Below are 72,089 nucleotides of genomic sequence, written 5' to 3' on the forward strand. Positions count from 1 at the left end.
AAATATTTTAAACAAATATTATTGCCTCATTTACAAAAATGACCTTTTTCCTTTCAAAGTAAAATCATTGAGAAAGTCAAGAAATCTCAATAAACATCAAAAGATTTACTTTCACTCCACTCAAGTGCATCCTCAAAAGTTATCTTCAATAAATGCCTAAGGATAATTTAGATAATTTAGGCATTTTTTAAGATAAAACATCTCAATTAACATTAGAAGGCTCCCAACCCTCAATAAGGATAATTTCAGCATTTCTTAAGAACACTTTTGAGGATATATGTGAGCGAAATAAAAATAAAAATTTAAACTCTCTAACGTTAATTGAGATGTTTTTTAGGATCAAATTGGATATTGAATCGGTGAATCGTTTAGTCATCGACGGTTGAGATTGGACCCTACGAATTGAGGTAAAATCTATGGCATAGAAAATCTATAAAAGAAGGCCTTCCCTCATAAAATGAGATACGTATTCTCTTCTCTCTCTTTAAGAATTCTCTCTCCCTACCCAAATGAGATACGTATTATCTTCTCTCTCTTTAAGAATTCTCTCCCCCTACCCCAAAATTTAGCCCTATCTGGAAAGGGCTTTGAATTATCAAAGGGATGTATGCTCCAATTTTTTTCTCTCTCCAAGTTACACAATGTTTTGGTGGCACGCATCACCTCTATTCTTTATGGGTGGCAAAGGGGTGGAACCCCTTGCTAGTAGACCTCTCCCTCTCTCTTCATATTCATCTCTCAGCTCTTTAAAATCAAGCTAAGAGGCTTGATCAAGATTAAGCCATTGAGTGAATTTTTGCCATAATAGGGAAATCGACATACCGATCATAGATCCCAAGCACCATCGAAAGGAGGAGACTTGGTGTGGGGTGTACTAAGTCCAGTTGATGTAATCTCTGACAATTTTACCTTTTTAAATATTTACTTTTCTTCTCATAAAGCAATAAAGTCTAATTTTGTTTCTTGAATAAAGAATTGCATTTGAAGATGTAGCAATTGAGAACCGCTTTTATTTTTATTTTATTTGTTTCAAGAGGGGTTCGATTTTAATTGGACATTATAAGTGATCTTGCCGGTGTAGGGGTTAAGGATTATTTTTTATGTCTACACCGTACTTTTTCATTAAGTACTTTCAGTGGTATCAGAGCAAGGTTGATATTTGAAGCCATTAGATGTTTTTTCCCTTTATTGAGTTGAGATCAAGCTTGGGAACGAGATGAAAGAAAGCTATTAATCTTTGTGGTCAAGTAATATACCCCGGTAAGAATTATTGGAATATTCAAAACACCGAGATCGACACTTTACAGAATGAGTATTATGTGCTATTTTGGAGCAGTTATACAAAGACGATAATGATATATTTCTCTATTATATACTAAAGTGATTTTGTGTATCTTTGATAGTAGGATCTACCTACAAAATTTCAGTAGGAGATATTAAGGGAATTAAGAGTTATGGACTCATGATTGAAGGGTGCCAGTTTTGATCCTGCAAAATTTAGGAACTGTCCATTAAGTTCCGTGATTTTTCCCACCAATGATATGATTTTATTTCTTGCTGAAATTTTACTATGACTCATAAAATTGAGTTTAATTTCAAAAAAAAAAAAAAAAAATTCATCAAGAAATTATTTGTGATTTGAAGGATATTATTGATTTATTGAAGGGTGTACTAGTGTTGTTTTCTGCAACAAAAATTATTTCCATGATTTGGAAGTCAAGATTTTATTTTTATTCTTAACAAAATATTTTATAGTTCACACTAAGTTTTTAACTGCAATTTTGAGTCTAATTTTTAATGAAATTTGTTTGAAAGAGAAATATCTATAGGAAGAGAGGAATAAAAAATTTGGATTGAAGATAGGTCATCCAGAATTTTCTGCAATTATGGTGTGCTCTTCATTGAGACTTAAAAATCTTTAATTTTCAAACCTACTTAACAGAGTGATATGAGGCTTGTGGAAATATATGTGATACCATTATATGTCTACTTTTAAACAAATTTAGTTTGAAAGGAAAACTCTACAAGGATAGAGATAAAATACAATTTTACTAAACAGTGTTATCCTAAAATTTTACAGTATGAGTTATTTTATGAAGTGTATGACACCTTATTTATTTCTTTGAAAGAAGATATTATTTGAGACTCACACCATGATGTTATGATTTAGTTTTGAGTATAGTTTTTAACACAAGAGATTTCAGGAAGAAATTCTTTGAGGTTTGAGAGAAACAATTTTTTATTAAGAGATACTCAACCAAATTTTCTGTTGAGAAAATTGCATTGTGATGTAAAAAGTCACTAAAACGTAGACTCAATAAATGATGTGATTTAGGGATGGAACTAAACACTATTTTATATTTTTTAGTCTATTTCAGTACTCAAAAGGAATTGGAGAGAAACTCTTTATGAGTTGAGAGATATCATATTTTTATCATGGGATGCTCATGTTCTATTCTGCAGTAAATTAAAAGATGTGGCATGTTAATCCACATTTTTGGATTCCCAGTAATGGAGACCTTTTTAGGGCTCATTTAAAAAAGGTTTTATAGTGTGTCATGCATATGGTTTATTATAGTAAAACTTCAGAGAGAGGTAATGTAGAGCTGACAAGGTACACCACACTATATGAAGAGTGTTCGATCTGAGAACAACAAAAAGAAGAAGAAGCTTAATACCTATAACAACATCTTGGTTTCTTCGAAATGAAGGGATACATAGAGAAGCTTGGAGGTAGCAAAGAAAAGTTAGAGATTAGTGGGAGAATCAAAGTTGTGATATTTGAAATGATGGGATGAAGAAGATTTTTCTTCACGATGTGAGAAAAAGAGAATCCAAGTGCCGAAGATATGGACACATCGTGACATGTGAAATCGAAGGCCAATATATTCTTCATCAATTATGTGCTCTTCCAACATCGTTAAACGATTGTAAAAGCAATGAATCAAGAAAGTCCAAGTACCACACTACATGGTTTTGAGGTATTAAATATATATCACATTATATAGTAAGGCCATATAGGGAAAGAGGATTCAGTTACTTTTTATATGCTTTGGTTATATTTTGGCTAATTGTTTTATGAATATGTATGGGGTATATGGACATTAAGTGATATGTGCTAACAAATTTGAAAGAGCCTACTTGTGAATACCATGTGTTATGGTGCATCCTTGTGCTAAGAGTACGAACTACTTAAGATAGTAATACATATGGAGATGTGATTTGATCAATGGTTTTGAGTCATAAGTATGAAACACGAGAGATGGGTATGACTCATTCAAATATGTAAGCACGGAGGGAGTGCTCTGAAGGAACTCGATCTTAGTGACCATCCTCCCGATAATATCCAATAATATGATGTGTTGCATGTGATGATGATCTCTTCATAAAGTCTCCATATTTGCCAAAAGGGAGAAAACCATTATGCCTTCAAGGTATTTATAAAATTTAGAGAAAAATTGTCATGCATAGGTTTTTAAATACCCAAATGCATTGACTCATGTTTGTAGTAATTTAGAATCCTCAATTAGCTAAGACCTTGAACCATATGGAATGTTGTAGGAAAGCTATCTTGTTAGGCTTCCTTGACACATGTTATACTGATTAAATAACTTGGTTTGTATGGATTTACTACCAAGATAACTAGTGTGGTTGAACCTTTGTGGTTTATAAAGGTTTTGAATATTGTGAAACCAATGGGCATTGAATTACTTATTGCATAAGACTTACTATGTTACCTCATGATATAGACATAAGAATGTTGAGAATGTATGTATTATATGTGCAATAATTGAGTGGGAGCTGCTACAGTCCCACGTTTTTTTTAGCTACTTGGATATTCAAATATAAAGATTCAAGCTATCTTAAGGATTCAGATGATGTGAAATCTACATTTTGATACGTGTTCATGCTTGAAGGGAGAACAACTTCTTGGAAATCAAAGAAACAGGATGCAGTAGCATTGTCCTTCCTAGAGGAAGAATACGTGACGTGCTATTTGGCTGCCAATGAAGTCGTATAGATTAAGAAATGTCTTAATCGACTTGACTTTCAACTTGTGCATTGTTAGGTAGTGAGGATTCTCTGTAACAACACGGCAGCGATATGCATGTAAAAGGGAGTCACGATTCAATAATAACTTCAAGCATATAAAACTAAATATTCCAGTGGGAGCACCTAGTGTTTGACAGGCCAACTGGAACAACAGACTATGATATTGTTCACCCATGGAACCCAGACGTGTGGCGCTGATTATATGACTACAGAAAGAAGTGGGTTGTTTGAAGAACTCCTTTAAGCCAATGAAGATACGATCCCATACGATGAGGATACATGATGATTTTCTGTGACAGCAGGTCCATGATTCGCGATGCGATATGAAAGATGGACTACGGTCACTTTCAGAATGAGATCCGAGCAGCAAAGAGAAAAAGGCGTTGCCTTTATGAGTCTTTTTGTGAAAGGATTGATGGCGAAAGTCATGATTAATGTATTAAGAGAGATTTTTATTAGAAGAGACAGATGAGGATGAGAGAATGTGAGGAAGAGAGAATGTAAGGCATTCAAAGACCAAGTGGGAGATGTTGGGTTTATGTGGCCTTTAAAGGCTTTATGAGAGCTTGTATGAGCATTTTATATAGTCGAACATAAACTCAGTGGGAGTGTAGTCCTTTTGTAGACCATACTAACCAAATGTTTTTTGCTGACACTCGGACTAGGCTCTACGAGTTAGGCCAGCCGAGGTTTGAAAAAACCCAAGATACCTGGGCATAGGGATCTACCGAGAAGGGTTTAGTGGGTTATCCCTTGATGAGGTCTGAGTATGCTCAGATGAGAGCCAAGGGATTGTGTGGCCCTTGCGTGTGATGAATAGCCTTTAAAGGCAAGGCTAAAACATCATCGTTATATCATCACACGACATGTACATAGATAACCATTTTGAGATTCACCAATGAGGGTGAAGCATGTACATGTGCGAGAGATTACCCTTATGCACCATAGAGTCATGGTTGCATCATGGTCTTGATGATTATGATTTTGTCTCTAGTGGAGAACCTGAAATCTATAAACTGGGATTGCGTCCCCTAGTCTATTGGCTTACTTTGGTGGTCCAATCATGAGTCCCTGCAGTGGACTGTGGGTCATGGGAACTGCTGCATGAGAAAGTTAGGCAGATCGTGATTCGTAGTTGAAGGTGGAGTGCTCCCATGTATTGATAAGTTCCTAGATCTAACGGATCTGATTCCCATCAAAGTTAATTAATTTTATGTTATGTGATTTTTTAGAATGTTTATTTGAATTTTTGTGAATCTTCTGATATTTTATTTTTGTCATTTGGATTTATAAATTAAGAGAAATTAATTTTTTAATGTTTTAAATAAAATATAAGATTTAAAAATTCTAAACATGAAATAACATATTTTCTAAAAATATATAGGACCTCCATAAAATATGGAGTCCAAAATTTAAAAAGATGTAGATTAGGTGGGGTCCACACGTGGCCACCAAAAGGGGGGCACGCCCCAACCATTCACGTAATATTCTTGAGAATAATGTTTATCCTCTTGGTTGGCTTATCTTTTTAAGTATAACCAACTTATGTGATAAGGTTGAATATTTTAGATATTTACTAAATCTTTGAATCAATATTGGTTGATCTAATAATTAAGGATTGGATATATTGAAATATAAGTTTTTCTTATTTGATGGGAATAGATTTAAGAAAAGGAGGATAAGGCTCTAGCTCATCTATTTGAATCTTGATGGTGGATCAAAGAGATGGATGACTCAAATCTCTCACCCCACAAGTCTCCTTAGATCGACGGTTGAGATTTGACCTTACGAATTGAGGCAAAATCTATTTCATAAAAAATCTATAAAAGAAGGTCTCCCCTCATAAAATGAGATACGTATTCTCTTCTCTCTCTTTAAGAATTCTTTCTCCCTACCCCAAAATTTAGAAAGCGCTTTGGATTACCAAAGGGATGCATGCCCAAATTTTTTTTTCTCTCCAAGTTGCAACACGTTTTGGTGGCATGCATCACCTCTATTCTTTATGGGCGGCAAAGGGGTGGAACCCCTTGCTAGTAGATCTCTTCCTCTCTCTTCATATTCTTCTCTCATCTCTAAAAAATCAAGCTAAGAGGCTTGATCAAGATTAAGTCATGAGTGGATTTTTGCCATAGTATGGAAATCAACATACCGATCATAGATCCCGAGCACCATCGGAAGGAGGAGACTCGACGTGGAGTATACTAAGTCCGGTTGAGGTAATCTCCGGCAATTTTACCTTTTTAAATATTTACTTATCTTCCTATAAAGCAATAAAATCTAGTTTTGTTTCTTGAATAAAGAATTATATTTGAAGATGTAGCAATTGAGAACCGATTTTATTTTTATTTTATTTATTTCAAGAGTGGTTCGATTATAATTGGACATTGTAAGTGATCTTACCAGTAGGGGTAAAGGATATTTTTTTATATCTACACCGTGCTTTTTCGTAAAGTACTTTCATGGTGGGGGATCTTCTATAAACTTTTAGAGTTAGAAATGAAATAGAGATAGACCTCTCAAAGTGAGGTATAAGGACCATTTGATAAGGCCGTTAACCAGCAGCTGAAAGTTACTGATGCCTATGTGATGATGGAGATCGAGTAAGTTGGAGGTTAAGTTTTTATATAACCGGCTGTCAGATTCTCTTATCACTATGTTTATTAATTTTATGAATGCTCTGAGTGGAGTTTATATATCTCAAAGTACATAGGATGAGGTGGTTTGCGAGCTTACAAATCATGGGTTTTTTTTGTTGGTAAAATCTATATATTATTTTCTCTTCAATGACATGCTTAGATGGGAGCAGCCTAAATTGAAATTCATGTAAAGGTGGCGCATTCCTCATATAGTGCAATTGTTCTTTCGGAATTTAACTCAGGACAAAGTGTTGACTGTGGACAATTTAAGAAGAAGAGGTAAATTAAATGTCAATGTTTGTAATTTATGCAAAGCAAATGAGTAAACCGGGGATCATTTGTTTCTTCAGTATCCATTAACATATGGACTTTGGATGTGGGCTCTTCAAGCTGTGGGTTGTGCTCTAACTCTACTGTCATGCCCCAAGAATTTACAATACTGATATCTCTGAGATGTGATTGTCAAAACATATATACATCTCTTGATAGAACAAATTTACAGTGGCGAATTCTTACAAAGTAACAAAAGAAAGTTTCAGCATAACTACAATATCTTCCAAAGTTGATCCTGACGAGCACTCAAAGTGAAACCGTAGTTATCCTGAAAAAATATTTACCATAGTTTGATGAGTTTGGCTACTCAGTAAGTGATCATCATAATTCTAAAAATAATCATGATTGAAAGATATTCATATTTTCAAAAAGGAGATCTATTAATAGAAATGCATTAACAGTTTCACTTCAAAAAATGCATAATTAAGTATAATCTGAGTAATTGAAATACATATAACATTTTAACGGTAGTGCATAATTCAAAGGATTTCACAAATTACCCTACTGGCGTGTCAAGTAAGTCACCTATATATCCCATCAGCGTCCTAATGGGTCCACTTAATCCCTATCGACATCCTAGATAGGTCCACTTAATCCTTACAGGTCCACTTATACCTCATCGACGTACCGGATGAGTCTACTTAATCCCTATCGCTTACCGGATAGGTCCACTTATACCTCACCGGCGAACCGGATGAGTCTACTTGCATACTTAAAGTATTTCTCAATCTCTTTAAATATTTGAAAGCAGCAATATTATGTACTCAACATATCACTGAAATTATTAATACGAATTTCATTGAAACTATTAATAACAGTCACTTTCAATAACATTTCAAAAATAACCAGTCAAATATTTTGGGCTAAAATTTAGAAAGGTAGCAGTTCGTAAAGGCATTCTAGCATAATTGCCAATCGAATATGTATAGAAAAACTCTTATAGAAATTCAGGAATACGGAATTATCACAATTTATGGGATGCTAATTCGTAAATAAACATTTCACAGACAATGCTATAATCAATTGCAAAAATATCAGTTTTCAAATAATAAGGCAGTCATTTGCACATGAAATTTACAATGTCTAAATATTCAAAAATAGTAGAATGAAATCTCACAAATTTACTAAAAGCAGAAATATCACATTTATTTTTAATAATTTTACAGTATCTAAAATTTTCTAAGAATAGACAAGAAAAATAAATAAATTTATTTTTCTAAGAATTTATAGCATTTAAGATTTTTAACATAGATAAAATATCACAATTTTATTAAAAAAAATTATTTTTCAAAATAATGAGGCCGCTTGCGCATAAAATTTATTGCGCCTAAAATTCATGATAATAAGCATAAGTAATTATTTCATTTCATTTTTAAAAAGAACGGATTATTTTTTAAGATAATGAAGTCACTTACCTAAAATATTTGAGGGGAGCTTCCGATAAAAATTCGGCTAGAGAAAGAAAGAGCTCACTGCATTTCGATTAGAGAGAGAAAAATCTCAAAAATTTTCTAGGGTGGGAGTCCTCGCCTCGCCTATTTAAATTTTTAAGATACCTTATTATATTATCTTATTAAGTTACACCTCATACATGAGGTGTAACAATTATATTACACCTGAACATTTAAAGCCCACGTCCACTAAAGGACGTCGCAAGGCAGCAAAAACTTAAACCAAAAGCTTTTGAAAGTAGTGATGGTCCCTAAGGTCCATCATGCTCATATGGACCATCACTTATTAAAAATTTCTTCCTTTTTTTTTTTTTGAAATTTTAGGATTATTACATTCTTCCCCCCTTGAAGAAATTTAGTCCTCTAAATTTGTGTACCTGATTATTGAAAAAGATAGGGATATTTTTCTCTGATATCGTCTTGTCATTCCCAAGTCGACTCCTCACTTGAATGGTACTGCCATAATATACGGACCAAAGGAATCTCCTTGTTGCTCAACACTTGTACCTTTATATCCAGTATCAAAATTGGATGCTCAATGAAGGATAGATCCTTCCTGATCAGTAAAGGTTCATATTTCAAGATATGGGATGGGGTTGAGCTGATATTTTCATAGTGATGATACATGGAAGACATTATGGACGTTTGCCAATTCTGGTGGTAAGGCAAGTCTATAACCGACACCTCTGATTCTTTCCAATATTTCAAATGGTCCGATGTAACGTGGGCTCAGCTTTCCTTTCTTGCCAAATCTCATAATGCCTTTTATTGGTGAGATTTTTAGGAAAACTTGATCACCTTCCTCAAATTCAAGATCTCTCCTTCGATTATCGGCATAACTCTTTTGTCGACTCTGAGCTGTCCTGAGCCTTTCTCAAACTAATGCTATCTTATTTGTGGTTACCTGGACAATTTCTGCCCCCAAAAGCTTTCTTTCACCAACCTCGTCCCAACAAATGGGTAACCTACATTTCCTTCCATACAGGGCTTCATATGGTGCCATCAGAATACTGGCTTGGAAGCTATTATTATAAGCAAACTCAATCAGGGGTAAATGGTCATCCCAGCTTCCTGTAAAGTCAATGACATAGGCCCTCAGCATATCTTCCAAGGTTTGGATGGTCCTCTTCGATTGTCCATCAGTTTGGGGGTGAAAGATAGTGCTAAAGGTGAGTTATTTTGGGGTGAAAGATAGTGCTAAAGGTGAGTTTCGTCCCCATGGCTGATTGTAGCTTAGCCCAAAATTTAGAAGTAAACCGAGTATCCTTGTCCGATACAATACTGACCGGAACACCATGCAACCACACTATTTCCTTAATGTACAACTAGGCTAGTCGATCCAAAGTGTACGTCATACGAATCGACAGAAAGTGGGCATCTTTAGTCAGCCGGTCCACAATAACCCAAATGCTATCATGTCCTGAATTTGTTCTAGGCAAGCCAGAGACAAAATTCATAGAGATGTGCTCTCACTTCCACTCTGACATGGGTAAAGGCTGCAACAACCCAGTGGGCTTTTGATGCTCAGCTTTACTTGCTGGCATGTTAGGCACTTAGACACAAATAATGCTACCTCTTTTTTCATATTATTCCACCAAAAGGTTTTCTTCAGGTTCTGATACATTTTAATACTTCCGGGATGAATCGTATAACGAGAGTGATGTGCTTCTTCCAAGATAGCTTTCTTCACACTCTCATCATTCGGGACACAAACTCGACCTTTGAATCTTAGCAAATCCTCACTACATATAGTGAATTCTTCTTTCTGTCCCAGTTTCACCTCTTCTACAATTATTATAAGCTGAGGGTCTTTCTTTTGTGCCGATCGAATCCGTTGGATTAATTGGGGTTCTGCCTTAATGTTGGCAATCATACTTACCACACTATTAATGAACGGAGCCGGATACTAATCCACTATTTCCTCTAACAATCTCATTTCTTGGATCATTAGATGAGCTAAGACTCCCGTAGATTTTCTACTTAGAGCATCGGCCACAACGTTAGCTTTTCCTGAATGAGAATGGATTGTGCTATCATAATCTTTTAAGAAATCCATTCATCTTATCTGCCGCATATTTAAATCCTCCTGAGAGAAGAGATATTTCAAGCTCTTATGATCTGTGTATATTTCAAATTGCTCACCATATAGATAATGCTTCCACATTTTCGAAGCGGATACTATTGCAGCCAGCTCCAAGTCATGAATTGGATATTTTTTCTCATATTCTTTTAATTGTCTGGGTGCATATGCCACTACTTTCCCATATTGCATTAATACACAGCCCAAGTATTTATGTGAAACATCACTATAAATCGCAAATCCCCCAGTCCCCTCAAGAATAGTTAAAATAGGTGCTGAAGTTAATCGAACTTTTAGTTCTTGAAAACTCTCCTCACATTCACTTGTCCACTCAAATTTGACATTTTTCTGTGTCAATCGAGTTATTGGGGTTACAATTCGAGAAAATCCTTCTACAAATTTTTTGTAATATCCTGCCAATCTCAAAAAGCTTCGAACTTCAGTCACATTACTTGGTTGTTTCCAATTAACAACGGCTTCAACCTTTGAAGGATCAACTGATAGACCTTCCTTTGATATGACATGTCTTAAAAATGTCACTTGTTCAAGCCAAAATTCACATTTACTAAGTTTGGCATACAATTTTTTTTCTCTTAATATTTACAATACCATTCTTACATGCTGCTCATAATCCTTCTGATTCTTAGAATAAATTAAAATATCATCAATGAATACCACAATAAATTTATCCAAAAAGGGCTTAAAGACCCGATTCATCAAATCCATAAATGCAGCCGGTGCATTAGGAGCATCTTCACTTTTAATCTTGAGCTGATGATATCCAGATCTAAGATCAATTTTTGAAAACACTTGTCATCCTTGTAATTGATCAAATAAATGATCAATTCTAGGTAATGGATACTTATTTTTCACTGTCACTTGGTTCAACTGTCTATAATCGATACACAATCTCATGGTTCCATCTTTCTTTTTAACAAACAGTACCGAAGCACCCCAAGGTGACACACTGGGCCTAATAAAATCTTTATCTAATAATTCTTCCAATTATTGTTTAAGTTCCTTAAGTTTTGCAGGTATCATTCTGTAAGGTGCCTTAGAAATTGGGGCTACCCCTGGCAATAATTCAATAGAGAATTCAATTTCCATGTCAAGCAGTAATCCTGACAATTCTTCAAGGAAAACGTCGGGAAATTCTCGGATAACCGGAGTGGTATCCAAATTTATCTCTTCCTTTCTATCTTCTTTGATATAGGCAAGAAAGCCTTGACACCCTTTTTGAAGGAGGCGATTAACTCGAATACAGGAGATTAAATATGATGAGGAGCCTTCTTTGATACCATTGAAGTAAAATACTGGTTGATTCGGAATACTAACAGTAACCATTTTCTTGTAACAATCAATACTTACATGGTATGCAGAAAGTCAATCCATGCTTAAGATTACATCAAAATCTTGAATTTCTAGGAGTATTAAATTAATCAACAGTTCTTTTTCTTCTATCTTTATTACACAGGATTTGTACACTATATTGGTGTCACTTGAATTTCCCATCGGTGTGGCTACCTCTAGAACGTATTCTAGTTGCTCTGGTTCTACCTTTAAGTAGCATGAAAAGTGTGGTGACACAAATGAAGGAGTAGATCCAGGATCAATCAAAAGATGAGCTACTTTCTGGAAGATAATAAAAGTACCTTGGATCACTGATTTTGAGGCCTGAGCGTCTTGCTAGATAATCGCAAATACTCTTCCCTTCATCTAAGGCTTTTGAGTTATCTCTCCCTACTTTGGAAGCTGTTGCATCTGTAAGCTAGGACATTCTCTAATATGGTGCCCCAATTTTTCACATTTAATACAGGCTTCAGTATTCCAATAACAAGGGCTCGATCCGTGCTTTTTCCCATATTTTTTACATGGTTATATTGGGCTTTGAAGTGGCAAGGGCCTTAGCTTCTTGTTTGCCCTTTCAAACTGTTGTCGATTAGATGGTGTGGGTCTAACCTGACTTTTCTGATTTTTTATCTTTTGGTAATCTTCGAAATCTTTTTCGACAATTTGAGCTCGATCCACTATTTCAGCATAAGTTCTCAATTTTAAGACTGATATTCTGCTTCTAATAGCTGGTCTGAGACCCCTTTCAAATTTTGCACCTTTCTTGCCTCATTGTTAATCATATGTGGTGCAAACCTGGCCAATTCAGTGAACTTGGCCTCGTACTGTGCTACTGTCAGGTTTCCTTGGATTAATTCTAGAAATTCCATTTCTTTTTGGTCTCGAATAAAATCTGGGAAATACTTTTCATTAAATGCCTCTAGAAATACTTCCCAAGTCAAGGGTTTATTTTCTTTAACCAATACTCCTTTTGCCGTTCGCCACCAACGTTGTGCCTCACCTTCTAACATAAAAACTGCTAAGGCCACCTTCCTATTATCAAGACATTCCATTACCTCGAATATTTTCTCCAATTACATAATTCATCCCTAGGCTTCCAGTGGGTTTACAGCATCCTTAAAAGAAGGTGGGTTTAATTTCTTAAATTGTTCGATATTACTCCCACCATTTCGCGTAACTGACTGCCTGGGTGGATTGTTGTTTTCCATCTGATGTTGCGTTAGAGCAACCATATTTTTCAAGGCTTTGCGAATTCCTTCCATATTAGCTTCAGCTATTCTGGATCTTGACTTCGTCCCAGTCTGTACACGCAATAAATGTGATTTTAAGTACATTCTTTTTAAATTTCTTAAGAATCTTAAACCTATTGCTCTGATACCATAAATTGTCACGCTCCAAGAATTTACAATACTGATATCCCTAAGATGTGACAGTCAATATATATATATATACATCTCTTAGTAGGACAAATTTACAGTGGCAAATTCCTACAAAGTAACAAAAAAAAGTTTAAGCACAACTACAATATCTTCCAAAGTTGATCCAGACGACCACTCAAATTGAAACCGTCGTTATCCTCAAAAATTGTTTACCATAGTTTGATGAGTTTTGCTACTCAGTAAGTGATCATCATAATCCTAAAAATAATCATGATTGAAAAATATCAATATTTTAAAAAAAGAGATCTATTAACATAAATGCATTAACAGTTTCACTTTCAATAAATGCATAATTAAGTATAATCCGAATAATGGAAATGCATATAACATTTTAACGGCAGTGCATAATTCAAAGGATTTCAAAAATTACCCTACTGGCGTCCCAAGTAAGTCACCTATATAATGGGTCCACTTAATCCCTATCGACGTCCCAGATAGGTCTTAATCCCTATAGGTCCACTTATACCTTACCGGCGTACCAGATGAGTCCACTTAATCCCTATCGGTGTACCAGATATGTCCACTTATACCTCACCGGCGAACCGGATGAGTCCACTTGCATACTTAAAGTATTTATAAATCTCTTTAAACATTTGAAAGCAGCAATATCATGTACTCAACATATCACTGAAATTATTAATATGAATTTCACTGAAACTATTAATAACAGTCACTTTCAATAACATTTCAAAAATAACCAGTCAAATATTTTGGGGTCAAATTTAGAAAGGTAGCAGTTCGTAAAGACATTCTAGCATAATTGCCAATCTAATATGTATAGAAAAACTCTTATAGAAATTCAGGAATACGGAATTATCACAATTTATAGGATGCTAATTCACAAATAAACATTTCACGGACAATGCTATAATCAATTGTAAAAATATCAATTTTCAAATAATAAGGCAGTCATTTGCACGTGAAATTTGCAATGTCTAAATATTCAAAAATAGTAGAAAGAAATCTCACAATTTTACTAAAAGCAGAAATGTCACATTTATTTTCAATAATTTTACAGTATCTAAAATTTTCTAAAAATAGACAAGAAAAATAAATAAATTTATTTTTCTAACAATTTACAGCATTAAGATTTCTAACATAGATAAAATATCACAATTTTATTAAAAGATTATTTTTCAAAATAATGAGGTCGCTTGGGCATAAAATTTATCGCGCCTAAAATTCATGATAATAAGTAGAAGTAATTATTTCATTTTATTTTTAAAAAGAACGGATTATTTTTCAAGATAATGAAATCACTTACCTAAAATATTTGAGAAGGAGCTTCCGATAAAAATTCGGCTAGAGAGAGAAAGAGCTCATTGCGTTTCGATTAGAGAGAGAAAGATCTCAAAAATTTTCTATGGTGGGAGCCCTCGCATCTCTTATTTAAATTCTTAAGATACCTTATTATATTATCTTATTAAGTTACACCTCATACATGAGGTGTAACAATTATATTATACCTGAACATTTAAAGCCCACATCCACTAAAGGACGTGGCAAGGCAGCAAAAATTTAAACCAAAAGCTTTTGAAAATAGTGATGATTCGTAAGGACCATCATGCTCATATGGACCATGACTTATTAAAAGTTTCTCTTTTGTCTTTTTTTTTTTCCCTGAAATTTTAGGATTATTACATTTACCTTTGACACACACAGGTATTATTGATCAACTCTCTATTACTTCTTTGCTAAAAAAGGATTAATCATATGGTAGATTTTTAGAGCATCAGCTCTTTGGCAGGTATAGCTGGAAAGAAATAGGAGAACTTTTGAAGGAATTAGTGAAAGAAAGACTTATGTGATCTTTTGCCAGGGAAATACAATTTTTTTTTTTAATAAAATATAATCACCCCCTATAATTTTGGCAACAAGATCACTCACAGATGGTCTTATTACAAGCAATAGAAATTCCAAAAATAAATAACATATCAATAATATAAATCTCAACTACTTGATGTCATTCATACAACCTAATAATGTGCTTGAGAATATAAAATAAAAGAACAAACAAATAAAGAAAAGATGACGGAAATTACCTCAACCAGGCTTTTTACACCTCACATCGAGTCTCCACATCCAATGGCGGGGGATCTGTCGTCTAGCTTTAATCTCAAATCGGGATAACTGATTTTGGCCAAACTATGTAACCACCCTTAAAATCTTTACTAAACCTTAACCCCCAAAACTAACTTAGGCTTCCCTCTAATTTTTCCAACCCTTAGTTTCTTCTTAAGTCTAGAGAGGAGAGAGAGAGTACTACCTAGGGTTTTGGAGAGAGAAAATTAGAGAGAGTACTACCTAGGGCTTTGGAGAGAGGAAATTAGAGAGAGAAATATGGAGGAGAGAGTGTGGGGCATGCCCCTCTAGGAGAGAGAGGTGAGAGAGAGAAAAGAGCGAGAGAGAGGTTGTGTGCAGAGACTGAAGGGAGAGCACCCCTATTTATAGTGGATACATAGGTTTAGGGTTTCTTAGGGTTTTCCCATAGTTTGTCTCTTTCATGAGATTGAATCTAGACAGTTGATCAAGGTGACTTGTAGGGTAAGAGATCTGAGTCATCCATTCCATATATGGGCCATCAACATTATGGAAGGTGCTTGGACCATTCTCTCCCTTTCCTTAAGCCATTTGCCCATCAATATATTTAAATAAAATAAATATCATGCATTCCATAAAATTGCATGATCCATGTCACATATTCCATAAGGATATATCAATAATTATCAAGTAAATAAATACTACCAAATAAGATAAGGTCAATATTTCCCTTCCAAGATTTGACCACATACCACAAATCAAAGTTAACATATTTAATAAACTTGAACACAAAGCAACAAGATAGTCCAAGGGGTGGGGCGTGCCACCCCTTTGTGGCACATGTGGGCCCCCCACCCACATGCCGCATGGTGGGCCCATGTAAATTTTGGGCCCCTATGGAATTTTATAAACAATTTAATATATGAATTTTTACAATCTTGTAAAATCAATAACTGTATTTTTATAAGTCCAAAAAACATAAATAAAATATTGAAAGATTCATAAAAATTCAAACAATAAAACTAAAAACATTTCAATAATAAAATGAGCACAATTAACTAATATGATGAAAAAAAAATCCATATGGTTTTAGGAATTCAATTTGTAATAATGGGGTACTCCACCTTCAACTATGGACTACAGGTCATACTAGCTTTATCGAACCGACCTAGTGTTTCCCATGACCCACAGTCCAAGCAGGGGCTCATTAGCGGTCACCAAGGTCAAGTCGATGAATCAAGGGGTCACAATCTCAGTCTGTGGATTACAGGTCTTCCCCTAGAGACGAGTCAAGGTCATCATGACCTGATGCGACTACAACTCTATAATGCATAGGGGTATCTCTCGCACATGCATACGCTTCACTAAAAGGTGGATTTCTGGCTTTCCGGAACGATCTATCGATATGCATGCTGTGTGATGAAACATGGATGAGGTTTTGGCCCCCGTCTCAGTAGGCCTACCATCACACACATGGGTCACACATCCCCTCGGCTCACTCATCTAGGCATATGCTCCTACCTCATCTAGGGCTAACCTAAAACCCTCCTCGGTTTAATTCTTTATGCCCAAGTACCTTGGGTTTTCCAACCGACTGGCTTAGATCGATAAACATAGTCCGGCATAAGCAAACATCATTTGGTTAGTATGGGGATCATACTCCCACTGAGTTTATGTTTCACTATAACAAAAGTATTTCAATACACACTCATAAGGCCTTTAAAGGCTACATAAACCCAACATTTCCCACTTGGCCTTTGAAGGCCTTACATTATGTCTTCCTCACTTTCTCTCATCCCATCTCTCTTACATATCTTACAAAAACATTAGGTACAACTCCCTTAGTAAGAGGTTCTGCAATCATCAAATCTGTAGATATGTAGCTGATCTCGATCTCTTTCAATCTTACCTCATTTATCAAGTGATAAAAATAAGGCTTAATATGCTTGGAGTTCTTGTGAAACTAAGGCTCCTTAGTGACACAAATAGCGGCAGTGTTGTCGCAGAAAATTCACACTGCTTCACAATGTACATGATGAAAATTAAATTGATTAAGAAACTTCTTACTTCACACAGCCTCCTTGGCTGCTAGACAACATGCTACATAATCGGATTCTATGGTGGACAATACCATAATATCTTGTTTCTTTGACTTCCAAGAAACTGCACCCCCTCCAAGCATAAACACATACCCAGATGTAGACTTCACATCATCTGGATCCGCGAGATAGCTTGCATCTGAATATCCCTCTATTGTAATTTTCGTTCTCCCCTTATATGTGAGCACATAGTTCATGATCCCTTTTAAATATCTGAGAATTCTTTTCACAACTTTTCAATGCTCCTCTCTTGGATTACTGTGGAAACAGCTCACCAGACTCATGACGAAGGACAAGTCAGACCTTGTTCCCGTCATGACATACATAAGGGACCCAACTGCGCTCTTGTATGACACTCTCTCCATGGCTCTTATATCCATGTCTTCGGTAGGACACATCTTATTGCTAAGCTTCGTCTTTTTGTCAATTGGGTAGATATGGGCTTACACATACTCATATCAAGCTTTTTCAGAATCATCTTACAGCTTGGAAAAGTTGGATAGTCTTCTCTCTCCTGTTTCTTATTATCATGATGCCCAACACATATGAAGCTTCTTCAATATCCTTCTTATCGAAACGTTGTGCAAGGAAATTTTTCGTCTCTACTACTAAGGCAATTGAGCTATTAACAATTAGCATACCATCCACATATAATGATATAAAGACCACATCACTCCCATTGACCTTTTAATATATGCAATAATCTTCATTATTTATGGAGAACCTTGCAAGAGTAAGGGTCTCCTGAAATTTTATATACCACTATCGCGATGCTTGTTTTAAGCCATAAAGAGATTTATTAAGGTTGCATACTAGGTTCTCTTTCCCTTGCTCCTCAAATCCCTTAGGTTGGGTCATGTAAATTTTTTCTTCTAAATCCCCATTTAAAAAGGTTGTTTTGACATCCATTTGATGAACGTCAAAGTCAAAATGGGTTGCTATAGCTATAAGGATTCAAATGGATGGAAATTTGGCAACAAGGGAAAACGTTTCCTCGTAATCTATCCCTTCTTTCTAGGTGAAACCCTTTGCAACCAACCTAGCTTTATAATTTTTTTATTTTCCCTTCAGAGTTCAACTTTTTCTTGAAAATCTACTTACAATCAATGGCCTTACGTTTTTTAGGTAGAAGTATTAATTCTCATACAAGGTTTTGGTTAATGGAAGCATACTCATCTTTCATGGTTTCTACCTAGTATTCCTTTTCAGGACAAGTCAAGGCTTCATGGTGAGTTCTAGATTCTGAATCTGGATCTTTCACAACCTTATCAAAATGTTCTCCAAGGTAGACAAAATGTTCTAGGTAAAGAGGTGGTCTACTGATTCGATTACTTTGTCTTGGTTTTGGTAAATATTCACTTTCTTTAGGGAGTTTAGGAACATCTTAGGTTGGTTTAGAAGTTTCAGGTTCAAGGTCTCGAACTACATCCTTGTTTTTGGCCTCCTCATAAAAATTGGCTTGTTTTCTACTCACCCTTACTTCAAGGAACTATTCCTCGAAGAAGTGAGCATCACGACTTTCAATAACCGTACATGTTTCAAGGTTGTAGAATCGATACCCCTTACCATGATCTAGGTAACCAATGAAAATGGATTTGACAGCTTTGGGTTGCAATTTGGTTCTATTTTAATGTGGGATAAGGACATGGGCTGAGCAACCCCAAACTTTCAGGTGTTCAAGGGAGGGATTACGACCTGTGAAAATTTTGTGAATAAGTGGAGCATCTTTTGTGGGAGTCTGATTAAGGATATAGTATACCGTTAATGCAGCTTCTCCCCAAAATTCTAATGAGAGATTTGCATGCCCCATCATACTCCTTTCCATTTCCACTAAGGTCTTATTCCTTTTCTCAGCTACGCCATTTTGTTCAGAAGTATAAGGCAAGATGTACTGATGAATGATCCCATTTTAAATGCACAATTATTTGAAAATATCAGATGAATATTCCCCCCCTCCATCGGTTTTAGGGACTTTAATTTTCAGGTTGGTTTGATTATCTAACTGGGCCTTATATTCTTTGAATTTTTCAAGGGCTTTTGATTTTGCATGAGTAAGGTACACATGGTCATATCACGAGTCAGTATCTATAAAATAGATAAAATATCTTTTTTCTCTTTTTGTAGTCACATTCATAGGTCCACATATGTCACTATGAATGATTTCCAATATGCTAGTAGCTCTTTTTGCCCTGGTGGTATTTTTCCTTATTAATTTTCCTTGCACACAAGACTCACACACTTTCAATAAATCTCCTTTATAATTTTGAAGAATCCCATCCCTTTTTAATCTTTCCATTCGTTTGATATTAATGTGTCCTAACCTCATATGCTATAGGGTAGCATCAAATTCATTAAGGGATGAGACATAATCAATATTCTCTTTTATTTCAATAGTAAATAGCCCATCTACAAGTCGTCCAGTCATGATCATATCTTTCCCCTTTTTGACTACCACTTTCTCCCCAATAAAAGTGGTTATGAATCTAGTCATAGACATCTTAGGAACCAAAACCAAGCACTTCCTCATATCAGAAGCATAAAGTGCTTGCTTTAGGATCAAGGTGTTCTCACTCTTCAGTTTCAGCTCAAAATCTCTAACTCCAAGAACATCAGTCTTCTGATTTCCTCTCATGTAAATATGTTGTTGTCCTGACCCCATGGAAGTGAAAGAACAGAAAACTTCTTTGGTGTTTGTGACATGTGTCGTAGCACCCGAGTCAAGACACCAAGAGGCTCCCTTGAAGTCAGCCAGCATAGACTCAAAAACCACACATGCTAATTCCTTGTTAGTCCCTCCAGATTTGTTAAACTAACAACTATTGGCTATGTGACCCACCTTCTTGCAAATAAAGCAAGTTCGAGTCTCTCTCTTTGCTCCCTTATTTCCAAAATCTCTCCTTTTGAAATCTCTTTTCTTTCCAAAATTATTTCTTCCCTTTCCCTTTTTAAATTTAAAAGAATGTAGAGATTTGACCATATGCACGGCTTTCCTTGAAGTCGTTGTCAGTAGTTGCCTTGAATTTTTCCTCTCCTCTTCTGCTTTGATTGTAGTGATGAGCTCCTCCAGTTTTGGTGCTTTTCTTGTGGCTGAGATGGGAGATATGAAAGTCTCCTATGAATTAGGAAGTGAATTCATAAGATGAACCACTGGCATAGGTTCCTTAGGTTTCATGCTTGTATCTTTTAGCTCTCTGAATAGTGCATGAAACATGTGCACATGATATGCAAACGTAGTACCTTCTGTCATCTTTAATTCATTATACATTCTCATAGTCATGGTTTGCTTCATAAGAGAGGGTTCAACATGCTTTCTCTCAAGTTTATCATAAATTTCACTTGCAGTGTAGATTGACTCATACTCAGAAGCATATGAGTCAGTCATAGCAAATAAAAGAATGTGTTTGCATCTTAGATTCCTCCCCTTCCAATTGGTGTACTTCATCATTAATGACTTGAGATGAGTCATCAATTGGATGACGAAGTCGGTCCTCAAAGAGTACCTCATGTAAGTTTTCCTCATAGAGGACAAATTTGATTTTTTTTTTCCATGAGACAAAATTGGTCCCATCAAACCTTTCGATTTTCAAGATCTGAGATGAAGGTCCGAGCAGCCATATATTTCTATCGTCAAGCAAAAATAAGAAAAGACTCCTAATGGCAATCAAGTAAAAAATAGCTCTGATACCAATGAAAGAAAGGCCTATGTGATCTTTTGACGAGAAAATACAATTTTTTTTTTTTTATAAAAAATAATCACCCCTTATAATTTTGGCAACAAGATCACTCACAGATGGTCTTATTACAAACAATAGAAATTTTAAAAATAAATAACACCTCAATAATATAAATCTCAACTACTTGATGTCATTCATACAACCTAATATTGTGCTTGATAATATAAAATAAAAGAATAAACAAATAAAAGAAAAGATGTCGGAAATTACCTCAATCGGACTTTTTACACCCTATACCGAGTCACCACATCGAATGGTGCGGGATCTATGGTCTAACTTCAATCTCGAACCGAGATAGCTGATTTTGGCCAAACTATGTGACCACCCTTAAAATCTCTACTAACCCCCAAAACTAACTTAGGCTTCCCTCTAATTTTTTCAACCCTTAGTTTCTTCTTAGGTCTAGAGAGGAGAGAGGGAGTACTACTTAGGGTTTTGGAGAGAGAAAGTTAGAGAGAGAAATATGGAGGAGAGAGAGTGGGGTGTGCCCCTCTAGGAGAGTAAGAGGTGAGAGAGAGAGAAAGAGAGAGAGGTTGTGTGTAGAGATTAGAGGAGAGCATCCCTATTTATAGTGGATATTTAGGTTTAGGGTTTTTTAGGGTTTTCCCATAGTTTGCCTCTTTCATGAGATTGAATCTAGACCGTTGATCAAGGTGACTAGTGGGGTGAGAGATCTGAGCCATCTATTCCATATATGGGCCATAAATATTATGGAAGGTGCTTGGATTATTATCCCCATTTTCTTAAATCATTTTTCCATCAATATATTTAAATAAAATAAATATCATGCATTCCATAAAATTGCATGATCCATGCCACATATTCTATAAGGATATGTCCATAATTATCAAGCAAAAATACTACCAAATAAGATAAGGTCAGTATTTCCCTTCCAAGATTTGACCACATGCCACAAATCAAAGTTAATATATTTAATAAACTTGAACACAAAGCAACACGAGAATCCAGGGGGTGGGGCGTGCCACCCCTTTGTGGCACATGTGGGCCCCCCACCCACATGCCACATGGTGGGCCCATGTGCACTTTGGAGCCCCATGAAATTTTGTAAACAATTTTAAAATTGGACAATTTAATAGATGAATTTTTACAATATTGTAAAATCAATAACAATATTTTTATAAGTATAAAAAACATAAATAAAATATTGAAAGATTCATAAAAATTCAAATAATAAAACTAAAAACATTTCAATAATAAAATGAACACAATTAATTAATATAATGAGAAAAGGATCCATATGGTTTTAGGAATTCAATCTGTAATAATGGGGTACTCCACCTTTAACTGTGAACTACAGGCCATACTAGCTTTATCGAACCGACCTAGTGTTTTTCATGACCCACAGTCCAAGCGGGAGCTCATTAGCAGGTCACCAAAGTCAAGTTGATGAATCAAGGTGTCGCAATCTCAGTCTATAGATTACAGGTCCTCCTCTAGAGATACAGGTCCTCCTCTAGAGATGAGTCAAGGTCATCACGACCTGATGCGACCACAACTCTATAATATATAGGGGTATCTCTTGCACATGCATACACTTCACTAAAAGGTGGATATTTGGCTTTCCCAAACGATCTATCGATATGCATGCCATGTGATGGAACATGGATGAGGTTTTGGTCCCCATCTCAGTAGGCCTACCATCACACACTAAGGTCACACAGTCCCTCGGCTCACTCATCTAGGCATAAGCTCCGACCTCATCAAGGGCTAACCTAAAACCCTCATCGGTTCAATTCTTTATGCCCAAGTACCTTGGGTTTTCCAACCGATTGGCCTAGATCGATAAGCACAATCCGACATAAGCAAACATCATTTGGTTAGTATGGGGATCACACTCCCACTGAGTTTATGTTTTACTATAAGAAAAGTGTTTCAATACAAATTCATACGGCCTTTAAAGGCCACATAAAACCAACAATTATTTCAGATCTTGTCCATATTAAAGATAAGATTTTGCATAATGTCTAGTTTTGGTTCTCTAAGTCAAAAGAAGGTTTTGGGGTTTCCAAGTTAGATATTCATCTTAACTTGTGTGATCTGATCCATCAAACTAGAATGTGCCAATGCCCTATTGGAAGGTGGTTGGCTTTACTGAAAAATGGATATTACCTATTAATGGTTGCGTTAAACTGAACTTTGATGGCAATTCATTTGAAAATCCAAGTCCGGTTGGTTTTGGTGGGATGGTGAGGGATTCAAAGAGTGTGTAGTTGTTCTCTTATCTTGGGCTACGTGGGATAGCAACCGCAAATTGTGCAGAGTTTCTAACTGTTTTGAATGATCAAAAGCTTTTGAAAATTTGATGTGTTGATATGGGATGGATGGTGGAGGGTGATTTTTTAAATGTAATAAATTGGTGTTCTAGAAAAGGCGGTCCCCCATGGAGTTTGAGAAAGCTTTCGATGGAGGGGATGGATATATGTCAGAGTCAAGTGGTGGCTTTCAACGTTGTCTATGGGGAGGCGAATGCGAGGGCTGATTCTTTGGTTAAACATGGAGTTCAGGCTGATCATTTCATTGTTTCTACTTTGACATTGTAATCTGTTTCTCAGTTATGATTCATAAATTTATGTATTCGTGTCAAAAAAAAAACGGAAGAGTAGGGGTGGCATTGGATCTAGACCCGACGGGTAGACCCGATCTATGTCCAAGTCCATGTAGACCCGACTCAAATCCAACCCCAAATCGTCTTGATATTTAAATAATATTTAATATATGATAGTTAAATAATATATAAAATAAATATAACTATATAAAATTTTAGTAATAATAATTAAATAATATATATTTATATTCAACAAATTTATAAAATATATTTAAACATATAGATATTATGAGTTTTGGGTCGGGTCCGATCGGGTTTAGATCTAGGTCTAGGACCCGATCCGACCCGATGCCACCCCTAAACATGAGAAAAAAAAAAAGATAAAGAGAGAAACCCATGTGAGCCTTAAAATTGGGAAAGGATACTGAACCATCGAAGATTCTCAAGGGGATAAAATCATAAAACTAAAAACTTGCCATTAAAATCTTTCTTGATATTAATTGAAATGAATGGAAATAATTAATCTAGGAGTAGGAAATTGTAACAATTATTGTAGTCTAATCAAATAGTAAAGTAATTAATTGCCTTGATGGGAATCGATAACTCAAGCAACCCCAATTGATCACTCACCACAAATCATGCATTCATATGGGGTTTAACTATTGGTACGTGTGTGGCCATGGAACTTCACATGTGCCACATATTTTTTAAAATTTAATTAATATTTTTTAAAAAATATTATGCATTCCAACATTAACATCTCCTTTACCAATAAAATTGGAAGAACAATAAATAAAAAAGATAACATAAATAAACCACAAAAAGAACTCGAGCAAACCATAACACTGAATTTAGGTCATTCACTACTAGAAATTACATCTACAAGAAAGATGGCTAGCAAAAATATATTATTAAAAAGAAAATTACAATGAGACACAATGCTTGCTCACAATGAAGAATTTAGTAAAAAATCACCAAAATCCCTTCTTCTTTTTTGGGATGAGTCAATGGGGAGAAAGCCCCTACCATTTATAGGAATTGAACCTACGAAGTAGTATTGCAAATCATGAAGCGCTGATCAATTAAGCCCATACCCTTTTCCTAAAGTTGTGAAAAATTGGAGTATATTTCTTCTTACATGTAAAAAAAAACAAGTATATTTCTTATCTACACAAAACGCCACAATGAGCTCATTTGGCATTCCCTCTTTCTTCCATTTACCAAAGAGAAAAGACCTGTCTTTTTAATAAAGAGAGGAGAAAAAAAAAAGATGTTACCCCGGTGGCTGTTAGCTCTTTATTAAACTATTCATCCAGTAAAAAAGAAAGAAATGCCCCTAAAATAAAAAATAAATGACAGAGATGCTCATGAGTTCAATGACTCAATCACGTTGATTTTTGTCGCCAGCCAACTAAAAATCAATCCATTCCGAACACTAAAAATTAAAATGTAAGGGAATATTGTGCTATAAGATTTTTCATTTTCGAATCAAAAAAGTCAAAATCAGCTTTAACCATCACATGTGAAATTCGAAGCTTGAAGTGTATCACATAATTATTTCAGACTTTGTGCCTAATATTATTTATTTTTTAAAATGTCAAAAGCTTTATTAATTCAGACTTTGTGCCTAATATTATTTATTTTTTAAAATGTCAAAAGCTTTATTAATAAAAGGAAGTACAAGAGCAATAGAAGATACACATCATCGAAACAGATAGGGCCCTCATAAATACACCCCTCTTGCGTAAGTCATCTGCACTGTCATTTGCTTCACTATAAACGTGTCTAAAAGAGATGACAAATGGCTTACTAATATCCATGACATTCAACCAGAAAGATCTCAAGCTCAAAGGCCATCCTTAGTCCTTGCACCAATTAATGACATTAAGCAAATCTCTTTCCACAATCAGGTGTTTGATTTCGCATCGAATGATCAATAATAATCGTTACTTGTATAAAATATTAATCGTCTTAATATATACTTTTTTTTATAGGGAAATTATCACAAATATATCTTATTTTTCGTCGGTTTAAAAAAAAAACCTTCAACTTTTATAAACTTTGCCCACAAAATGACCTTCACAATAGTCGTCGTATTAGCATGTTATACAACATTTTAAGTACAGTAGAAACTAAACCACGTTATACGGCACTTGAAATACTGTAAACCCTTTTGTCTTTATATTTATCTCTTTCATCTCTCTAATTCTTTTTATGATTATCTCTTTTTTTTCTCTCTAATTCTTTTTAATATTTGTCTCTTTTTTATCTTTTTAATTTATTTTTTTATCGCTTCTTTCTCAATCTCTAACTCTCTTTCTCTCTCTACTTACTACATCAATTCAACAAACACGATTCCAACGCGATACAAATCTGACTCTGTCTAATTTTCATAGGGGATGGAGTTAAAGGGCGTTTTTATAGGGGAGGGTAAGGTACGCACATGTTGTTATGCAAATCTCCTGGGAGAGAGAAAGAGTGTTAGAGAGAGAAAGAAGAGATAAAAAAGACTTAGAGAGAAAAATAATAGATAAATATAAAACAAATGAGAGATGAAAGAAGAGATAAAAAAGAAATAGAGAGAGAAAGAAGAAATAAATAAAAAACAAATGAGAGATGAAATAGATAAATATAAACAGAAGAAGAAAAATGTTTTCTGCATTACGAGTGATGTATAACATGGGTTAGTTTTTACGGTACTATACTTAAAATTCTGTATAACATGAGTTAGTTTTTACGGTACTTAAAATGTTGTATAACGTGGGTTAAGGTTATTTAGGTAAAAAAAACCCAAAATTAAAGAAAAAAGGTGTGGACAAGGTTTATGAAAGTTAATGATTTCTTTTGTAAGTAGACGAAAACTAAGATATATTTGTGATAATTTTCTTTTTTTAAAAGTAACATATTACCATTACCAAGTTCTATGGGCAGCATTGCAAAAGAAAAAAAATTAATGCAACAACAGACAATGGCAACTTAAATGAGAGGGACAACTAGAAATGAACTAGTGAGGGACAAAGAAAGGGTTAGGTACAATTGAAATGAGGGGACCCAATAGAAATGAAGTTGTGGAGGACTCAAAGAGGGTTAGGCCCAATTGAAACGAAATGGCCCAATAGAAATGAACTTGTGGAGGACTCAAAAAAGATTAGGTCCAATTTCCAAAGAGAGACAAACATACGAGAGTTATAGAGAGAAAGAAGGGATAAAAAAGAATTAAAGAGAAAAAGAATAGATAAATATAAAATGAATGAGAGATGAAAGAGATAAATATAAACAAAAGAATAAAAGGGTTTTCGGCTTTTCGAGTGCCGTATAACATGGGTTAGTTTTTATGGTACTATACTTAAAATTCCGTATAACATGAGTTAGTTTTTACGGTACTTAAAATGCTGTATAACATGGGGTTAAGGTTATTTAGGTAAAAAAAACCCAAAATTAAAGAAAAAAGGTGTGGGAGAGGTTTATGAAAGTTAAGAGTTTTTTTTAAAAAAAATAGACTAAAACTAAAATATATTTGTGATAATTTTCCTTTTTTATACGTAACGTAGTACCATTACCAAGTTCTATGGGCAGCGTTGCAAAAGAAAAAAAGTTAATGGCAACTTAAATGAAAGGGACAACTAGAAATGAACTAATGAGGGACACAAGAAGGGTTAGGTCCAATTGAAATGAGAGGGCCCAATAGAAATGAAGTTGTGGAGGACTTAAAAAGGGTTAGGCCCAATTGAAACGAAAGGGCCAGATAAAAATGAACTTGTGGAGGACTAAAAAAGGATTAGGTCCAATTTCCAAAGAGAGACAAATACAAGAGAGTTATAGAGAGAAATAAAGGATAAAAAAGAATTAGAGAGAGAAAGAAAAGATAAATATAAAACGAATAAGAGATGAAAGATATAAATATAAACATAAAGAGAAAATGGTTTACGGCATTTCGAGTGCCGTATAACATGGGTTAGTTCTTACGGTACTTAAAATGTTATACTTAAAATGATGTATAACATGGGTTAGTTCTTACGGTACTTAAAATGTTATAGTTAAAATGCCGTATAACATGGGTTAGTTTTACGGTGCCATATAACATGCGTTAAGGTTATCTTGGTAAAAAAAACACCGAAAATTGAAAAAAAAAGGAGTGGGCGACGTTTATGAAAGTCGATAGTTGTTTTTCTAAATACACAAAAATTCAGATATATTTGTGTTAATTTTCCTTTTTATAAGTGATGTAGTACCATTACCAAGTTCTATGGGTAGCGTTAGAAAAGAAAAAAAGTTAATGCAACAACAGACATTGACAACTTAAATGAGAGGGACAACTAAAAATGAACTTGTGAGGGACTCGAAAAGTGTTAGGTTCAATTGAAACGAGAGGGCCCTATAGAAATGAAGTTGTGGAGGACTCAAAGAGGGTTAGACCCAATTGAAACGAAAGGGCACAATAGGAATGAACTTGTGGAGGCTCAAAAAGGACCAGGACCAATTTCCAAAGAGAAACAAACATAAGAGAGTTAAAAAGAGAAAGAAAAGATAAAAAAGAATTAGAGAAAGAAAGAAGAGATAAATATAAAACGAATGAGAGATGAAAGAGATAAATATAAACAGAAGGAGAAAAGAGTTTACAGCATTTCGAGTGCCGTATAACATGGGTTAGCTTTTACGGTACTTAAAATTTTATACTTAAAATACCATATAATATGGGTTAGTTTTTACGGCACTTAAAATGCCGTATAACATGGATTAATATTATTTTGGTAAAAAAACACCCAAAATTAAAGAAAAAATGTGTGGACGAGGTTTATAAAAGTTGAAGGTTTTTTTCTAAATAGATGAAAATTAAGATATATTTATTATGATTTTCCTTTTTATAAGTGACATAGTACCCTTACCAACTTATATGGGCAGCGTTGCAAAAGAAAAAAAGTTAATGCAACATAAGATATTCGCAACTTAAATGAGAGGGACAACTAGAAATGAACTTGTGAGGGACTAAAAAAGTGTTAGGTCCAATTGAAATGAGAGGGCCTAATAGAAATGAAGTTGAGGAGGACTCAAAGAGGGTTAGGCCCAATTGAAACGAAAGGGCACAATAGAAATGAACTTGTGGATGACTCAAAAAGGATCAGGACCAATTTCCAAAGAGAGACAAACATAAGGGAGTTAGAAAGAGAAAGAAGAGATAAAAAAGAATTAGAGAGAAAAAGAAGAGATAAACATAAAACGAATGAGAGATGAAAGAGATAAATATAAACGAAAGGAGAAACTGGTTTACGGCATTTAGATTACCGTATAACATGGTTAGTTTTTACAGTACTTAAAATGTTGTATAATATGGGTTAGTTTTTACGGTATTTAAATTGCCATATAATATGGGTTAATGTTATTTTGGTAAAAAAAATCCAAAATTGAAAAAAAAAGGTCTGGGCGAGGTTTAAGAAAGTTGAGGGTTTTTTTTCTAAATAGAAAATTAAATTTTATTTGTGATAATTTTCCTTTTTTATAAGTGAAGTAGTACCATTACTAAGTTCTATAGGCAGCATTGCAAAAGAAAAAAAGTTAATGCAATAGCATATAGTGGCAACTTAAATGAGAGGGATGACTAGAAATGAACTTGTGAGGGACTCAAAAAGTGTTAGGTCCAATTGAAATGAGAGGGCCCAATAGAAATGAAGTTGTGGAGGACTCAAAGTGGGTTAGGCCCAGTTGAAACGAAAAGGCCCAATAGAAATGAACTTGTGGAGGACTCAAAAAAGATTAGGTCCAATTTCCAAAGAGAGACAAACATAAGAGACTTAGAAAGAGAAAGAAGAGACAAAAAAGAATTAAAGAGAGAAAGAAGAGATAAATATAAAACGAATGAGAGATGAAAGTGATAAATATAAACAAAAGGAGAAAAGGGTTTACGGCATTTCGAATATCCTATAACATGTGTTAGTGTTTACGGTACTTAAAATGTTATGCTTAAAATGCCGTAGAACATGGGTTAGTTTTTACTATACTTAAAATGTTGTATAGCATGTATTAAGCTTATTTTGGTAAAAAAACACCCAAAATTGAAGAAAAGAAAGGCGTGACGAGGTTTATGAAAGTTGAGGGTTTTTTTTTTCTAGATAGACGAAAATTAAGATATATTTGTTATAATTTTCATGTTTTATAAGTGATGTAGTTCCATTACTAAGTTCTATGGGCAACGTTGCAAAAGAAAAAAGGTTAATGCAATATCAAATATTGGCAACTTAGGTTAATGCAATATCAAATGTTGGCAACTTAATGAGAGGGACAACTAGAAATGAACTTGTGAGGGACTAAAAAAGTGTTAGATCCAATTGAAATGAGAGGTCCCAATAGAAATGAAGTTGTTGAGGACTCAAAGAGGGTTAGGCCCAATTGAAACGAAAGGGCCCAATATAAATGAACTTGTGGAGGACTCAAACACGATTAGGTCCAATTTCCAAAGAGAGACAAACATAAGAGAGTTATAGAGAGAATGAAGAAATAAAAAAGAATTAGAGAGAAAGAATAGATAAATATAAAACGACTGAAAGATGAAAGAGATAAATATAAACAGAAAGAGAAAATAGTTTACAGCATTTCGAGTGCCTTATAACATGGGTTAGGTCTTACGGTATTTAAAATGTTATACTTAAACTGCCGTATAACATGGGTTACTTCTTTCAGTACTTAAAATGTTATACTTAAAATATCGTATAACATGGGTTAGTTTTTACGGTACCCTATAACATGGGTAAAAAAAAAAACCGAAAATTAAAGAAAAAAAGTGTGGGCTAGGTTTATGAAAGTTTATGTTTTTTTTTTCTAAATAAACGAAAATTAGGATATATTTATGATAATTTTCTTTTTTTGTAAGTGACGTAATACCATTACCAAGTTCTATGGGCAGCGTTGTAAAAGAAAAAAAAGTTAATGCTACAGCAGATATTGGCAACTTAAATGAGAGGGACTCAAAAAGTGTTAGATCCAATTGAAATGAGAGGGCCCAATAGAAATGAAATTACTCAAAGAGGGTTAGGCCCAATTGAAACCAAATGGTCCACCAGAAATGAACTTGTGGAGGACTCAAACAGGATTAGGTCCAATTTCCAAAGAGAGACCAACATAAATTCAAACTAAAGTGAAATTATTTCTTGCTTCAATGGAGCATTCTGTCCACTTGCTCCCTTGGGCAAAAAAACCTGCTATGTTTAATTTCAAATTTTGGGATACAAGTTTTAGAACCTAGCAACTAATATAAATGAAAAATTAAAAGTGCATATTGTAAGTGCCTCAAAATTATATCACAATACTAAAGAGAAAACTCATAATTTTATTTTTGAAATTAATCACCTCGTTATTCTTTCAAAAAGAATATCTCAAAAGGGTTAGGTACTTGTCTCCATTCGATAGACGCAAACAGAAAAGTACAGCCAAGAAAAATAAGAGAAATTTATAGATACATTATAATTTGTTTTGGATATTTAAATATTTTGCAACTTATAATTAAGTTTATGCTTCAAGAAAATTGAGTACATTTTAATTTTATTTCTTTATATATGAATCAAAGTAAACTCAAATTTGATATATCTATAGTTCTCATCATCATACATCTATAAAAATATTAAAAATAATTTAAAATAAATAAATTTTTGAACTACCCCTATATTATTTAGGGTAGTCTGGTAATTTAAGTTATTTCCAATTATTTTTAAATATTTTTTATGGATGTTTGGTAGTGAGAAGTATGGAGATATCAAACTTGAACTTAATCCAATGTATAGGAAAAGAAAAAGAAATAAAAACTAAAAATACCCTTTTATATTCTAAAAATTAGGACTTTATTATAAAATACAGAATATATATGACTGATTTAAATGTAAAAAATAAAATAGAATTTGTTTGTAAAATTCCAAAAAAAAATTGAAAGCAATAAGGGTTGTCCTTGAAAAAGGATGTTATAGTTTCAACAATTCAATAAAAAAGGAAAATTTTTCAACTTTCGCAAAAATACCTTTAAAAATAAATAAATTGACTAGCAAAAAGCCAAAAACATCTTTTAATAATTACCTTTTTTTTTTTTTTAAATAACTAAACAACTAAATTGTTAGAAAGCAATGTGCTTTGCCTTTCCATAAAGCCAAAAGATATTCTACTCAACTCACAGTGTTCATTTACTCTCTTAGGATAAAATTATGTCTAGGATTAATTTTAGGACTTTAAATTTTGAGGATATAATAACCTTTTCAACCAATAGATTAACCTTAGTAAAGAATTTCGTAATTATACCTTCAGTATACTATTCAAAAAAATATATCCTGAGATTGAATAGAGACTATCTTATTTTAAGACGATAATATCTAAAAGGAAAAGTTTATATAAGGTGGCAACCTTAAAATATAGAATACATATGCATCTCAAAAATCTATCGGACATGTTGCTTTAATTTTAAGATGGCAATATCTAAATAGAAAAGTTTATATTAGGTTGAAACCTTAAAATGTAGAAACACATATGCACCTCAAAAATCTATCAGAAATGTTATTTTAATGTTCAAAAACCTTCAAATTGATCATATCGACATCGAGATATATGAATATGCAAAAAAAAAAAAAAAAAAAAATTTGAGTCCCAAAAACAATGTATCTTACAATACATTATCTAGACAGTCCATTTTCGAGATTTTCATATATTTATAGATCTACTTGGTTTTAACCATTTTAAAAATTTAAATTTTTTTAATTAAATATAAAAATATATTTTAATATAATCTTAATAATTATTTACCAGAAAATTACATGTAATAATAAAATTTAGAGGTGCGCCATTGGAATATTTGAGGTTACTTTTTAGAATAATCATCTAGTAATTTCCAAACAATTCTCAAATTTTCACTTCGAAAAAAAATCGCCCAAGGTCTTCTGACCGAGGGAGTAGAAGTATACTGTGCCCGACGGAGCATGTTATTCTTGACGAGAAGTATAACGTCCTGCGCTTTCACACTAACACTCATGGACGCAATGCCCCTATTTAAGAGGGAGAATCCCATCACCGCCGCTTCTTCATGGCCACCATTTGCTCCTAATCCTCCCTTCAACTTCGTGTTCGCCATTCCTCTACCCATTACCCTCCTTCCCATTTGATTTATCCATTGATTTCACATCCTGGTTCAAGTTCGAGTCTTTTTCTAGCTAGAAGGATGGGAACTGTGAAGACAAATTCTGGTGAAATTAAGGATTCTTTGGCTGGTTTTGATGGTAAAACTGCTGATGTTATTGGGCCTATTGACATTTTCAGGGCCACAGGAGAGACAGTTCAGTTCAAGGATCTTTGGGATCAGAATGAGGTATTTCCTGTGTATGGTTTTGCTCATATTTCAGAATTTTTAAATTTAGTTTATCTGGAAATGGCTTAAACTGGTTCCCCTTAAGCTCAAGTATGATGGGTTTTGAAATTTTTGATTGAAAAATGTTTGTCAAAGCAGGGATGAAATTTGAACTTTTTTATTTTTATTTTTTTTTCTTGACTGTTGAAATTTACGTTCGCCTTTTTATAAGGAAAAAGTTTTTATAAGACTGAGGTCCTAAACAATCAAATTAAGGCGCACCGCAAAACATCAGTAGAATAGGTTGTTTTAATGCTGAAAAACCCTAAGAACCGATCATGTAAGGACATAAAAAAAATTGGACTTCAAGTCCTGAAAGCAGTACATCTTGTAATACACTAGATCATCAATTTTCAAAATTTTCAAGCATCTCTTCTTGATAAATCTTGTAATACACTAGATCATCAATTTTCAAAATTTTCAAGCATCTCTTCTTGATAAACACCGTACTATTCTTGAAGTTAGAAATTTCATTATTAGATATAAAAATAAATTTTTAATCAATCATAAAGACTTGCTGAAACGACATCTTTCGATACTATTTGAAGGCGTACCTTAGTTTGATTGTTTAGGGACTCAGCCTTATACAAACCACACCCTTTGTATAAAGGATTGGTGTTCTTAGAGGAACTGATGATGAATTGAAGCAGCCCGGTTTCGTGCCTTGTGCTGATACTATTTGAAATGAGTGTACCTTAAAGGATCCTTATGTTGATTGAGCAAAAAATTATTCATTATGAAATTTATCTATAGAATCATTAATAAATGGATACAGTTTTATATTAGCCTCCATAAATTAATAACTTCAAGACTTCATACTTGTATTCTTAGCAGATTTCATTTCCTGAGAAATGCTGGGTAGACTGCTTTTATGGAAAATTTGGAAGTATCTCTTATGGAGGATGAACTCTTATACGCTTAAAATGCATGGGTTATCCTCTTAGGTCTAAGAGATCCCATTAATAATTCTACCCCGCATCATTACTTAGTCACATTGAACATGTGCATTACATCTTTCCATGTTCTATCTGTTGGCCTTGGTGATAGCACAAACCTCCACCTATTTATCCTCAAAAGATGGATGGTATTGTGGTTGGAAAAGGAGCATTCTTGGGGAGTAAGAAAGAAACCCTAGTTATTACTGTATAAGGCGCCATAGAACATATGGTACTTACCCTATTGGATCATCCCTCTGATCTCCAAGAGAGATGGGTCTCCAACAGAGAAAGACATAGCCTCCTAGAGAGATGCGGTGTTCTCATGCGGTTTTGGGTTATTTCTACTTCTAGTAAAAGTCTCTTAGTTGTTCTCAAGGTTCTCATTTTGTAGTGATATTGCGATGGGAAAGAGGAGGTTGATTGATAGTGTTGTTTGGGTTGGAGATGAGGTTTAAAAGGGAAGATTGACAAGGGTTTTGTTGATGTTTAGAGAGAGATATCTCTTTGTACCAAAAACTGCAATCTTCATTGAAATAGTTGATTTTTAGCTGTGGGTGTAGCCCGTTGGGTTTAATCTCCTAAGTCTTTATATTATTGTGGTGTTGCATTTATTTTTTTTTTATTTCTTACACCTTTTTTGTTGTTGTATTCACTTATTTTAGTCTAGCCAATTATTAACATGATCTTTGGTGGGATTTTGGTATTTGGGGTTCCAAGTTCCACAACTGAGGGGTCTTGAGGGCCCTACAATTGGGACTAGAGTATAGAGTACAAAGTATGCATGGGGCTAAAGTTTGTATCTGTCGTAGAGAAAAAAACACATGGCAAAGTTAGATGGATTCATGATTTTAAGTGGAGAATTATAGAGGCAAAGTCTTTCTAGAAATTCCACAACAGAGGTAAGACGCAAGAAGGAAGAAATCAAGAAATATATACCAATGGAATTCAGCACAATAAATATTGTGATTTCGCCATCAAGGTAGAGATTGTTACATTCGGTGATAACCAAAATCTCTGCTCGTATATTTCATCAAAAGATTGAGGATATTAGGGTGATTGGGTAAACAGAAAAATAAGCTTCTTGGGGAGCAAGAAAGAAACCCTACTGATATTTGTATAAGTGGGTCAATAAGAATACAATCACAGAATATTTTAGATGAAGGTATCAAGAAGAGAACAATTGCTAAGGAAGATTACCTCTTATATTCGTGAGTTAGCTGATGCCAAAGCCCGAACCTCCATATACCGAAAAAAGTAATTATTCGAAATTTACAGATTACATGGTGCCAACAACAATCTAAATCTCTCATTCTGGTTGCTTGGTCTTCCCTCATCCCCATTACTTCGAGTTGAATATTGACTAGGCCTCTTTACATAATACAAGGTTAGTAGAAGGTGTTGGTGTAATCAGAGACGGTGATGACACCTTTATTGCTGCTTTCGTCACACCTTTTGGTATTACAGTCAAAAACTATGTGGAATTTTATGCCCTTAAAGAGGGCATTGATGTGGCCATTCAGTACAATTGTTTCCCATTCCTCCATGCTCGTCAATATCATTCAAGGCCGATGTAATCTTCCATGGGCATTTTACACGGTTGTAGTCAACTGCAGACATAGCGTTTCAAATCGTATGTGGTCCATTTCTCATATCTATCGTGAGGCTAACATGGTGGTGAATACACTTGCCAAAAGGGCTGCGGCCTTCTCTGGTGCTATGGTTTAGCGCTTTAGACCGTCGGATTTATTTCTCTTCCTTTACTTCATGATTTGGCACAAATTCCCTATTGTAGGGTGCTAAAATTATGATTTGTATTTCTTTATCTTTATTAATGGAAAAGCTGGGTAGGGGGCCTTCTCCCCCACTGATTTACCCAAAAAAAAATAAGTGGGTCAAGGAAGACATAGTTCTCACCCTTTTGGGTCACAGTCATGAGAAATGATCTCAAGAGAGACATAGGCATAAAGAGAGAGAGAGAAAGAAATGGCTTTCTAGAGGGAGGTAGTATTCCCATGAGGTTTTGGGTTGGTTCATTTCTACTTTTGGAGAGAGAAAGCTTTTCAATTGCTCCAAAAGTTTTTTTTCTAGTAACGGTGGGAAAAATAACATTGGTAAACAATATTGTTTGGTAGGGGAGCAGGTTTAGAAGAGAAGATCAGCGATAGTTTTCTTGATGTTTGGAGAGAGGTATATCTCTTGTAACCTAAAACTGTAATCATCATTGAGAATTTTGATTTTCTATTTTTAAGGCCACAGACGCAGTCCTTTGGGGAGAACTATGTAAGTCTTTGTGTTATTGTGTTGCGCTTTCGTTTGTGCTTCTGTTTTTACTTTATTTCTCGCACACTTTTTGTCGTGGTGATCCCTTTTTCTAGCCAATTATGGACACGGACATGATCTTGAGTGGGATCTTGGTATTTTGCTTTTAAGTTTCAATAGGGAGGAGTTCTCAATGACCATTTTTATCATGGGTGTCTTATGAATCTGCAAAATTGTGTTTTGTATTTGATAAGATGTGCTTTGCTGTTGTAACTTCTTATTATTTGTGTTTAGTACATGGTGTATCATTCTTGACCTGGTGGTAATTGGCTCCCTGCCACATATCGAATCAAAAGGGAAAATTAGCAAAAACTTTGACTTATAGATTTAGATATATTTTCAAACACAAACAAAGTGACACTTCAAAAGCAACAATTGTGAAATATTGGAACTTCGGTTCCAATCAATGGCAAATATGTACATTGTGGTCATTTGAATTTCCATCATCAGGAATGCCATTAATTGCCCTCTGTCTTTTAGGGAACATTAGAATCTTTGTTTTATTTGTAAAAATGGTATTGTTGAATATGTGTATTCACCTATAATTATTCATATAGTAACCATCAGATTACTGCGATCATATGCCTATTATTTTCTCATTAAGTGTGACTTCCAGAGTCCTAAGACTTCATTTTGATGGAAAAAAGATGGCTATCTCAAATTATTGGTCCTTTTTTTTTTAAAGAAAATTTTCTTTCTTTTATTGTTGTATTTTATTACTTTCCCAAAATATGACTATAACCACTAAAGAGATACAAATACCATGTTGGTTATTCTCAGGGAATGGCTGTGGTTGCACTTCTTAGGCATTTTGGATGCATATGCAGGTAAGATTGAAGTCCAAGACAATCCTAAGTGACATATATCCTTGCTTCTTATTTTATTAACAAGAATCTGGCTCATAGCTCTTGGAAATAGGTTTTACTGAACATGTTATGTCTATAATTTGTAGTTATTGACTAATTTAAATTGATTTGTTTTGAAGCTGGGAACTTGCATCTAAGCTAAAAGACTCAAAAACACAATTGGATTCGGCTGGGGTTAAGCTCATAGCTGTCGGTGTCGGTACCCTGACAAAGCCCGTATCCTTGCCAATCAGGTTTGCCATTTAACTTCTATTTCAGTTTTAAAAAATTAGATAATGATAGTACTAGTTCATTATCTTCTGTCTTTTTGCTTATAAAAGAAAAAAGATCCCTCTTTTTTCTCTTATTCTATAGTCTTATCGTGATAAGTAAATCTTTTTAATCGATGGTTGACAGAACCATGGATAGAATGGAAGAAATTAAAAGCAGCAAGATCTCTTCCTGCCCCATGGCTAAGCAACATGCCCTGAACCCTGGTGCCCAAGCTATTGAATTCTAATGTGTCATAACTCATGGTAGTGGCAGTCTAAAAAGCTTAACTATGGCATGCTCCTCTTCTGATCCATATTAAAGCATGTTTTGGTTGCTGCTTCAATAAAGTCCCCATTCTTAAGGGTCTTCTCCTCTCCAGCTCTACTTTGCTTTTGGGTCTTTCATTTCTCAAATGGGAAAAGGAAAATATGATGTCCTTCAAAAAATCATTGCATTTCCATGATATTATTCTGTACCTCATTACGTCAAGTTCCATCTTCTCTCGATAGTGATATTTGATGTGGGCATTGGTTTGATACCTGACTAGAAGTTTGATACATTGCATTTGAGCAATTGAATATTAACGTTTCGACATCATCAATCCTTGCACAAATTTCGGGCCGCTGGTGGTTGATTAGTAAGATTATTAAAAGGCTGTTGAACCCTGGATTTTGTCCTTGGTTGGTTAGCCTAGTAGACTCGGACCTTGGACCCGCGGCTTGGGTATTGGCCTTATTTAAAGACCGACCAAATAAGTGGGCATCATCTTGGACCTTTAAGTTTAGATCCATTGGGCCCATATACCACTTTTGGTACAAAATATAAAGGTACAGGTTGGTCAAGCCTTGCAAACCGTTTTTGTTTCAGGGTATACAAAACTCATCCTCCTTACGAGACAAACATACCATGAACCACTTGCTTTACTCTAATCACATATACTCTCTCTCTCTATCTCTCTCTCTCTCACACACACACGCCCCAAGCAATATTTAGTTATACTCCTGCAGCACTATATTATATGTTCACTTGAGTGCACTTAAATTCCAGCTACAAACAATGCCTTGTTATCTAATATCTCAGGATAACTAATTTCTTATTTAGCATGCATGCTAGTAGGTTCATTGGGTGGCAAAAACGTTGTCAATACTGCAAATGAAGATTTGAAGTTCAATAGTGAATATCTAAGTGTCCACTACTACAACTTTGTTAGTCCAAGAACCACCATAATACGTGTACTTGGGCTGATATACAAATATGGTATCTAATTTTTTGACACTGCTGGAAAGATGTTTTCCTAGTCTTCAATAATTTGGTTAAATTTGATATATTTAGGATTATAGGCCTTAGCATATACCCAGAATTGGCTTGTTCGGTGTGGACTTGGGCCTAAGTCATGGGCATGCCACTTTGTATGGCAGTTATTTAACAGGTGGTTAAAAAGTATGACAAATGTATAGATTTTGGTACAAAGTTGCTAAGAAATTGTGAGTATTCCAAGTAAGTCTTGCTATAGATATACTGATTTATAACCTCTCAGGGTCATTAGAGGTAAAATTTCACAATTGCAGTTCATACTTTCATAATCTGGGTTCTGGTATTAGTGAGTCATAAATTTTGACGGGTCCTATTCTGCCATGTTTCTTGTGCAGTTACCCTTTCCAGTGGATTGTCTCTATGCAGACCCCAACCGTGAGGTAATAATTTTAATTTCTAATAGTTTTCTTCTTCTTTTCTTCCATGTTAGCAACATAGATTCATCATGCGTGCTATCTTTTCAGGCATATAATGCTTTGGACCTGCACTATGGTTGGGGCCGCACATTCTTCAATTCTTCTTTTGTAAGTACTTGCCATATTGTGAAATATGCATATTGCTATCAGATATGAAACTTATGGGCACCATCTTCAAGCCTAAAGCTGATATTAGAATACATATTTTACATTTTGAATCATATTTTTTGTCCAGACCAAAACGTTCTTAAGGTGGGGTTCTTTGCGAAAAGCTGCAAATAATTACAGAATATCAGCAACGCCTCAGGATAAGAGCAGTGTTTTGCAGCAGGTCTCTCTCTCTCTCTGTGCCTGCGTGTGTGTGTGTGTCACTCAAGCAATTAAGAGATTCGTTAATGTGTCCTCTGGTTTCAATTGAGTAAACTTTTGAGCAACTGTTCATGAAATTTTCCTTTTGTCAAGGGAGGAATGTTTGTCTTCAAAGGGAAGCAGCTGTTGTATGCCAGGAAAGATAAAGGAACTGGGGACCATGCTTCATTAGAGGAGATCCTCAACATCTGCTGCAGACCATCGGTTGCATAAATCTCTCTGAATACATCATACTTTCAATAGGAAAAGGTGACCTTACCTATTAAATCACCTAGAATGTGTGTATGAAATATGTTGCTATACAACTTGATATGATTATATAGTTTGAAAAAATTAAACTTGGTGGGCTATGCATTACAAGATTGTTTATAGGATTTTGTGGTATTTCGAGTAGGGAAAGGATTCGTTGAAAGGACCTTGTGATAAAGCGTGGTGTATAATTTTTTTAAAAAAATTCTTTATTCCTACTCCGGCATGATCACTTACAATGTACAAATACAATCAAACTACTCTTGAAATAAATAAAATAAATACATTTATTTATTCAACAAATGAAACTAGACTTTATTGCTTTATGGGAACAGGAGATCAAAACATAAATAAATATTTAAAAAGGTAAAATTGATGGAGATTACCTCAACCGGGTTTAATGCACCACACGCCGAGTCTCCTCTCCCATGCCGAGTCTCCTCTTTACGATGGTGCTCGGGATCTATGAAGTTTGATTTTTAGAGAAATGAGAGATGGATATCAAGAGAGATCCCAATTGATAAGTTAATTTATCTACTATGGTAAAAACCTATTCAATGGCTTAATCTTGATCAACCTTTTTAGCTTGATTTTTAGAGAAATGTGAGATGGATATCAAGAGAGAGGGAGATATCTACTATGGCAAAAACCTACTCAATGGCTTTAGAGAGGCGATAGATGGATATCGAGACAAAAACCTACTCAAGGGCTTTAGAGAGATGATAGATGGATATCAAGACAAAAACCTACTCAATGGCTTTAGAGAGATAAGGGATGTATATCAAGAGAGAGGGAGAGATCTAGCATGAGGATTCCACCCCTTGTATAGAGAGAGAATTCTTAAAGAGAGAAGATAATACGTATGGAGTTTTATGAGGTCAAAGATTTCATTTTATAGATTTTCTTTGCCATATGTTTTGTATCAATTTGTATCTCAACCGTCGATCTAGTGGGACTTATGAGGTGAGATATTTTAGCCATCTATCTTGTTTCACCATTAAGATTCAAAAAGATGAGCTAGAGCCTCATCCTTCATTTCTTAAATTTATTCCCATCAAATAAGAAAAATATATATTTTAATATACCAAATCCTTAATTATTAGATCAACAAATCTTAAAGTTTATATTTTAATATATCAAATCTTTAATTATTTGATCAACAAATCTTGATACAAAGATTTAGTAAATATTTAAAATAAGCAACCTTATCACATAAGTTATAATAAATATCTCAAATATTCAAGTGTGCCAAGATATGGTACCATCCCCATAAAGAAATAGATAACCCGAAGTGGATCTCGAGTCATCCGGTTCTCCTTGATAGTCAGAGTCTGTGCATCGCAAAACTTTATGCTCACTTACATTGCCATAGGTTAATCCATAATCAAATGTTCCTTTCAAATACCTCATGATTCTTTTCACACCTTTCCAATGTTTTAATCCAATATCACTTTGAAATCGACCAATCAAGCAATGAGCAAAAGCTAGATCGGGTCTAGTTCCCATGGTTAAATACATTAGTGATCCTACGATACCTCGATATGGGATCATTTCCATCTCATTTCTCTCAAGATCATTGTTTGGTTTCATATTGACATTTAATTTTCCTCCTTCCACAGGTGTATCTATAGGCTTGGATTCACTCATACCAAATCTCTTAAGAACTTTATTGCAATATGTAGATTGAGATAATTGAATAGTGTGGGCTGCTCTATCTCTTATAATATGAATCCCTAACACATACGAAGCCTCTCCCATATCTTTCATATCAAAGGTACTTGATAGCGTTGCCTTTCTATCCCTTATATGGTTTAGGGTGCTACTAGCTATTAGAATGTCATCCATATATAAAGTCATGAAAGTAATGCCAGTCTCACTGGTCTTATGGTATATACAATGGTCATCCTCATTTGGTTTGAATCTATATCTAATCAGGGTTTGGTGGAACTTGAGGAACTGTCTTCTTGAAGCTTGTTTGAGACATAAAGTGATTTGTTTTTGTTAAGGTTGTACACGAACGTTTACTTTCCTTTCACAATAAAACCCTCTAGTTGGTTCATGTATATATCCTCGTTTAGGTCACTATTTAATAAGGCGATTTCCACATCCATCAAATACTTTAGTCTCAGTGTGTCACTGAATTTCCAGAAGTTTTTCGTCATGTTTTTATTTATGGGGGTTCATAATCTTTTCATACAAGACTGTTTTGGTGGTCCCAGGGACCACCGTGTGTAGTTTGGCCATAACTCTCTTGTTCTTTATCCGATTTGATTCAAATCTTTTGCATTATGTTTTGGATGATAAAGCCAGTACGTTGATATCTTAAGAAGTGATTTTAAGGTGTGTAATGTCTTCCCATTTGTATTAGATACTCTTGTGATATTGAACCACTTTTGTACAATCCGAAAGGACAAAATTAAGTTCTTATAGGGCCCGATTGCATAGCCCTGGCACAAGGGGTTCGAAACATTGCTTCTCGATTTTAATTTGGCATTCTAATTCCCTGTTTAGTTGATTTTATTCCTTATAATTTTGTTTAGACTAATTGTATGTTGTATTTAAGCTTTGGGACATAGTTTATGTAATTTGTGCCATGAAAATGTAATTTATAAGCTAGTTTTGCTTTATATGTAATTGCCCAATAAGGGGTTGGTAGTTGAGTTTATTTACAGTGGTTTTACAAGGCTAGAAACAGTTATAATTGTTATTTAAAGGATTCTAACTTGTCCACTTAGCTTGGTTTTAAGCAAGTAGCTTGTTTTGCCTTGTTTTTTGGCTTTGAAATTTGCTATAGTTTTTGTATCTACTAGAAATTAAAAAAATAAGGCAACCAAGGGGATAAACATTCTTTCCAAGAAGAATACTTAAATGGGTGGGGCGTGCCACCCTTTTGGTGGCCACATGTGGGCCCCACCTAATTCACATGGTTTTAAATTTTTGGGCTCCATATTTTATGGAGTTCCCATATTTTTGGAAAATATTTTATTTCATATTTAGAATTTTTAAATTTATTTAAAACATTAGAAAATTAATTTTTCTTAATTTATAAATCTAAATGACGAAAATAAAATATCAAAAAATTCACAAAAAATCAAATAAACATTATAAAAATCACTTAACATAAAATTAATTAATTTTGATGGGAATCAGATCCGTTAGATCTAAGAAATTATCAATACATAGGAGCACTACACATTCTACTGCGAATCACAATCCGTCTAGCTTTCTCAAATTGACCCAACAGTTCCATGACCTACAGTCCACTGCAGGGGCTCATGATTGGACCACTAAAGTCAGCCAATAGACTAGAAGACGCAATCCCGATTTATGGATTTCAGGTTCTCCCCTAGAGATAAAATCATGGTCTTCCAGACCATGATGCAACCATGACTCTATGATGCATAGGGGTAATCTCTCGTATATGTACACGCTTCACTCTCATAGGCGAATCTCAAATGATTATCTATGTACATGTCATATGATGATATAACGATGAGGTTTTAGCCTTGTCTCTAAAGGCTATTCATCACACGTAACGGCCACACGGTCCCTCAGCTCTCATAACCCACTAAACTCTTCCATATGCCTAGGTATCTTGGGTTTTTCCAAACTTCGGTTGACCTAGCTCGTCGAGCCTAGTTCGAGTATTAGCAAATAACATTTGCCTAGTATGGTCCACAAAAGGATCACACTCCCACTAAGTTTATGTTTTATTTATTAAATATGTTTTATACAGTGTCTTATAAGGCCAACATTCATGCCTATCGTATGGTACACCAAAACGCACTCCTTCACCGACTGTTTATCATTGATGGTGGAGATGATCAAAACCTCTACTTTTTGTGTGCTAGTTGCAGCCACCTTAAAAGTCGTATTTGTTTGTAGCATTATAGAAGGGGGCAGTCATCTTTTTCCTTGATAATTCATTCATAAGTATTGCACAAGGTTTCAAAAAAGGCTAGGCGGCTAGCCTGGCGCCCAAAACCTCAAATGCCCTGTAGTACAAATTCTTTACATGTATATATATATATATATATATATATATATATATAGTGAGAGAGAGAGAGAGAGAGAGAAAGAAAACTGAGATTGGCCCACTAGCTCATATGAACATATGAGTCCGACGGTCCAGATTGAATTTGGGCTGATCTTATGATCACAGATGTCCGACAGTGCTTGAATTTTATTGTTTTTTCTACGAATCCAAATCACTTGAAATTTTCGGTGTGTGTTCTTCTCATCAATGGGCACCTAATAAAAATATAAAAAAAAATATTTGCGAAAAGTAAAATGACCTAAATACCTCTCGAAACTTTTCGGGGGTATTTTGGTCTATTTATTTCATGCAAAATATTTTTTTGATATTTTTCAAATATTCACCTATTTTTTATAAACACATGCCTAAAATTTCAATTGATTTGGATTTGTAAAAAATAAATAAAATTCAAACACTATCTGACATCCGTGATCGTCAAATTGGCCTAGATTCCATCTGGACTGTTGGGCTCATATGTTCATATAAGCTAGTGGACTAACCCCAGTTTTTTCTCATATATATATATATATATATATATATATATATATATATATATATATATATATATATATATATATATATATATGTAGTATTAGTATTCATAATTTGATTCTCAATAGCTCTATTCTTATTAAATAATATTAAAGGTAAAGATAGTTCTGATGGATCAATGTAATCAGTGTTGCCCTCCCTGCAAAAATTCACGGGTGAGAAAATCAGGAAGATGGTTAGCAGAACCACGTAAATGTTCAATAGAGAAATCGAAAGAAGATAAAATGGCCTGCCAGCAGGCAAAGATCTGTTTTGAAACCAAATTTTTCACATCTTTTTCAAGAATATCTTTAGCAGCTTTACAATCAGTTCGGATGATAAAATGGGTATTTAAAATATCACTCTGGAATTTAGTAACACAATTTACTATGGCAAGAAGTTTCTTTTTGACAGTAGAGTAATTCTGTTGCGTAGAATTTCATGCTTTAGAAGTATAACGTACTAATTGTTCAGTAGAATTACTACGTTGTTTTAATATACCACCTAGTCCTAATTCAGAGGCATCGCATTCTATTATTTTTAAAGTATTAGGATGGGCTAAAGTTAGGCAAGGTAATTTCAAGCTTGAGTATGTTCGTTTGTCCATTTAGAAGGATTCTTTTTTAATCTATCATACAAGGGTTTAGCATCTAATGCTGGATTTTCATAAAAATCTACAATATAATTTAAGCATCCTAAGAATCTTTGTAATTCAGTTTTGTCTAATATAATATCTGAAAATTTGTCAGCAAATTGAATAGATCTTTCAATTGGAATAATTGTTCCATAATGAATATGATGTCCTAAAAATCTAACTTTAGTTTGGCATAGATTAATCTTTTTAGCAGAGACTACAAGTCCTGCATGTTTCACTGCATTGGTAAAAACATTAATATGTTTGAAATGTTGATCTATATTTTCAGAAAATACTAAAACATCATCAATGTATACAATCATGAATTTGTAATATGGATTGAATACTTCATTCATAATTTTTTGAAATTCTGATGGAGCATTTTTTAGTCCAAATGGCATTACATTACATTCATATTGTCCGAATGGAACATTAAATACAATTTTGTATTTGTCTTTTTCTTTAATATGTATTTGCCAATATCCTGATTTCAAATCAAATTTAGAAAAGATTGTAGCATTGGCTAATCTATCTAATAAGTCTTTTTTATTTGGAATTGGATATCTTATCCATTGGAGGACTTTATTTAATAGTTTATAATTTATAACTAACCTTGGAACACCTCTTTCTTTTTCAGCATTTTTATTTACATAAAATGCAACACAACTCCGGGGAGATGTACTTGGTCTTATTAAGTTTTTAGCTAGTAATTCTTTTATTTCATTTTGGCAAGTTTCTAATAAAATGGAATTCATCTGTACAGGTCTAACTTTAATTGGTATTTTTGTTTCTTCAAATCCTGGTTTATATGGTAATCCTACTATATGTTTTTTTCTAGCCCAGAAAGCATTTGGTATTTCACTACATATTTCTTGTTCAATTTTTTGTTTAATTTTTTTAATTTGGTTTTGTATTTCTTCTTTCTGTAATGCAAGTTCAGTATTTTTATAGAGAATTTCTTCTTTTAATGAATACAAGAATGATTCTTTATTTTTTATCATTGTTTTAACATTATTAATTTCTTTAAGTTTTGGTTTATCTATAAACTCGAATATTATTTTATTTCCAGCAATGGTAGTTTCTATTCCTGTATGAGTTATTAATATTGGATATAATAAAGTAAGGAATGGAACTCCTAATATCACTGTTTGACTTAGTCCTTTAACCATAATAAAAGGGGTAGGGAAATAATGTCCATTATTACAGACTACAACATTGGATAATTTGTGTTTAATGAATAATCTACTACCATCAACTGTATTTAATATTTGTGTGGTTTTATCAAAGTACTTTGCTGGTATCTTTACTTTTAATATTATTCAATAAGAATAGAGTTATTGAGAATCAAATTGTGAATACTAATACTACACAATCCAAAGGGAAGCTCCCATGGAGATATCATTAGATATTGTTCCTATACAAACTGCTCAATCTCCAAGCAGAAATCTGACCCCTTACTCTCCTACATAGTCTTCTAAATTATCCACAGTATTCTAGCCAATCACCACTTTCTCCTCAAACCCCATTATTCATCCAATCTCCAACAATTAGAAAACCCACAACTACGGATAAATCTCCGTACGAAAATATCTCGTTCATTGTATATGCCATAATTGAAAATATCCATGCCTCAGAAGACCCAAATACTATAGCCAAATACTATCTGTGCAATAATTTGAACCCCTCTAACGGCATGAAAACGCGAGAATGGTTTGAAATGACTTTGCTTGAGACATGTTCTATATATTTGACGCATTATTCTCATAAGAATTCCAAAATAGTATCGTACTCTAAATTACAAATAAGAAAGATACTAAATTTCAGTGAATGGGGTTCAGACCTTTCTCAATCAAGGAAATTGCAATCCCCTGAATTCCCAAATAAACATTACCGATATTCAGATTATATTGATGCCTAGCATCGAATACTTACCATTCAAAACCAATACAATTCCTATACATGGTTCCTCCAATTCAAAATGCCAGTAATCGAGTCTTTCCCGAACTGGTTCTAAAATTGGTTCACAGTCTGGGGATCTCTATCTCAAATAATGCCAGATACCTTACAAACATCCCAATCAAAATTTATTGAGCATAATGGAAAAGATCCCAAGATAAATCATCATTTATATTTTGTTACTTTATATCAAATACCATGGATCCTTAAATGGTCCTTTGGAATATCTGATAATAATATGGACAATTATGAATATATTCCATGTCTTGGAAAACAGATTTTAGTAAAGTGGTGGGACGTCTTTGTCTACCACAATCTAGAACCAGATCATATTATACTCAAGCAAATCCCAACTGCTTTTAAACCTTATTTCAACCCAAATAATTTGTCAGAATATATATCGCATATGAGGAAACAAAATCCTCAAGCCACCAGAGCTGAGCATGAAAAACAATTATATGAAATCTTCACAAAGGAAGCAGAAACAGCTTAGAATACAGAAGAAGCATTAGCAACTGAAACCCAAGCTGCTACAGAAGAAGATAAGTCTGCTCATGACATATCCCAAAAACAATCATTGTACTAAGCCCATAAACTAGTAACCCGATAAGCATACACCGACATACTTGATATGACAAGAGATGCCACCTTTATCTGCTGAAATGACAGAAGCTGACAGAAGATGCCCTGCCGACATTCCCTACCAACATAACCGTGCCACCTATCTCTAAACGACAAAATCCAAATACAAACAAACAGTAAAAGCATAAGATTCTCTTTACCTTTAGCCATCCAGCCGTCCACGTGTTGCAGAAAGCCTCGAGCGAATCTTTAAAGCAAGCTTACGTGTCCTTAACAACAATCCGATATACATTCTGGTTTATCAAGTTTGGAGTCCGAGGCTTATAAAAAGGAAGAAGCCTCTGCAGAAGAAGCATTCCCAGGAATTAGCAAACGAGCAACACCCGAGAGCTCTCTCTCTTCTCCTCCTGAGAAAGTCCTGCCCTCTTCTCATTCTCTTGTAAAATAATGTTCTAGTATGAAGTTGTGTTATTGTAATTATTCTCATCTACCAAGTCATTATCCATCCGAGTGGAAGGCGTTTTGCAGTTATTGCATCTGTACTCTGTAAGCCTTCTTACTTTGCTGTTTATGAATAGTTTGTTGTTATATTGTAAAAAGTTGTTGTTATCAGTTGTAATTATTCTTCTGTAATAAAAGATCTGTGAAAGATTATAAGTTGTTGTTCTACTGGTCATGTTCTACTATGTTAATTAGAGCTGTATTTAGTATTAAAATTTATCAAAATACTTACTCTACCTGGTTACTTATAGATATAGCTCCCTTTTCATTATTTATACTGTTCATAATATTACTTTATTTAGGTTATGTAAGATTAATATAGAGATTATAAAATCAAAATTATCAGAGTAGATCTTGGCGTGTAAATGGTATCAGAGCCAACTCTGCTAACGAAAATTTCAACTTAGTTAAAATCAACTTTGAACCTTTGTTCCTATTCAAAGATTATTAATAGTAAGTGATAGTACTATATAAGGTAGAAACACTACTGATATTTACCATTAGATAAAGTTGGACCGAGAGTTGAGGCTTAGACACCCAGTCCAAAAAGACCGTTAAGGCCAGGAGAGCTGTTGAGGTCGAAAAGAGACATAAGAGGTAGTCCAAAAAGCATTCATCCGCAACCTTATAATGGCAAATTTCATTAGGAATCTATCAAGTAAAGCACTACCACAAGCTAGTAATACTCTAAGAATAATAAACAAAGAAGAAGTTGTAATAGACAATATAGAAAAACAAATAACGAACTGGAATATACCTAAAGTACCTATTTCAGATATATATAAAAAAGGAACCGTTGAATTAACAGTAGGCTATGCTATCAAAACTGTAGAACAAACCTTATCAATTACTAGTAATAAAAAAAACTTCCAATTATTATCAGATAAAATAATACAGGTACATAAAAATAAAAACTATAATTATCTACATATAGGATTAATCCAAATAGCCATTAAACCTTTAACTAGATTAGGATTAAATAATTCTATATTAATATGCTTAAGAGATACGAGACATAATAAGTTTTCTGATTCCCTATTAAGAATGATAGAATCAAGTTTATGTAGTGGACTAATCTATTTTAATTGTTTTCCAGATTATTTAATATCATTAAATGATCCTAATATATTAAAAGTATTATCATTAAATCTTAAAACTCAAGGTTTTGACATGTTACCAGGATCCCAGAATATTGCTATTGTATACATAATATATTATAAAGTAATGAATACATTATGCCCAAATGCTATCCAAATATATACCAAAGGAAAAACTACTTTCTTCCAAACTAACATTGAAAAGTCAAATGTAATAATTTCTAAAACCATACAATGGCCAGATATTATATTACCTTAATCATGGAATATAGAAAATGAAAATCACCATTTAAAGGCACCTAATCGTAATATTCCTGATAGAATTATGGAACATCAAGATGGGAAAATAGAAATCCAATTTTCCAACCAAGTCATAAAGGAAGATACAAGCGTACACTCAAAAAATATATCCAATAACATTATTGAATCATCTAGACATTCTACTTCGAGTAGTATGAATCCAAAGATCCAAAACCTATTACGCACCAAAGACAATATAGTCATTCTGCAATACCAACCCACACTAAAATCTGAACCAGACTTTTCTGATACATAAATGGACTTTCATATATTAACTCTTACTGAAAGGGTATATAAACAATAGATAAAACAAGATTATATTGTTGAGGAAAATAAAGAAATAAGAGAATGGTTTCTAAAAAGATTTCAGCCTAGATTAATAGAACTATTCCATAAAAGATATAATAAATTATATAAAACAAAAACATGTAGTATAGGATTTTTCACATGGTTAAGAAATACTTTACAAGAAAGAAATATCGAGATTCCAAACTTTGAAAAACATATAGCATAAGATTTTTCACATGGTTAAGAAATACTTTACAAGAAAGAAATATCAAGATTCCAAACTTTGAAAAAAATAAAATAAATATAATAGAAAATCAATATAAAACATACAATACAATAGAAGATGTTAGTATCACTAGTGTTCATCCTCCAGAAAAAGTGTTATTATTAATGGATCCAGCAAAGAAGGAGAAAGTTCACTTGTTTCTGAAACAATGGCTACTCCTTATAAAATGACAACCGGGGAAATAGTTCATCGAACTGAATTAATCCCTCATATTATTGAACAAAATAACTATATCAATTTATGTATGCAATCTATAGGAAAGCAAACTCTGAGAATAGAAAATATGATAAGACCAAATCCTCTTCCAAAACCTAAAAAAACTTTGTTGTTTAAACCTCCTCCTGAATTAAATAAACAAACATTCCATATAGGAGAAACCAATAAGGATTTAATGAATCAATTTATATCAAAATTAGCTGATCTAAATATCAAAGATCCAAAAGGAAAAACTAAAATATTATCAGAATCTTCTACTTTAACTCTCCAAGAAGAAGTACCAGACATAGAAGATACTATAGAACATAAAAAATTAGCCTTTACAGAATCCAAAACTCCACATATCCAGAGAATAACATATGGTAAAGGTTGAAAACCAGCCATGGTTAGACCAAACCATCATAGACCCACACCAGTTGATATTCAATTTGAAGAAGATTTAATATCCCATACAACTTCCTACTCAGGAAAATCAATAGTCAATTGGAATATTGATGGCATGTCTGAAAATCAAGTCCTAGACACTATGAAACATATGACAATGTATACCTCAGCCTGTAAAATGGTTGGTAACCATGATCAGGAAGTAGCCAAAGCCATAGTGAATGGATTTACTGGATGGTTAAGATGATGGTGGGATTTCTACCTCCCTGAAACTATAAAGAATCAAATATTAACTAATAGTCGCCAATGGTCTGCAAAAAATGAACAAAATCAAGATATCTTATATACCGAAAGTGATGTTGTTAATACCCTCATCTATATGATAACACTTCGCTTTGTGGGGAATACAACCTTAATGGAAGCTCGATTAGAAGATTTACTTTCCAATTTAAGATACCCAACCTTATCCCATTATAAGTGGTATAAAGATGTTTTATTTTCCAGACTTTTAATAAGAGAGGATAGCCATCTTGATCATTGGAAAGAAAAATTTATTGCTAGTCTACCATATTTATTTGCTGAAAAGTCAAAACTAGGTTAAAAAACAAACATGGTAGAATTATTCAATATTCTACTTATCCTTTAGGAGAATTATCAGCAGAAATATGTGCTGAAGGATTAGCCCTCTGCACGGATATGAAATTAAAGAAACAACTAGATAAGCAGCGCATGACTGGCAAAAAAAAATTAGGAGATTTTTGTCAACAATTCGGTTATAGTATAAAACAAAGTAAAGACAAATCTCATAAACATAAAAAATATGAGGGAAGAAAATTGTATAAACGAAAGAAAAAAGAAAAATATATCAAAAAATTCTCACCAAAAAATCAATATAAAAAAGGAAAGAAAAAGATACCTATCTGCTATAAATGTGGCAAAGTAGGCCACTATAAGAATACATGTAAAGTTAATAAAAAACTAGATGCAATCATATTAGATGAAAATATAAGAAATCAAATATATGATATCATCCAATTAAATAATAATGAAGAATCTACATCAAGTTTTACAGAAAATAGTGGTAGAGATATTTCTCTCATAAGACAATTAGAAGATGAAAACTTTATAATTACAAGCTCTTCTGATATGGAATGTTCCTGTAATATGTTATCAAAAGAAGATTCATTAATTTTAGATCTCATAGACAGAATAAATGCACCTGAGGAAAAAAGAGAAATATTAACTAAGTTTATAAATCTTACAAAAACTAAAAATAAACCTTCTCCTTTGCTAAAACCCCCAGATGAATATAACATTTTTGATATAATGAAAAGAATAAGTCAAAAAGAAATAATACAAAAAGAACCAACTATAACAGAATTAAAACAAGAAGTTAATAAAGTAAAAATAGAAATAAATCACCTTAAAAATAGAATTAAGATATTAGAATTACAAAATGAGGTTACTGGAGAAGTAACTGATTCAGATGAAATTGAATTTACCCAATTAATGGATACATCAAAAACTGATCCTGAGTAAACAATAGAGGAGATAGACACTAATACATCTGTAAACGTACTAAATAAAATAATAACTCAGAAATGGTTCGTAATTGTCAAAATTATTATTAATCAAGAATACGATTTTCAATCAATAGCACTCATAGATTCAAGAGCCTATTTAAATTGTATTAATGAATGATTAGTACCAACAAAATACTTTGATAAAACCACACAAATATATATATATATATATATATATATATAGTCCAAACACACATATATGCATATATTTATGTCAACTTTGTAATTTATTGCATTTAAAAATATTGTAACAAATTTTTTTTATATACAAACATATAACATCACACTTGTTCAAAATTTCAAAATTAAAACTATACAAAATTTTAAAAAAATTTACGTCTAATAGCCTATGTATCAATGGTAGTCTTCAACTCTCCATATGAAAGAATAATTCAAATGGGAAAAGAAAAGTTTATGAAGCTTTTTCAAACAAACAAAAAAATTACTTTTGATTTTCATAACCTATTTAAACCTTTAAGGGTCAAAATTATCCCCTTGCCCTTTTTGGTCCTTTTACCCAAACTAAAATAAAAAAAGAAAAAAAAGCTTACATACGTGGGAGCTGCCCAAAACTTGACGGTCTTGCCGAGAATGGGTGCCCATGTGCGGCTAGAGGTGTCTAGGCGCCTAGATGCTGGGTGAACCGTTTTTTAGAACAATAACATTGCAAATACTTTTACTCAATGGTTTAAAAAACGGATCGGTGACCCGGATCGGGCTTCCAAAAAACCGATCCGGATCTGTGAATCAGCGATCCGGATCGGGAATCGAGTGAATCGGTCAGAATAAAGCTTAAAAAAAATCCGAAAAAATTATTAAAATTCATTATAAATATTGTTTTTTAGGAATTCAATAAGAAATGTGGGTACTCCATTAAGAATTTTCATGTTTTTGAATGAATATGCGAATATTGATATGTTCTTTCCCTGCATGAACCGCCATTCAGCATTTAATTTACATCACACAAAAGGATAAACATATAATTATCATGGAATAAGTATATCAACATACATGGACTATAATAAAACATAAAATTAGTAACATATGATCTAAAAATAAAATGATAGACGACGTTATTGTTCTTCTTGGTCACGCTGGTGCCATTGATTGAATTCGTTTAACAATTCATTGATTCGATCTAAAAACGAATCATCGATATTAGCAGGCGTCTGACTATTCTCAAATCTCTGAGTGTTAGTGTTTTGTTGTATTCCCAATCTAAAATCCCCGAAGATTGTCCATCCTTCATGCTCACCTGCACTGTCGTGCTCATCCCTACATTGTTGCTGTTGGGACTCGATATGTGAATAATATGGTTGGGATAGGGTGGCCTCAGAATCATCATCTCTCTCATTTTTCTCTTTGAATAATATGGATTAAAAAAAAAATAACAAATTTTCAAAAAAATCGATTATGGATTAAAAAAAAAAATCACAAATTTTCAAAAAATTCTATCATGGATTACAAAAAAAATTCGATCATGGATTAAAAAAAAAAAAATCACAAATTTTCCAAAAATTCTATCATGGATTACAAAAAAAAATTCGATCATGGATTAAAAAAAAAAAATCACAAATTTTCAAAAAATTCAATCATGGATTACAAAAAATTCGATCATGGATTACATAAAATTCGATCATGGATTACATAAAATTTGATCATGGATTACATAAAATTCGATCATGGATTACAAAAAAAAACAAAACAAAAAAAACAAAAAATTCAATCATGGATTACAAAAAAAGAAAAAAACAATTCGATCATGGATTACAAAAAATTCAATCATGGATTACAAAAAACTCTATCATGGGTTACAAAAAAAGCAAAAAACAAAAAATTCGATCATGGATTACAAAAAAAAAACAAACATTTCGATCATGGATTACAAAAAAAAAACAAACATTTTGATCATGTATTACAAAACATTTGATCATGGATTACAAAAAATTCTATCATGGGTTACAAAAAAAAAAAAAAAAAAAAAATTCGATCATGGAATACAAGAAAAAAAAACAAACATTTCGATCATGGATTACAAAAAATTCGATCATGGATTACAAAAAATTCTATCATGGGTTACAAAAAAAAAACAAAAAACAAAAAATTCGATCATTGATAAAAAAAAAAAAAAATTCGATCATGGATTACAAAAAAAAAAAAAAATTCAATTATTGGAGGCTTGGTGATGTATAGATCTCATGAAGCTTTGAGCTTACTAGACGTAGGGAGAAAAATTAATAAATCAGAAAAATAAAGATAAAAAGTAAATAGACGAGAGAATACACGTTCTATCAGGGTCTATAAAAGAGTTCAAAACAATATTTTCATAAGATCCAAAATAAATTGTTATTCTATTCTCTCTATCTAATCGAATAATTATATATTTATATAAAAAAACAACTCTAAGATCTAATTTGTTATGTAAGAAACCCTAACTTAATCCCAACCCTAAATTCCACAAAGAAAACTAGAAATATAAAATAAGGAAAAAAGCTTATAGAAGGTTCCAACCTTAAAATGTACAATTAAGGTACACCCAAAAAATCCATCCAAAAATATTATTTTGATGTTGAACAATCTTGTAATTAATTATCTTGACATCGAGAAATATGGAAATAATAGAAAAAAAAAGATTTCGAGTCTAAAAAATAATGCATCTTGCAACACATTATATGGGCCGTCTATTTTCAAGATCTTTGTGTGCTTATAGATCTATTTGATTTGAATCATTTTAAGAGTTTAAAATTTTATAACTAGTGATGACAATAGATTCTTGTACTATCCTAAGAATTCTCGACACCAAAATTACATTTTATGATTAAATTTGGATGTCTATCTTACTTTGATTATTTAAGGTTGTAACCTTGTGCAAACCATGCTTATAAAATAATCTCAAACTTAAAATCTAGAAAATAGTAAAATAAAATAAAAAATAAAAACCCATTACATCATGTAGGGTTTGGAACGAGATGGGATTATTATCAAAAGCTTAGTTAAAGATCATATGTTATATTTTTTGCTTTGAAAAAATATTTTATTTCCCAATAATTAACCTCTTGTTTCATTATAGTCTTTCGGAAAGCATAAGCCTTTGGAAATTGTGTTTTTGTCTTATATGTAAAGAGAAATAGAAGCGTTTGGTTATTTATCCGGCATTGAAGATGTGGAGGACAGAAATCTTGTTTAAATTTGTGGACATCCCCTTTACTTATGTTTTAAAAATTAAAAGAAAAAAAGAAGCTATGCGGAGCACGTGTAGCATACGAGGGTGCTTGATAGCGTACTTTACATTTTATACGTTCACTCACATCGATGCATCAAGCACCCCTTGCACGTGTGTTGTGCCATTGATGGTAGTGCATTTTATACGTACGCTCGCATCAGCGCATGAGGTGCCCCTCGCACTTATTTTTTTCTGCCGCCACCTGCGAAACCTCTGTTTGGATTGCCTCCTCTAATAGATTGTGCTCCGGTGGATTGGTGTCACAGGCAGATAGCCCTCCGGTGAATTGGTGCATATGGTCCTTGCGGTACTTTGAGGATCCAGTGGTTAGGTGCAATCCGGTGAATAATGTCCTGCCGGTGAAGACAGACATGTAATGTGTCTTTCTGTGATCGTGCCCCTTCGATAGATATTGTGGCGGTTATCTCACCAGAACCCAATAAGATCCCGTGTTATTTTGGATCATACATGTGGTATGGTAGCTTCTTTCTCGGAACTCAGAGAGTCACCTTATGATTATTGGATGCTGCCGGACTGATGGTTAAGATTTCAAGAGTCACAACTCTTGACTTTTGAGATTAAAGGGCATTTTATCTCTCTATATATTGGGACTTCTTTCCTCTTATTTTTACATACATAAAGCATACAAATTTTCTCTAACTGTTTTTCTACTAAAAAAGGCAACTCTGATGCTCTATATCTTGCAATACATTTCCATATGCCTTGGCAAGATGGTTACCCCAATCCTCTACTCCTATATATCTCAAGCAAAAATTTGTTTGGTTGTAACTTAGATGCGTACAAAATTTGATCAATAAAGAGCAAGCAAGTATTGTCTTGATAAAATAATATATTACGCCTACGATAAAGGGAGATTGAATTTTCTTTTAGTCTTAAATTCCTCATCTTTTGCCCCATTTCATCCTCCGTTTCCAACATCATATACTCCATTTTTGTGGGACCGACTATAGCACAATGTTGGTTAGGGATGGATTTACTGTTTGGAACACAAAGTGGACTGAAGGCCCTCTACTTAAATTTCAATTTCCAAATCTGTATGAATTAGTATCTCCGAGAAAAGTCATTACTAAATTAGCCAAAGGTCACTAGAAGAATGTAATTAGATAATTCAATATTGAGCCTAATAGTGAGACTTGCAGGTATTAACGGGGATAGAACATGGAAGCTTATTGTTTGTCAACCTAGTTTTTTTTGGATTGGGGAAGAGTAATTTTGATGCATAGAATTTTCTTCACCCTAGTTTTGAGTATGGTGCAAATGTACAAATGTTCATGGGGGACACATGATTGTATTTTTTTTGAGAAAATATTGTATGAATTTTCTGATTTTTAAACTTATTTTGCATATCTCAACTTTTCGGTATCGAATTTATTTAGAAACTATCAACATGACCCCTCATCCCCTCCCTCCCATCTTTTACCACATAGGGACATCCTCCTCCCATCCCTATGTTGTTTCATGTGGTCGAAGAGGAATTGTTGATCTCAAATTTCATGTAAAAAAAATGAGAAAAGAGGGGAGGGAGGGGATGATGGGGGAAGTTTTATGAGAAAATTTTATGCCGCTTAAAAGGAGAAAAGTTGGGAAGGGCTGTTGTGAGAAAAGTTTGGAAATTAGGGGTCAATATGATATTTTTCTTATTTTTATTTTTATTTTCTTTTCATTTGTTCCATTTATTCGTGGATCCCTCTCTCTGTCCAATTTTTTAAATTGAATTAAATTAAAATTACAGCTCAAAAGAAAATAAAAAAAAGAAATAACCATATACATTGAAGGATCTAAAATGCTTTTAACAAATTAAGTGCAATACGAGATGGGATTGTATACAATGAGACTATTTACCTTTTATACAAGAAGGTCATAATTACTTATAAACATCTCATGTGAAATATAGTTAGGGTATCTCACAAAGTTCGAAAAATTTTCTTAAATTTTGAGCTTGATCAATGGAATAAATGCGGCCATCTAATTTTACATTTGATGGTCAAGATTAGTGGTTTTAAAAAAAGATCGGTGCCCCGGATCGGGCACCCCAAAAACCCATCTGGATCGGTGAATGGCAATCCGGATCGGAAATTGGCCGAATCGATCGGATTAAGCTTTAAAAAAATTAGAAAAAATTATTAAAATTCTTTATAAATGTTGTTTTTTAATAAACCAATAAGAAATCGGGGTACTACATTATTAATTTTCATTTTTTTCATCAATATGTGAATATTGAGTTTTTTTTCTCTGTATGAACTTATTTTAACAAAAATACTTGTTGCATTTTTGACAAAAATAAGAAATAAGTTTTTTTTGACCAAAAAACGAACTTATTTTAACAAAACTAAGAAATGAGTTTTTTTGACAAACATACTTGTTGTATTTTTTTTTATAAGAACTTTTTATTTTTTGGACAATAACTTTTTATTTTTTATTTTTTTGACAAAAACCTTTTATATTTTTTGACAAGAAAAAGAATTGATAAGAACCTTTCATTTTTTTTATACAAAAATTTTTATTTTATAGATAAGAAAAAAAAAATTGACAAAAAGCGAAATTGATAAAAAAAAAACCTTTTATTTTTATTTTTTAGAAAAAGACTTTAATTTTTTTGATAAGAAAAAAATTTGACAAAAAATTTTATTTTTTAATTCGAAACTTTTTATTTTATTGATATGAAAAAAAATTGACAAAAAGTGAAATTGACAAAAACCTTTTATTTTTATTTTTTACAAAAAACCTTTAATTTTTTGGATAAGAAAATAATTTGACAAAAAAAGAGAGAAAAATTTGACAAAAAGCGAAATTGATAAAAACCTTTTATTTTTATTTTTTTACAAAAAAAACTTTAATTTTTTTGATAAAAAAATAATTTGACAAAAAAACCTTTAATTTTTTTTATAAGAAAATAATTTGACAAAAAAAAACAATTCCTCAACAAGAAGAATCAAACCCACGTCTGTCCTCTCAATGAGAGCACACAATAACCGGTATAGTACTTACAAATTAATATTTATAAAACCGTTAACAAAATATATAACATATGAACATTTTAAGTCATCCCATGTCGGTTCATTCGAATAGGGAATCGGTCATTCTTCTACCGTCAAAAGGCATTTTTGTAAAAGCTTTTTTGTAAAAGCAAAATTTGTTAGAGACAGGGAGAGCCCATAGGTCCCCCACACGCTTTGCGGGGCCCTAAGTTTTTTCAAGGGGCTCCACAAGCTTCGCGTGATCTCGTTGCTTCACACACTCTATGGACAATGAGTACAGAATTATTTATTCATATAAATTTGCTTCTCTCTCTTTGAAATGGGACTATGTGAAAATGTACCGGTCTCTAACAAATTTTGCTTTTACAAAAATGCCCTTTGATTGTAGAAGAACCGACATGGGATGACCGCTTCTCGATTCAAATGAGCCGACATGGGATGACCGATTCCCAATTCAAATCGGCCGATTCCATGTCGACTCAGTGATTTTTAAAAGACTTGATCAAGATCAACGATTTTTAAAACACTTGATCAAAATCAATTGTAACCGCTTTGTACCAAAGGTAGATAATCTCATTGTATACTTTTCTATAATAGATTGTCACCCAGTAACGTGGGCTGCAAAGCTAATTGCCCCTTTCACAGATAGGGTGAGGTTTGTACAAGGTTGCTTATATTATAGAAGTAAGCCACACCCCTCAAATTTGTTTATAAATATTGATTGGGTATAAAAAAATGTTATGATAGATTCATCTCTAGATATAAAATTCAAAATTTTAAAAAATAATGCCAATAGAGCATATCAATAAGCACTTAGAAATTTTCTTACAAGATGTATCATTTTTTGGAAAAAATTTATATAAGATTGCAACTTAAAATGTAGAACTATCAAAAATCTATGAGTAAAGGTTATTTTAATGCTGAAAACCCTCTAATCGATCGTCTCGACATCGAGATGTACATAAAAAAGGGTTTTGAGTCCCATAAATGGTGCATCTTACAACACACTATCTAGACCGTCTATTTTCAAGATTTTTATATGTTTATAAATCTACTTGATTTTAATTATTTTCGGAATTTAAAATTTTATAATTAGATTGGAAAATAGGTTTTGAGATAATCTTTAAAATATTTTACATTAAAATTATATATTATGATAAAATTTGAACGTGCGCTTGAAATGGATTGTTTAAGATTGCAAGAAACCAGACCCGTTTTTTTATCATTTTAAATTTTTTTTCTTTAATTTAGTACATCTTGATGCGGAGGTGATCAATTGGAGGGTTTTCCCAGACCGGATGTGCACCTTATTTCAATAAGATTGCAACCTCATGTAAACGTTTTCCTCAGAGAAAAAAAGAAATTTTTATTGCAATCATATTTCAGACATTCGTGCACTCTCTCTCCTCAAAACAAGTGGAGCTTTTATCGTCTCACGATTTCGCGCTCATGGACCAATCCGCTCGAGCTAGAGAGCAAAACCCATCTCCCCATCTTCTTCATGGCTACCATTTCCCCGCATTCCTGCTTTCAACTGAATTCCATTCGATCCTCTTCCCATTACCCATCTCGCCTTTTCATTTCTCCATTGATTTCCCACCCTGGTTCAAATACCAGACCTTCGGTAACCAGAAGAGTTGGTCCTCTGAGGACAAACAATGGTAAAACTAGGGCTTCTTTGGCTGGTCTTGATGGGAACACTAGTGATGTTCTTGGGCCTATTGGCATTTTCAGGGCTACAGGCGAGAAAGTTCAGTTCAATGATCTTTGGGATCAAAATGAGGTATTTTATGTGTATGGTTTTACACTGGTTCTAAGTCTCAGGCAAATTTGCTGCTCTCTCTCTCTCTCTCTCTCTCTCTCTCTCTCTCTCTCTCTCTCTCTCTTGTTTTAGCTGGAAATTGGCCTGAATTCAATCTCCCCGTAAGCTTCAGTTTGATGGATTTTGACATTTTTAATTGAAAATATTTTGGAAAAGGCTGTGATGAAATTTGAACCAAGCTTCTACAAATTTACTGTCATATTTTACAATTGGGTGATTTAACAATGAATTGTGCAAACCCAACTTCATGACTTTGGTTGATATCCTTTGAAACGAGGGAACCTTGATAATAAAATTTGTAATTTTGTACACTACCTAAATGTCGAGTGATGAATTAATGGATATGATCTGTATTCACTTCTAAAAATTTATTCAGTTCTTGGTACTATTATGTATTATTAAATTTTAGAATTAAGAACATTTCATTTGCCAAGGAAAAAGAGCCTTTTTGGTCCTAAGCAGCATTAGGAGACTGGGTTGAGTCCACTTGGACCTTGCCCTAGTGGCAGGAGAGTGGGGTGCCCAACTCGCAGGGCATCGAAAACCCCCTACAAAATACAAAAACAACGTTAATATAAATTTTTTTTGATAGTTTTAATTAGAATTTGGGAACTTTCATGTTTTCTGTTTTTATTTTTTCTGAAATATTCAAGGTATAAATCAAAGCTTTCAATGGTCCATCTTTTGTTTATTTTTTTATTGGAAAATTGTTTCATGCGGGCTAGACCGCATTGCTACATATGCGGTCCCGAAAGTGTAAAGCATCCATCTTAAAGATGGATGCAAGTATGTGTTTCATCAAAAAACAATGGAAACTAAGGGTCCAAATGTTTTCTTACTAGAATTATTACTTCTAATTTTTAAAATTTATTTATGTTTTTCATATTCATGATCTCCATGTTAGAGCTTACATATCCCTAAAAACTTAAGTCCAAAAATCCATCTCAAAAATAGATTTATTAAGAGGCCTGCATTTCTACATATGCGGGCTTGGCTGCATGGAAACCGGGTCCTTTTCTATTTTCTTTTGTCTTCTAGATTTCTATTAACTTTACTTTTTTTTCTTTCTTTTTTTTTTATTTTTTATTTTTTACTTTTTTGGAGAATTTTTTTTACTTTTTTTCTTTTGACTTTTATACATTTTACAAGGGTGTACGTAACTCAGTTGAGTACTGAGTTACTTGCCTAGGCCTAGGGCCGAGTACCTTTGTCGGGGCGATTTCCAAAACACTGGTCCTAAGAGAATCCCTCAAGCATAGTGGCCCTTTCGTTTCTTCACAATTTGAAAATGGGGGATAGATATCACACCTTTGGCTTAACTAGAACACATGCTAACCAATATTACTTTGCTGAATCTGTAAAAAAGCTATATTGATAAGTTATGAATCAAGAGGGGAAATTATAAAGAACCTTGGCATATGCATGGGATTGGATATCTTTTATATGAATAGAACAAACTGAAACTCAAAAGAATTATGTAATTCTCGGCAGTGAAACTTTTGGTACCAATCAATGGCAAGACATCCATTCATGATCAATTGATTCGCCATAGCCAGTTTTATCATTTGCTGCCCTGTTCTTTTTGGGGATGAATCTATGGTTATTGGTAAAGGTGGCATGGGAGAACTTATGGATTCACCAATACTTGTTGCTCATAATATTTCTGAGATTATTAAATGAACTTTTTTCTCAAAAACCACTTGTCGCATATTATAATTTTCATGTTATAGTCAAGTCTTTGGGCTTTATCTGTAAAGAAGATGACTATCTCAGTCTTTGTTCTCGCTAAAATAAAAATTGGTTCTTTTACTGTACATGTTTATCCGACTAGACTACAACTTAGTTATGATCAATAAAAAGATACAAATACCATCATGCTTTTTCTCAGGGAATGGCTGTGGTTGCTCTTCTTAGGCATTTTGGATGCCCATGCTGGTAAGATCAAAGTCCAATGCAGTCCAAGTCATAATATTTTTGCTTCTTACTTTCTTAACAATGATCTTCCGTTTAGTTCATGGAAATTGGTCTCATTGAACATGTCCATGTGTACAATTTAAAGCGTGGAAGTAATAAAAGTTGTGTAATTAATGTATTTTAAAGCTGGGAACTTGCATCCGTGCTGAAAGACTCAATACCAACACTCGATTCTGCTGGAGTGAAACTCATTGCTGTTGGTGTTGGTACCCCTGACAAAGCTCGTATTCTTGCCAACCGGGTATGCCATTTAACTTTTGATTTCAGGTTTAACGTATTAGTTTAATGATCGTTTTGTCCATTAACGATCTTATTTAATTATTTGACTTGTATGAGTAATTTCATTTTAATTGATGATCGATTAAATCATTTATAGTTGCAAATAAGAATAGCCAGAACTCCTGCCCCATAGCTGAAGCCAACATCCCATGTACTTCAGCTGTCATAATTGTGGTGGTCTACTGCACTAAAGAGCTTACCATGACATGTTACCAAACCCCCTCAAATATTACCATCTTCATATTTCAACTTCCTTGGAGGCCCCTACCTAAGTCTTCTCCCCTCCCACTCTACTGCAACCCCAGGTTCTTTGCTCTTGGGCATGGGAAGGAAAATCTAATATCCTTTAACAAAACCACCCTATTTCCTTACAAATTTATACCATATTACCATCTAGTACTTGGATAGTTGGATCGATGTTGTTAAGCCGTTGATCCTTGCCTTTGGATGTCATCGGCTTGTGCCCCTAGGTTAGTTATTCCATTGCATAAGATTATTTGTAAGCCATTGAACCTGGCTTGGGTTGTTTTGGATCACGTAAAATAAACTAAACTCAAACAAGACTTCATCAAGGTCAGAGCATGTCTATAAGGGCTGAGACTGAAGGTCAGAAATATTTGATCAATATGAAAGCACAAAGCTTGAGAAATGGTATAAACATCCTAGAGCCCAACATATAAATTTTGCCCAAATGAAAGCCACATTATGTGTTATAGTACTGGTCAACGTAGAATCTAACCATATTGGATTCAGATCGAAGTGAAACTTCGGTGGTTGATCAATAGCCGCATGCTATGCTCATGATAAAATATTGGATCATGTTTTACCCACCTTAGAGGTTTATCGGCTGTCAAATGTGACAATAAGTGTCTGATTGTGAACCTATGGTTCAAGTATTGATGAAGAATTGGAAGCACAAAGGCTTTAGATCAATCTTCCCTGTCAGTCAGATATGTCCATTAAGCCTGACTTCCGGCCTAAATTTTGAGATTCTATCAAACAATCTCGGATCAAGATGATGTGGGTTTTTAATCTAAGGCATTACCGGCCTACTTCCCAATTCCTAGAGCATTTGAACATCATTTGACCTACGTTTGGAGTACATTGATGGTCAAAGCCGACAGTGTTTGACAAAAACTCTTAGGCAAATAAACAGTGCTTGATGGTCAAGCACTATTTATTTGCCTGATACGTCATCAATAGTCAAGGGTTATGTCCATTCGCTATCAGGCTCTATATGGTAGCTACATGACCTTTGGTTCTTAAAATTGAGATTTCTCCCAACCTATAAGGACTTTTTGAACTAATGGATTCCTTTCTCAATTCCTCATCAACCACAGGAGGGCAGCATCTTAGGAATCTCTTATGTGAAAGTGGTTGAAGTTGAAACAGTCGTCATCAAACTGTCTTAGAGTTTAACCTCTGGACCCCATATCTCTCGAAATATGAGGAGTTTATGCGCCAAACTTTGTGGAGATGTTCCCCTTACATTCCTGTACATAATATCGTACTCCCGTGGTCCATAGTTATCGGGTGCGAGTGCGTTCCCGGGAGCGGAAGCGGGAGCTGGCTCGAGTCCACAGAACCATGGATTGCTGGAAAGTCCTTGTGGTTAGGATCGTCGTCCATACAGTCCTATAGAAAGGGATCGCAATCCTTGTTACAAGGAAGTGTAAGTTCATATGAATCAGAACCGAATAGAGTAAACATCATATGCACTACATCATACACTTGGAAACCGCTGTTCAAATCTGTTGGGACCTAGGATCGCAATATAGGAATCTGCGTTCCATCCAAGATCCCTAGCTGGAATTGTGGGATCAAGATTTTGGAGCGGGTAAGGACTTTTCTCATGGAACCTGAACTAATTTATTCTGACTCAATTCCCCATCAATCATGGGAGGACAGTGTCTTAGGAATTTCTCATGTGGAAGTGGTTGAAGTTGAAACAATGGTCATCAAACTGTCTTAGAGCTTAACTGCTGGATCCTCATATTTCCCGAAATATAAGGAGTTTCTAAACCAAACTTTGTGGAGATGGTCCCCTTACATTCCTCTACATGATATCTTACTCCCATGATCTATACTTTTCTGTGGCAAAGTGTTTTAATCCGCAATGGTCTACCCAAATCTACAGAAGACGAGGGTAAAACTTCGACGGGGCATATTGTTGCACGTGGAAGCCCGAAACCTGATGGGTTGATTTTTGACAAATAAAGTATGAAAAATAAAGTATGAAACACATACCACAAGAACACAAAGACTTACGTGGTTCACCCCAAAAGGGCTACATCCACGGGCACAACAAACTGAAATCCACTATACCAATGAAAGTTACATTAAAGATTTTGAAACAAACCTCGACGAAACCCAAGTCAAGCAAACCCTTTTAAACCTCTCTCCTTTCCTCTTTACTTCTGACAACCATTATCGAAACACCAGATAGAGATGCGGGAGCAACGAAAAACTAACTTTCTCTTTAACTTAAAGGGGAACAACCCAAAATCTCAATGGGAACTGCTTCTCTACAAGAAACAAATCTCTCAATCTTCAGAGTATACAAGAGATACCATCGCAATATTTCTTTCCATAAGATGCTCTCTTCTCTGAGAGGAAAATGCATCTTATGCACAAGAGGCTTTGCCTCTCTCTCTCTCTCTCTCTAGAGGAACCACCATTCCCATATGGTGACCCAAATAGGGCACATAAATTTACTGCACTTTCATCTTATATATATAAGATTAGGAATCCATACTAAATAGGAAACTTCCGAATCCATACTAAATAGGAAACTTCCTATAGATGTTACATATATCTCTAGAATCAAGAGGTATATATCCAAGAGTCCTAATCCTTTTTGGATTTCTATTTTCTTTAGAAAACTTACCAATATCAATCTCAATCCTACATAATCTAGGATTTCTTTATGTGGGTGATTTTGGATACCATTAAATCCAACAATCTCCACCTTGATATTAAAATCACCGACTCACCTTGTCTAAATCCATTGGATAGTTTCATAAACTCTTCATCTTTTGCCACATAAATTCCTTCATCATTCTTGCTGAAAAATAGTGTTTGCTATCAAATTTCTCCACCTCGAACCTTGCATTTGAACCCTTTAGCACCATACCAAAAACCCCAAACCTTGAGCTCTGATACCACTTGTTGTGCGGAAGCTCTATACCCAATGGTTTGATTTTTGGCAAATAAAGTATGAGAAATAAAGCATGAAACACATACTACAAAAACACAAAGACTTACGTAGCTCACCCCAAAAAGGGATACATCCACAAGAACGGTAAACTGAAATCCACTATACCAATGAAAATTACGTCAAAGATTTTGGAACAAACCTTGACAAAACCCAAGTCGATCAAACCCTTTTAAACCACTCTCTTTTCCTCTTTACTTCTGACAACCATTACCGAAATACCAGATGGAGATGCGAGAGCAAAGAGAAATTGATTTTCTCTTTAACTAAAAAGGGAACAACCCAAAATCTCAATGGGAACTTTTTCTCTACAAGAAACAAATCTCTCAATCTTCAAAGTCTACAAGAGGCACCATCGCAATGTTTCTCTCCATAGGAAGCTCTATTCTCTAAGAGGAAATTGCATTTTATACACATGAGACTCTAACTCCCTCTCTCTCTAGAGGTACCATAACAATGTTTCTCTCCATAGGAAGCTCTCTTCTCTAAGAGGAAATTGCATCTTATACACAGAAGGCTCTACTTCCCTCTCTCTCTAGAGGAACCACCATTCCCATATGGTGACCCAAATAGGGCACACAAATTCTTTGCACTTTCATCCCATAGATATAAGATTAGGAATCCATACGAAATAGAAAACTTTCAATAGATGTTACATATATGTCAAGAATCAAGAGATATATATCCAAAAGTCCTAATCTTTTTTGGATTTCTATTTCCTTTAGAAAACTTATCAATATCAATCTCAATCCCACATAAGATGGGATTTTTTTATGTGGATGATTTTGGATAGCATCAAATCCAACACATATCTCCCTCTTTGTTTATCTATTTGAGATGAAATTTTGTCATTGGATTCCTCTTTTAGTCCTCTATCTCCATGTCAAATTTCAGGTCCCAAGGGCTTTCCATCGGAGAGTAGAGTCATTTGAAGTGAAGCATGTGCAGAATTGTCAAACTGGCTTGACTGACAGAGTCAGCGGAAATCGTCAAATCGTCATAGCTCCTCATGCCAAGATCAAGTCAAAATGGGGTGGTTATGAGTTTTAAATTTGATTTAAACGGAGACTTTTAAGGAAGATCTGAATTAAATTGGATTGGTCTTTATCTTGTGGAACCAATATGAGAGAGTGGCTCCAACCACTCAACCTTTAGATAAGCTTTGGAAAATTTAAGTACATCAACAAGAAACCATTATATATGTTTCTCTTACACAGTGAAGAAAGGCACTAATCCTTAAGTCTGTCCGCAACATACAGTACTGCAGACAAAGAGAGAGTGACATTCCAATCCTTGAGGATACATCTACCTTGTTCAGGAGAGAGAGTTGCCCCCTGATAGTGTTGTTACCCCTATGGTGCATGGAAATCAAGGAGAGAGAAATATACTCAATGTTTCAACTCACTTGAGGCCCAGATTCGGGAAGGCATAGAGAAGTAGGCAGCATCCCTGGTTATAGTCAGGTATATAGACACCTAGTCCCCTTGGTGCTGATACTTTCTTATTTCTCTGTATATTTTCTTTTCTTGGATTTGTATATGCCTTAAGGCCTGAATCAATGGTGTTCGAGCCTGTATAACGACTTGATGTAAATTATAACGGGGATTGAAAGTCCCTCGAACTCCTCACAAACCTAATCCATATGTAAAAATCCTGGTTTTCCATTATATGAAAATAGGGGTAAATATGATCCCTGAATGTGTTATCTCCCTAGTTATTCCTTATATACCCTTGTTTCCATTATATGAAAATAGGGGTAAATATGATCCCTGAATGTGTTATCTCCCTGGTTATTCCTTATATTTTTGGCAGTCAAAATCGCATATTTTAACTCACACATTTCTGGGGAATCAATGAGTAGTCTGGATAAGCAGTAGATGAGAGAGACATAATCTGAAAGATATTTACAGGACTAAAGGGAGTGCAAAGCTTTCTTTGCAATTCTAGGTACATCTCAGAGATCATATAGATAGAGAAATTGAGAGCTAAGTCTGGTTCGAGGGATCTAGAGAGGCGAAGAACAATGACAGCCCCAATCCCTACTTTACTAGGCAAGGTATATCGGCCTAGTGTGACTTTCCTTGGTTCTTCCATGTTTTAGGAATCCTTCATTAGTTCCTTGAAACCCAAATCAAGGATCTCTGTTCTTGTAAAAAATGAGATTGATGTAATATAAAAGGCATCTGAGGGTCCCCGGCATACCTCTTTCCCAGTAATATAAACAATAGCTCTCAATCATATGTGATTGTGGGTGGACTTGTTATGCCTTTGTGCTTGTTTTTATTCTCTGGTTATTTAGTTATTATGGGAGTCCTATTTTCAATATGACGCATTTGGCATAAATATGTGGTCCCTTGTTTCCTTGCTCTACTCTATCGCATTATGTCATTGATTCTCTCTCTCTCTCTCTCTCTCTCTCTTTCTCTCTCTCTCTCTCTCTCTCTCCCCACCCCAACATATTTTAGTTGTAATTTTAAGTACACTAGACTATATTTTCGCCCAAGTGTTTCTAGAATTTCTAGAATAGAGACCGTCCATCCATGTTTTGTAATGTGCCAAGATAACCAATTTATAACATCTGTGCTAGTTGTAAATCATGCTAAAGAAAACTTTAGATTTACTTAAGATAATGAATTTATATGTATGTATGTATATATGCATGTATGTATGTATGCGTGCACGCACACGCACACACACACACTCCTTTTTAGTCCCACCATAATATGCTGCGCCTGGACCTATGTTAATTAAAAAGTAGAAGATTCTTGTGCAGGCAAGAAACAGCTTCTTTTAGGTTTTGATAATTTGGTTTGAAAACGATGGACTAGGGTCGAGGCCCAAGCCTAGGCCTGTTCAGTTTGGATAGGGTTATGGCTCATGGGCTTTGTATTTCTTATGGCGATTACTATCAGTCAATTAACAATTAAAAGAAGGGTTTTCTATTTACACCTGCATATTGGCTATGTGCACCCATATACATGGGTGTGCATAGCAAAAGAATGGGCGCAAATGGAGATCCCTTTGGTTTAACAATGGGATGAAATTTTGGGTATTCCAAGTAAAAGGTAAAACCTCGGTTGTTAACTTCTTGTGACTTGTTACTTGCTCAATTCAGTTACAATTTTGTATATTTTCTTTTGTGTGTTACTTTATTCTGGGAGTTTGAACTTTTGTTAAGTCCTATTGTCCCATGTCTTGTGAGCAGTTACCCTTTCCAATGGATTGTCTTTATGCAGACCCCAGCCGTGAGGTAATAATTTAGCAACTCAGATTTTTCTTCAGCTTTTCTTTCCCATTGGCAACAATTCATCATACATGCAATTTGTTTCAGGCATATCATGCTTTGGACCTGTACTATGGGTTGAGTCGCACATTCTTTAACCCTGCCAGTGTAAGTTTAAGTGCTCTACCTATGTTGTTTGATTTTCATATTTACTGTTGGAAATGAGATTTACAGTTACCTTTGATCTAAAAAACCTAGATATTGGAATACCTCATGGCTCACATTTTGAATCGGCTTTCTTTATTTTCAGGCCAAGGTATTCTCGAGGTGGGATTCTTTGCGAGAAGCTGTAAAAAATTACACTATCTCGGCAACACCTGAGGATAGCAGCAGTGTTTTGCAACAGGTCTGTGTGTGTGTGTGTGTGTGTTTGTGTTGGACACGCGGTGGGTGCATTACGCAAGCAGTTGTTCCAGTGACTTGTTTATTTGCATATGGTTTCAATTAGGTATGAGCGAAGCTGAAATTTAATAAGAAGTGCTGATTGTATTTTGTTTATGCTTCTTTTGTTAAGGGAGGGATGTTTGTCTTCAAGGGGATGCAGCTATTGTATGCCAGGAAAGATGAGGGAACAGGAGATCATGCTCCGTTGGATGAAGTCCTCAACATATGCTGCAGACCTTCCGTCGCGTAAATGGTGGAGAGCTCACAATCTATTCAAATACAGTCGGATTTCCACAATTATGTCTAATGGAGAATCTGCATGGGTCATGTATAATTACATAGTGGGTGCTTAATAATTAATATCCATCGTAGACACACTTTGTATTAAGTACTAGATAATATAAAATTTTAGAATATCTCCAATAATATATGGTAGACACACTTTGTATTAAGAAGGCATTTTTGTTGAGACTTAATCTATGGAAATTAAAATTGTTATATTCTATATAAAAATAAGGTCAAATTAGTATTGTTTTTAAAGAAATTCATAATTGTATATTTTTTAAATAGGAAACGCAAACCTAGAACGTATTTGAGAATTTAATGTATATTTTGGATAACCTAATGGTATATAAGGAAGGGAATCTCTAAGAACTACTAAATTGAAGAATAAACATATATAAGTCTTTGAAACCTGGTCTAAAGGACAATCAAGAACATTTTGATTCATGGATGTTGCCTTGCCTATTGGCCGAGGCAAGTTACTCAGGCGAGTCCGAGTAACTTGCTTGAGTCCATCCCAAGTTAAAAAAATAAAAATAATGACAAAAATAATAAATATATTATATGTAACCTCGCCATTTCTAACATCAAACGTAAAGCGGCATATTTGTCAGGTTCAATGCTCTTTGTATTCCCCTTTACATGAGGTCTTAGGTTTGACTTGCACCATGGCACTTTTTTGAACTACTCTTTTTTAAACCCGTAGGAAAAGAGCCTAGGCTTCATTGGTTAGCACTTGACGGTTTGCAACACTATGTCCTAGGCTCAATTCCTACCAAGGTAGGGGCCCTCTCCTCACTGACTCCCCCCCCCCCCCTTCCCTTCCCTTCCCTTCCCTTCCCTTGCCTTCCCTTACCTTGTGTTTTAACTCTTCAAAAAGAGGCCCGTTTGAAAAACTAAATTAGGGTGGTGTTTGTAGGGGTATTTGAACACCCACAATGGCAAGCAAACGAGCATGTTACCAAGAAACTGTTGATTCGCTTTTGACTTTATGGACAAATTAATATACATATATATACTTGCATGGGTGTAGAGTTCACTCAGTTGAAACTCATTTCGCCCATAGGGTGAGAGGTCGAGTAACTCGGCCAAGTATCATCGTGGTACATACCTCTCACTTAGATATGATAACTATACACTACACGTTATAGTTAACGTGGCTAAGAAACAGTCTAAGACTTATCAACAAATTTACGATGTGTTATTGATGATAACTATACACTACACGTTGTAATTAACGTGGCTAAGAAACAGTCTAATAAATTATAATCTCGTTGTGTTTTCTTGATTTTGTATGTATTATTGTAGATTAGGAATTATGAATTGTGATGGAATAATGGTTGTTCCTACTATTTTCCATAAACTAGAGATTATAGAATTATTATTTGAAATTTTAACCTGTGAAATTATGGTAGACAATTATTAATCTTCTGTCTGTATTTGTAGAGTTGACATATTACTTTTGACAGAAATGGTGTATAGACCATGATTTGTATGTAAACTGCATTAGCTCCATTTCAAATGATTTTTACTGCATTATGTCATTTGTTTGTAAAACTAAAATTTAGAAAATCTCATCTGGTAGTACACCACCGGTGGCATTGACACTATATTGGCACTGATACTTGGTTTAGAGTAACATTGTTTATGGTTTAGCGACGTATGATTAGAATTAAAGTAAGCAACTGAACCGAACTGTGTATCTGAGGAGGCCACAGGAAGTGAAAGGAAGTACTTAATGAAAACTACTGAGAGTAATTAATTTGAATGACTTCTAGATCAGGGTGTTGAATACTGAGAATCAAAATCATGGTCTATATACCATTGTGAGAAATTTAAACTAGCATGATTTTTCAAGAAGGAACAATATTTCCTAGTGATAGCATCACAAAGTTATCACTACAGAAATAATAAGATTTAACATTACCACTAGAGCAATAGCAAAGAAACTACTCCATAAGAATGGCATGTTAGGATGTTACCAAATGAGATCAATATGATTGTTTGGGAGCATCTGTTGCTATTTGAAGGTCCCACATCATCGACTGAGATGTAGGATAACTTGGGGAAGTCATGTAAAAGCTCATAATGTTGATAACCACGAAGAAGCATTCTTGCATCCACAATGTGATACACCATCATTTCTTTGTAAACCTAAGACTGTGATGAGATTTTGTAAGTATTTGAAAGTCACTTGTCTCCTGATCCTGTAAAAAGCCAGCAAACTATGAAGGACTTTATATGAATACTGCATCAAATATGTTATATGGATCTGCAGAGCTCATCAAGAAGCAACCAAACATAAACATTTTATTTGACCATATACCGCTGTTGAAAGCAAACAGCTATACATCAAGG

General features: G+C 34.1%; 1 protein-coding gene and 1 pseudogene across 4 annotated transcripts; both read left to right on the forward strand.

The window, feature by feature from the left end:
- Positions 1–32,833: 32,833 nt before the first annotated feature.
- Positions 32,834–42,611, forward strand: LOC18446918 (thioredoxin-like protein AAED1, chloroplastic; annotated as a pseudogene). The gene is made up of 7 exons (XR_016045819.1): positions 32,834–33,115; positions 37,192–37,238; positions 37,397–37,510; positions 39,179–39,223; positions 39,308–39,367; positions 39,495–39,590; positions 39,722–42,611. The product of XR_016045819.1 is annotated as a thioredoxin-like protein AAED1, chloroplastic (transcript).
- Positions 42,612–59,700: 17,089 nt separating this feature from the next.
- Positions 59,701–69,962, forward strand: LOC18446917 (thioredoxin-like protein AAED1, chloroplastic). Of its 3 annotated transcripts, XM_011629716.3 has the most exons (7): positions 59,799–60,276; positions 62,204–62,250; positions 62,416–62,530; positions 68,988–69,032; positions 69,114–69,173; positions 69,316–69,411; positions 69,580–69,962. In XM_011629716.3, exons 1-7 carry the CDS (start codon positions 59,995–59,997, stop codon positions 69,697–69,699), a joined length of 765 nt encoding a protein of 254 aa, XP_011628018.1. In that variant the 5' UTR covers positions 59,799–59,994; the 3' UTR covers positions 69,700–69,962. The 3 variants fall into 3 exon arrangements, with proteins under 3 accessions (XP_011628019.1, XP_011628018.1, XP_088709884.1); XM_011629717.3 differs by lacking the exon at positions 62,204–62,250 and having other exon boundaries at positions 59,701–60,276; XM_088853758.1 differs by lacking the exons at positions 62,204–62,250; positions 62,416–62,530 and having other exon boundaries at positions 59,801–60,276.
- The last annotated feature ends 2,127 nt before the right edge of the window (positions 69,963–72,089 follow it).

The sequence above is a fragment of the Amborella trichopoda genome, chromosome 12 (genome assembly GCF_054954075.1).
Source record: "Amborella trichopoda isolate Santa Cruz 75 chromosome 12, AtrichopodaSantaCruz75HAP2 v2.0, whole genome shotgun sequence".
NCBI lineage: Eukaryota > Viridiplantae > Streptophyta > Magnoliopsida > Amborellales > Amborellaceae > Amborella > Amborella trichopoda.

Bases quoted from the DNA above. Each gene is read 5' to 3' on its own strand.
- LOC18446917 (XM_011629716.3), top strand. From the start codon at position 59,995: ATGGCTACCATTTCCCCGCATTCCTGCTTTCAACTGAATTCCATTCGA. The intron at 62,531-68,987 runs GTATGCCATTTA...TCTTGTGAGCAG, and splicing joins CTCGTATTCTTGCCAACCGG to TTACCCTTTCCAATGGATTG. The intron at 69,033-69,113 runs GTAATAATTTAG...AATTTGTTTCAG, and splicing joins ATGCAGACCCCAGCCGTGAG to GCATATCATGCTTTGGACCT.